This window comes from Erythrolamprus reginae, chromosome 2 (genome assembly GCF_031021105.1).
Source record: "Erythrolamprus reginae isolate rEryReg1 chromosome 2, rEryReg1.hap1, whole genome shotgun sequence".
NCBI lineage: Eukaryota > Metazoa > Chordata > Lepidosauria > Squamata > Dipsadidae > Erythrolamprus > Erythrolamprus reginae.
The window spans coordinates 20,677,492-20,749,580 of NC_091951.1; the positions used below are offsets into that span (position 1 = coordinate 20,677,492).

The following is a 72,089-nucleotide window of genomic DNA, read 5'->3' on the forward strand; positions in this document are numbered from 1 at the left end:
GCCCACTTATTGGATTTACACCTCAAAATAATTAAAATTGGAATTATCAGCAATAATGCAGAGAGGTTGCAACAAATTGAAGCTAGAGTGTCATCAGTGTGCAGTGAATAGAAAATAAATGTTATTATCATATCTTTGAATATTATAGTGATGGGGAAAAAAGTTAAAATAAAGATAGAATTAAGAGTAGAACTATTGGATGTAGACATTAATACATCAAGCATCATGAAAGAGTAAGAAAAACATATAGAACTGAAGGGTGGGAGTAAAGGATACGTGCAAATATGAAAAAAATGAAATGAAATGTAACCACTGTTTGTAATAATAACATGTTTATTTTTACTGAAATGTAGGATACTCTGGTATTACACTATTCACACCTCAATATGTATAAACAATATAAAATAAAAACACAATCCTGATTAAATCTTTGACCTGGGACTATTCCATGGTGCCACAAACTCCTCAAGTCCATTGGACACGGTATCATGCTGGGTCAACAACATACCCACCTGCTCCCCAACTTCACTGGAAGTCTGCAGAGTAGGATCTTTGGACTTCAACTCCCAGAATTCCCCAGCCAGCGAATGCTGGCTGGGGAATTCTGGGAGTTGAAGTCCAGATATCTTCAAGTTGCCAAGGTTGGGAAACACTGCTATAGAGCACTGCAGAACAACTAGACACAAGAACAGTTTTTTCCTGAATGCCATCACTCTGCTAAACAAATAATTCCCTTATCACTGTCAAGCTATTTCCTAAATCTGCACTATTATTAATCTTCTCATCGTTCCTATCACCCATCTCCTCACACAAATGACTGTACGACTGTCACTTTGTTGCTTGTATCCTTACAATTTATATTGACTTGTTCCTAATATGACTTGATTGCTTATTTGTAACCAGACTATCATTAAAAATGTTGTACCTTATGATTCTTGGCGAACTTAACTTTTCTTTTATGTACACTGAGAGCATATGCTCCAAGACAAATTTGTGTGTCCAATCACACTTGGTCAATAAAACATTCCATTCTATTCTGTTCTTAGGGCCATCGGGGATCTGGAGACGAGATTGAGGAGTGAAGACCAAACTGTGGTAGGCAGGGCCTTTCTAAGAGGCCCATACCATCCCTATGTGCAGCCTATCCCTCAAATTCTTAGTAATATCTTCTGTGGTATGGAAATAATTTTTTTATATTTTATGAACAGAAAGAATTTTTTTTAAAATTCCTTTGTGTAAAATTTGGGGATCTGCAGTTTTTCAAGTTTTCTTCCTCCATAAAGTCATTGGTCAAATGGTTAAGAAACCAGGCTAGAAACTAGCCCAGTGAGTTCTAGTTCATCATCATCATCATCATTATAATAATAATAATTGTGGCACAGATGATCCACTGCTGTGGAACAGATGATCCACTGGAACTTGTGCCGGGACTACCATTTACCAGTGGCAAAGAACTGGTGGGATCATAAGCCCGAAAAAGTGGTCGAAAATGAGCAAGCAAAACTGCTGTGGGACTTCCGACTTCAGACTGACTGAATTCTGAAGCATAACACACCAGACATCCTGATTGTGGAGAAAAAGAAAGTATGGATCATCGACATCGCAATCCCAGGAGACAGCAGAATTGAGGAGAAGCAGCTAGAGAAATTAGTGAAATACGAAGATCTAAAAATCGAGCTGCAACGACTCTGGCATAAGCCAGTGAAAGTGGTCCCAGTGGTACTTGGCAAGCTGGGCACAGTGCCAAAGGATCTCAGCGGACATTTGAAAACCATTGGAATTGACAAAATCTCCATCTGTCAATTGCAAAAGGCTGCTTTACTGGGATCGGCAAACATAATTCGCCACTACATCACGCAGTCCTAGGTGCTTGGGAAGCACCCGACTGGTGATGAAATACGAAATCCAGCATAATGATCTCGTTTGCTGTGTTGTACTGACATAATAATAATAATAATAATAATAATAATAATAATAATAATAAAATAATAATAATAATAAAAATAATAATAAAAATAATAACAACAATAACAATAACAACAACAATAACAACAATAATAATAATAATAATAATTATTATTATTAATTAGATTTGTATGCCGCCCCTCTCCGAAGACTCGGGGCGGCATACAAATCTAATAAATTATTATTACAAATTCCTTAGGATGAATGGTGAGTGGGTGATTTTGGGCCAATCTCTTTCAGTTTAACCCATGTCACAGGTCTGCTGTTGCACAGAAAACAACAGGAGGAAGGAATATTGAATTTGTCCTCTGCCTTTATTATTTCCAAAAAATAAAGGCAGCATATAAATAAATGATTTTTTTAATCACTTATTTTACTTAGCCTATTTTTTTAAATAACATCTAAGCCCCTCCTCTCTAACCCCATGACTTCCTATGTTTCGGAGAAGAGAGAGGGAGCCTTACCCAGAGAAAACAGATTCCTGGAATTTTCCTGCATGACTTCTGTGTAGAGAGCTTTTTGGTCAGCGTCCAGTTGGGACCACTCCTCCTTGGAGAAATACACAGCCACATCCTCAAAAGACACAGCATCCTAAACAAGGAAAGAAGTTTTCCTTTTAACAGATAATCCGAAGAATAATTTGATAGTTTTCTTCTACCATTTCAAGGAGAGAGCGCTACTGAACAAAATGGGTTTCTTGTGCAGAATTAATAGAATAGAATTATATTGGATGAGAATGAGATCTCACTGCTTTTGACTGATGGCACAACTGAAGGGCATTGCATCATGTTGCAAGTATTTGGAATGCCTTTCAGTGTGGCCACCTAAAATAGTTTTTTGATCAATTGGTAGTTACGTCTTAAATAAACTAGTTATCACTGGCTACAGTTTGCAAATACTGGCAAAACTCACCTGACATTTTTGCCAGTGTCTTACTTTATCCACTGAAGGGGAAATGTAATCCAACTCCACACGTTCATGAAGGTGTTGGAAGAGCTTGCAACAGCATATAGGGAAGTGTTTTTAATAGGAAAGTAAACACAAGAACAAGGGGGCACAATCTGAGGTTAGTTGGGGGAAAGATCAGAAGCAACATGAGAAAATATTATTTTACTGAAAGAGTAGTAGCTGCTTGGAACAAACTTCCAGCAGACGTGGTTGGTAAATCCACAGTAACTGAATTTAAACATGCCTGGGATAAACATATATCCATCCTAAGATAAAATACAGGAAGTAGTATAAGGGCAGACTAGATGGACCATGAGGTCTTTTTCTGCCGTCAATCTTCTATGTTTCATATGTCTATGGAGATTTTCAATCATCAGGAAATGGTTGTCCCATAGATGTTTTTCAAAAGGCACCAAAAAAAAGTTTTGGTTTTTTTTAATGTTATGTGAGAATGACTCGGAGAGAAAGAGACCTGATGCTGACAACAGTCTGGTCAACAAAATTTGACTGTGAAGCAGGATGGGTGGAGAAAGTGTCTTCCAAAGGAGGCCTCAGTGTTGTGGTTAGCTCTGGCCCTGCTCCTGCCCCAAGGACTGTGGATGTGCTGCAGGCCTGTTTTGCCCCCGGTGGAATCTGCTGATGAAGGCTCCTCTGACCAAGAAGACATGAGTGACAGGGAGGGGGAGAGTGTGGCAGACAGCTCAGAAGGAGATCAATTATCTATCTCCTCCTTGGATTCAGAACAAGAGTTAATGATACAGCCACGCATGCGGAGAGCGATGCATAGGCAACAACAACTGAAAGATTATTATAAAAGAAAATGAGGCCACCTGTGGTTGGGTGGGGCTGTGGTAATTAGTGAGGCTGCTATAAATAGTGGCCTGTGGGTTTGGCCATTGTGGAGGATTACCTGATTGTTGTGTTTCGTGACTGCTTTGCTGACTTTGACCTTTTGTGTGCTGATTTTCCCCCGCTTTGAAACTAAACCAGAGCAAAGTGTGTTTCACTTTGTGAAAGAAGAAGGACTGTGAATTGCCTCACAGCTGCAAGCTAAGTATCACAGAACAGATAAGGGACTTGTACAAATTACCAGTTTGTTTGGAGACGAGTGCTCTTTGCTATCCCAAAAGAGGGCTTGGTTTAAGTGAATTTTCAGGATAAAGAACATTGTTTTGAATTTTCAAACGTGTGTGTGTCTGAAATTTGTACCTGTGAATTTTTGGGAGGATTCTACCAGAGAGCCTGACAGAACACTCAGAAGGGAAAGATACGCTGAGCTAGATATTAATTATGAATCTAATATCAGATTCGTATTGCTTGGAAACAACAATTTATGACACTGAACTCTGGAACAAAATGAAATCCATACAAGATTCACGCTCATTTTCCAATCTTTTTTCCTCCTTACCTGAAGTAACAATTCAGCCAATTCTTCAGCCCCACCACAAAGAGGAGGTGATTCTAAAATTTCCAAGGACAGCTTTCTACTCTCTGTAAGAAAGAGAAAAATTGTGGAAGCAGATTTGTTACAGAGAGAGAGAGATTCCACTCAGGAGGAGCAAAAGTATTTTTGGGCGTCAACAGACTCAAACTCAACCCTGACAAGACGGAGTGGCTGTGGGTTTTGCCTCCCAAGGACAACTCCATCTGTCCATCCATCACCCTGGGGGGGGGATTACCGACCCCCTCAGAGAGGGTCCGCAACTTGGGCATCCTCCTCGATCCACAGCTCACATTAGAGAACCATCTTTCGGCTGTGGCGAGGGGGGCGTTTGCCCAGGTTCGCCTGGTGCACCAGTTGCGGCCCTATCTGGACCGGGGGGTCACTGCTCACAGTCACTCATGCCCTCATCACCTCGAGGCTCCACTACTGTAATGGTCTCTACATGGGGCTACCTTTGAAAAGTGTTCGGAAACTTCAGATCGTGCAGAATGCAGCTGGGAGAGCAATCATGGGCTTCCCCAAAAATGCCCATGTCACACCAACACTCCGCAGTCTGCATTGGTTGCCGATCAGTTTCCGGTTACAATTCAAAGTGTTAGTCATCACCTATAAAGCCCTTCATGGCACCGGACCAGGGTATCTACGAGACCGCCTTGTGCCGCATGAATCCCAGCGATCGGTTAGGTCTCACAGAGCGGGCCTCCTCCGGGTCCCGTCAACAAAACAATGTCGTTTGGCGGGGCCCAGGGGAAAAGCCTTCTCTGTGGCGGCTCAGCCCTCTGGAACCAACTCCCCCCGGAGATTAGAATTGCCCCCACCCTCCTTGCCTTTCATAAGCTCCTTAAAACCCACCTCTGCCGTCAGGCATGGGGGAACTAAGATATTCTTTCCCCCTAGGCCTTTACAATTTATGTATGGTATGTTTGCATGTATGGATGTTTGGTTTTACAATGAGGGTTTTTTAGTTGTTTTAGTATTGGATTTACATGCTGTTTTTTGTTACTGTTGTTAGCCGCTCCAAGTCTACGGAGAGGGGCGGCATACAAATCCAATCAATCAATCAATCAATCAATCAATGTTATAGTTCACAGAAAGAGCTTTTCTTACCTGGTGTGGTCTCCTGACTTTGATCTTTGTGGAAAGTCTCCCTGAACAGCATCACTTGAGAAGATCTGAATGAATTTTCCATCCCCTTGGGATATCCAGTCACAATTTCCAAGGATTTCTGGACATGATGTGATATGAGAAACAAAGAAAGAGCACTAATGAATCACCATACTGCATCATTAAACTAGCTTTACTAGATAAATGGTCAAAGCAATGGAAACTGCAGTTTAATGTTTCCAAATGTAAAATAATGCACTTGGGGAAAAGGAATCCTCAATCTGAGTATTGCATTGGCAGTTCTGTGTTAGCAAAAACTTCAGAAGAGAAAGATTTAGGGGTGGTGATTTCTGACAGTCTCACAATGGGTGAGCAGTGTGGTCGGGCGGTAGGAAAAGCAAGTAGGATGCTTGGCTGCATAGCTAGAGGTATAACAAGCAGGAAGAGGGAGATTGTGATCCCACTATATAGAGCGCTGGTGAGACCACATTTGGAATACTGTGTTCAGTTCTGGAGACCTCACCTACAAAAAGATATTGACAAAATTGAACGGGTCCAAAGACGGGCTACAAGAATGGTGGAAGGTCTTAAGCATAAAACGTATCAGGAAAGACTTAATGAACTCAATCTGTATAGTCTGGAGGATGGAAGGAAAAGGGGGGACATGATCGAAACATTTAAATATGTTAAAGAGTTAAATAAGGTTCAGGAGGGAAGTGTTTTTAATAGGAAATTGAACACAAGAACAAGGGGACACAATCTGAAGTTAGTTGGGGGAAAGATCAAAAGCAACATGAGAAAATATTATTTTACTGATAGAGTAGTAGATCCTTGGAACAAACTTCCAGCAGACGTGGTAGATAAATCCACAGTAACTGAATTTAAACATGCCTGGGATAAACATATATCCATTGTAAGATAAAATACAGGAAATAGTATAAGGGCAGACTAGATGGACCATGAGGTCTTTTTCTGCCGTCAGTCTTCTATGTTTCTCTATGCAATGTCCATTTGCACAACTTGAAAGAGAATGGAAGAATTGCCCCAAACACATCCTCTAGGAAAGGGGGAGGCAAAGTTGGCTCTTCCATGACTTGTGAACTTCAACTCTCACACTTCCTGCCAATTATGTTAACTCAGGTATTCTAGGAGTTGTAGTCCACATGTCATAGAAGAACCAAATTTGCCTCCCCCTGCTTTAGAGGAAAACTGAAACAAGTAGTCTTAGGTATTAATAATGCCAGAAAACTCTTATCAAAAAGAAATTGACAAATTCAGAGAGATTGATGTAGAGATAACAGAAATCATATTGCTTCTTTAAATCAGCAGACTCCAATGTCCATTACTGAAACTCGAAGCAGAATGGAAGAATTGCCCCCAACATATCCCCTAGAAGGAAAATGGGACAACAGGCCATAGGAGTTAATAATTCCAGAAAACCTTGCAAAAAAAGGAAACCACAAACTCAGAGGGATCCTCTAGAGCAGTGTTTCCCAACCTTGGCAACTTGAAGGTATCTGGACTTCAACTCCCAGAATTCCCCAGCCAGCAAATGCTGGCTGGGGAATTCTGGGAGTTGAAGTCCAGATATCTTCAAGTTGCCAAGTTTGGGAAACACTGCTCTAGAGCTACTAAGACTACATTCTCAGACCTGCAACTCTTCTTGCATTTTTTCCTCCTCCTGGGTCAGCAAGAAGCCTTCGGCCAGGGCCACTGCCTGGGAACTGGTCTCCGCTCCACACTCCCGCACCCATTTCTCCATCTCTGGGGGAAGGACAGCCAGGAACTGCTCCAGGAGCACCAGGTCCAGCATCTGAGCCTTGGTGTGTCTTTCCGGCTGCAGCCACTGATGGCAAAGGCGGTGAAGCTGAGTGCAAACATCTCGGGGACTCTTCCCCTCCTGGAACTGCACTTTTCTGAAGTGACAACATTGGACCTGTGAACTCCTGACTTCCTCTTCTTGGCTCTTCTGCCCAGGACTTGCTCCATGCTTCCCACAGCTCCAAGGTTGAGTAGCTGGAGGGCCTTTTCCAATATCTACATCTGCTGGGCTTTGTCCCTCCATCTTCTCTCTGGTCTCTAATTCAGTTCCAAAATGGATGGATGGATCTCCCCAAGAGTTACTAATCAGAAGAGGTCTGGCCAAATCTTCTAAAGGCCATTCAGCCTTCTTCCCACACAAGATATTTTGGACTCCAAGGGAATCAGAAAAGATTTCCAACTTACAAATCTGAAATGGAAAACAAAAGAAACTGCCATAAATACAGGCTGACCAACTTAACAACTGAGCACGCACAAAATCCTAAATAAGAAATTTTTATCAACCCAAAAATAGGAGGGAGGGAGGAAATATTATTAGTTGGTATAGTAACACACCTGCATGTGAAAAAAATTCTAAAGTAACCTGCTGCCTCAACTTTGATCAAGGACTAAAAACTTTAGATACAAACTTAATATCTACCACTCCAAACTTGACTGTAAAAAAATATGACTTTAGCAATCGAGTTGTTGAAGCATGGAACTCATTACCAGACTCCGTAGTATCATCCCCTAACCCCCAACATTTTTCCCTTAGACTTTCCACAGTTGACTTCTCCAGATTCCTTAGAGGTCAGTAAGGGGCGAGCATAAGTGCACTAGTGTGCCTTCCGTCGCCTGTCCAATTGTCTCTCCTATATTTTTATCCTATATTCTCTCTTCTATTCTTTCTCTAATTCTATTTCCTCGAAGGTGTCCTCTATTACCTTCATTGTGTATTACTGTGTATTGGACAAAATAAATAAATAAATATAAATAAATATATTTAAAACATGTTTTTCTTTCCTAATTCCTACTGATTTATTCAAAATATTTTGATGGCTGTTTGCAACATTACAAACAACCTCTGTACAATTCAGATCATAAAGGTCTCAGGACACAAACACCCATTGAGGTGAGTGGCGATCTAAATTGAGTCTATAGATAAATCAATCAATATTTGAACTTCCAGTATAACATTAGATAGCAGAACCCCATTAACCTCCTGGTATATGCAGTACAAAGCAGTGAGCTATGTGCAGATCTGTAAATTGGGTGAACAAAACAACCCTTTCATAAACACATAGCACAGCATAGGAGAACAAAGACATCAGGAGAAGATTCAGAAGTCCATCTGCATTTAAAAGACAAAACTAACTCTTTTGAAGACATGAAAGTAGATATTTTGGACAGAGAGGACTGCTGGTTTGAGAGGAGGTCTGAAGGAGCCATCTATGTCAAAACTGAACAGGCCTTTCTCAATAGAGGGGGGAGGATACAGCATCCTCTATCTCCAGTCTGCAACACAGTTCTTTCCAACAATTCCAGAAAGGCTAAACACCCATTTGGACCATTAAAGGGACTAAAGATACAGCTTCAAGTGCCCTTAGAACTAGCTAAAAGGATGCAAATGATCAGCTGTCTGCATAAATCCTTCCATTCCCCACCATCCAGTAAGAGTTGAAGAAGCTTTTTGAATGAGAAGCGAAATGTCTTCAAAGAAAAGCCAGAAGGTCCAGTTGCCTCTTGAAAAAGCATCTTTGGGACAACATTGATCTGGATGACTTGAAGCTCTCCATAGACTCTTGACTCAAAGTGCTATGGCTACCTGAGAAATCACAATTAAACCACCTTTCAACACAAAATTTATGCATGGTATGCTAGTATGTATGATTGGTTTCTAAATTGGGGTTTTGAATTAACTTAAATATTAGATTTGTTTACATTGTATTATTATTGCTGTGAGCCGCCCCGAGTCTGCGGAGAGGGGTGGCATACAAATCTGATTAATAAATAAAATAAATAAATAATAAACAGGATTGATTATTTATTTATTTATTATTTATTTAGTCAGTTAGTTAGTTAGTCCAATACACAATACATATTGAAGAGAATAGACATGAAGTATTATATATAAAGAGAAGATATAAAAATAGAGGAGAAGATATATGAAGGAAGAAAAGATATATGATATATGAGATGAGGAGAGACAATTGGACAGGGGACGAAAGGCAGGCTAGCTAGTGCACTTATATCCGAATCAACAAAGCGCCGATGGTTTAACACGATTATTTTGATCTAGGCTTCTGGAATTCTATATGGCTCCGGTGTTTTTGGCGATCTCGATTTTCCTCCTGGGGGCAACGAAGCGGGACCGAGGCTTTTGATTTCTTCCCTGCCTGCCCGGGACAGGGGCGGCAGGGGAACATGGGACCAGGGGATCCCCATTTTCCAAGACTCCGGACTTGATGAGGTTTTGCGCCTCTCCATGCACGGTCCAGCCCATGGAAGAAAAAGTCACTTCCCACTTACTGAACTCCGGAGTCCGGTCTTGATCTCCCTGCGTGAAGGCTCAACCGAAGGCTCGTAGCGAGGGAGGGGCGGGGAACAGAATAGGACACTGTAGAAAAGACGCATGCGCCTTCAGTCTTCTCTGCAAAATGCCCCGGGAGTCTCGGACCTGTTGAAAGAGCGCATGCTCAGTTCCCTCCTGAAGCAGGTGAGGTTCCCTTCTGCCTTTCCAACGTCTACCTGGGGAGCCCCCTGGTGGATCCTGCATGCAACGCCAGATGGATCCTGTTAGGACGTAGGACAAATCGTCATGTTCCATGCAGCAGGCATTGAATGATGGGCCTTGGAGTTGAAGAAAAGGCTCTTTCTGCCATTGCTTGTCTGCAGCAGGCAGCAATTTCTAGACTCATTTTTTAATTGTCTAAGGACGATCTGTGATCTTGTAAATATAACTGGGGGAGAGGAAGGGAATAAGAAGCGCTTTTTGGCACCAAGGAGAAGAGTGAGTGATAGAGGAGAGAGGAAGGGGGGGGGGGGGTTATGCGGAAAAAGCCGGAAGGGGAGGATAGAAAAAGAGGCCTGAAAAACAGGCTTGAGAGGATAGGAAAGGAGGCTGGGGAATTCTGGGAGTTTATGTATGTATGTATATATGTATGTAATTAATTAATTAATTAGATTTGTATGCAGCCCCTCTCCGTAGACTCAGGGCGGCTCACAACAGCAATAGAACAATTCATAACAAATCTAATAATTATAAACATTTAAAAATAAACCCCATTATTAATCAAACATACATACAAACATACCATACATAAATTGCATAGGCCCGGGGGAGATATCTCAATTCCCCCATGCCTGGCGGCAAAGGTGGGTTTTAAGGAGTTTACGGAAGGCAAGGACGGTGGGGGCAGTTCTAATCTCCGGGGGGAGCTGGAACAGAGAGTCGGGGCCGCCACAGAGAAGGCTCTTCCCCTGGGACCCAATTGTCTCTCCTATATTTTATACATCTTTTCTTCCATTCATATATCCTTTCTTCTATTCTTCATTTACGTATTCTATTCTCATATCTTTTCTATCCTTTCCCTGATATTTACTACTACATGGTTATTTATTTATTTATTTATTTATTTATTTATTTATTTATTTATTTATTTATTTATTTATTTATTTATTTATTTTGTCCAATACACAATAATACACAATGAAGGTAATAGAGGACACCTTCAAGGAAATGGAATTAGAGAAAGAATAGAAGATAGAGTATAGGATAAAATAATCAATAGAAGAAAGATATAGGGATAGAAGAGAAGATATATGGGATATAGGAGAGACTATAGGACAGGGGTTGGAAGGCACTCTAGTGCACTTATGCACGCCCCTTAAACTTCCCTTTAACTTTCAATTTGCATTGGACAAAATAAATACATTTAAAAAAATACGATATAAGTGGCTTCCATGGAGCAACCCTAAGGGAGAGGAAAGGAAAAGCATGGACCATGGGATTGGGTGTATCACTCTTGTCCTTATGTCTTGAGTTAATTGAAGGCTTTCAACCCCAAAGCACTCTGGGATCCTCAACTTTCATTCCAAAAGGACATAAAACTGGAGAGAGTCCTGGTCCACCTTCATTTTTCTTTCTCTCTTTCTTTCCTTCCTTCTTTCTTTATCAAAATGTGTACAAGATAATAGGTATGGTATAAACATAAACAAAAGCAAGTAGGTATAGGTAAATTTGGACAGTAGGACAGGGACTGCAAGCACGATGGTGCGCTTATGCACGCCCCTTACATACCTCTTAGGAATGGGGCAAGGTCGACTGTGGACAGCTTAAGGTTAATGTTTTTGGGGTTTGGGGAAAAAACCGGAGTCGGTTAGTGCATTCCAGGTGTTGATCATTCTATTGCTGAAATATTTTCTGCAGCCGAGTTTCGAGCAGTTTACATTGAGTTTGAATCTATTTTGTGCGTGTGTGCTGTTGAAGCTGAAGTATTCATTGACAGGTAAAACATTGTGGTAGATGATTCTATGAACTACATTTAGATCAGATCAAAAAAACGATGTAGCTCTCGGTTTCAAAATTTCAACGCCACCGCTGTTGTCTTGCGTTACAGGACTCTGCAAGGCTGGTTGCGCCATTGCATGCACAAACGGCAGCACAACCACAGAGTTCGACATGCCGGCACAGTCTTGAGCGGTAGGATACCAGCTCCGCTGGTATGATGAAGCTCACGGCAGTCCTGCAGTTCATGCATTCGGTGGTACAACAAATCCCGCAGAGTCCTGTTCCACAAGACCAGTGGTTCTCAACCTGGGGGTCGGGACCCCATTGGGGGGGTCGAACGACCGTTTCACAGGGGTCGCCTAAGACCATGGGAAAAAACAAATTTCCCATGGTGTTAGGAATTAAAGCTTCTATTCTGGCTCTTTGGAACATATTTTTACAATCTGACCATTCAGGCATTTAAAGTGGGGGGTATCCCTCTGACCTTCCTGCCAATCAGCTTAAAGCTCTGTTGGGCGAATTGGTGCTAGACGTATGGTTGGGGGTCACCACAACTTGAGGATATGTAATTAAGGGGTCGCGGCATTAGAAAGGTTGAGAACCACTGGTGTAGATCCTTCTATGGCACAGGTGTCAAAATCAATTTCATTGAGGGCTGCATCAGGGTTATTTATTTGTTTGTTTGTTTATTTATTTATTTGATTTGATTTGTATGCCGCCCCTCTCCGTAGACTCAGGGCAGCTAACAACAATAATAAAAACAGCATATAACAAATCTAATATTTAATATAACTAAAAAACCCTTATTAAAAACTTATGGTTATGGTTGACTTCAAGAGGAGGGGGGGCAGAGACGTGGTCAGCTTCCCTCCCCTTGACCAGGTTGCTCATGGTTTTTGTAGGAGACCTGGCTTTCTAACCCCAGCAATCCTCAGCAATAGGATGGGAGACCACCAGGAGAGGTCAGGAGGAGGGGAGAAGATGGCAAAAGGCAGCAGGGCTGCTGGTAGCTAAGTGCTAAGGCAGGATTTACCTCAGACCAGTGAAGGCCTGCCGAAATTTGTACTACCCCACTGTGGGCGTGGCTTATGCAGGACGCCCTGCATTTTCTTTCTTTCACAAGAGCACACAACAGATTTAAACTTAATATTAACCGCTCCAAACTTGATTGGAAAAAATATGACTTCAGTAACTGAGTTGTCGAAGCGTGGAACTCACGTGGGACCCGGAGAAGGCCCACTCTGTGGGACCTAACTGGTTGCTGGGATTCGTGCGGCAGAAGGCAGTCCCGGAGATATTCTAGCCCGATGCCATGAAGGGCTTTATAGGTCATAACCAACACTTTGAATTGTGACCGGAAACTGATCAGCAACCAATGCAGACTGCGGAGTGTTGGTGTGACATGGGCATATCTGGGAAAGCCCATGATTGCTCTTGCAGCTGCATTATGCACGATCTGAAGTTTCCGAACATTAATGCCCTGGTTGGCGCACAAATAGCCCTTTCTCTAACACACACACACACACACTGGTTGGATCAAATTGTTCTCTTGCTCTCTTTCTCGCTATGGCGGAAGTGGTGACGTTTCAATGCCTAGTGGAGCACTCATGTAAGCTACTGTGGGCTGGGTGGAGGGGGCAGCTCCACATCCATCTTGCTTCATCCGCCACCTCCCCATCGCCTCTCTTTGCTGGAGCTATGATTTTGGAAGGTAACCCAACCCAGCCAACCAGCTACAGACCCAGAAATAAGGAGGGGGGGGGGGCTCGGCACTGGGACAGAACAGCAGCTAACCTAGTCTGTGGGACTATGTTAACTTGCTTTCCGTCTCCGCTTATCACTGCGGCATGCAGGGCAGCTGTTGTCGCCCATTCGCAGTTGTAGCAGTAAAACCTTTAATACTAAAATCTGGTGGTGTGCATCTTATTTCAGGGGGGCTCGGCACTGGGACAGAACAGCAGCTGGGACTATGTTAAAAAAATTCTTTCCATCTCCATTTACAATGCGGCATGCAGGGCAGCTGTTGTGGCCCATTCTTGGTTTTAGCAGTAAAACCTTTAATACTAAAATCTGGTGGTATGCATCTTATTTCAGGGGGGCTCGGCACTGGGACAGAACAGCAGCAAACCTAGTCTGTGGGACTATGTTAACTTGCTTTCCGTCTCAGCTTACCCCTGCGGCATGCAGGGCAGCTGTTGTGGCCCATTCGTGGTTTTAGCAGTAAAACCTTTAATACTAAAATCTGGTGGTGTGCATCTTATTTCAGGGGGGCTCGGCACTGGGACAGAACAGCAGCAAACCTAGTCTGTGGGACTATGTTAACTTGCTTTCCGTCTCCGCTTACCACTGCAGCATGCAGGGCAGCTGTTGTCGCCCATTTGCGGTTTTAGCAGTAAAACCTTTAATACTAAAATCTGGTGGTGTGCATCTTATTTCAGGGGGGTTCGGCACTCGGACAGAACAGCAGCTAACCTAGTCTGTGGGACTATGTTAACTTGCTTTCCTTCTCCGCTTACCACTGCGGCATGCAGGATAGCTGTTGTCGCCCATTCGTGGTTTTAGCAGTAAAACCTTTAATACTAAAATATGGTGGTGTGCATCTTATTTCAGGGGAGCTCGGCACTGGGACAGAACAGCAGCTAACCTAGTCTGTGGGACTATGTTAAAAAAATCAGTATAGACCTTCCAACTTCTCACCAAAAAAATAATAAAAAAAGACCCCACAAAGTTGGAAGATTTCAACTATTCTTTTTTATTGTAGTTCCAGACTACTTTTGTTGCACTGCAGATGGTGGTGGCAATCTGGGCCCGTGGGCATGCAGGCACATCAGGAAGGCATGGGCCGGGCTGAAGTTATGTGGGTCAGCTCCTTACCATTTCCAGGATGGCTGCATGGGGTCAATCTGACCTCATCGTGGGCCACATCTACACCCACCCATACACACACTGAGTATGGATTCTTTCATGGGACGTGAGATCACAACTTTTAAAAAAGTCCTCTCCACATTGCACACATATATATGGTTTTTCTCGCGCACGGATCCATTTATGGGAATTCAGATTATTGCTACAATGAAAAGTCTTTTCAACTCTCCATGCGCTAATATGGCTTCTCCCCTGTGTGGATCCTCTTGTGCGAATTAAGTTGGCTGCTACGAGCAAAAGTCTTCCCACACTCCTTGCATTGAAATGGTTTCTCTCCTGTGTGGGTCCTTTTGTGGCAGGTAAGGGCAGAATTCCACTTAAAGCCCTTCCCACACTCCACGCATTTATATGGCTTCTCTTCTGTGTGGATCCTTTTGTGGGAATTAAGATGACTGCTGTGAGTAAAGCTCTTCCCACACTCCTCGCATTGATATGGTTTCTCTCCTGAGTGGATTTGATGATGTCTTATAAGAGATTCATTATAACAGAAGGTTTTTTTGCACTCCGTGCATTGATGTGGCTTCTCTCCTACATGGACCCTCTGATGCCTTGTGACATGGTGTTTTTGGGAAAAGCACATTCCACACTCCACACATTTGAATGGCTTCTCCCCTCTATGGGCTCTCTCGTGATTCTGAAGCTTCTTTTGTCCAAGAAAACCTTTCCCACACTCCCCACATTTATACAGTCTCTCGTCCTGGTGCCCTATCTGGTGTTTCCGAAGATCAGAAGGAGTTAGGAACCGTTTCTCACACTCTGAGCATTTGTAGGGTCTCTCTCCGGTGTGAAGTCTCTGATGTTGCAGCAGGTTTGATCTCAAGGTAAAACATTTCCCGCACTCGAGGCACTTTTCGTTTTTCTCCCCTCTGTGGTTTTTCTCATGGCTCCGAAGAGATGAACTCTGGGTGAAACATTTCCCGCACTCCAAGCATTTGTGGGGTTTGATTCCTGCATGGAACTTCTCATGGACACAAAGGTTTGTCTTCTGGGAAAAGCTCTTCCCACATTCCGAACACTTGTAAGGTTTCTCCCCTGTGTGAATCCTCTCGTGCTTTACGAGAGTGGCTTTTTCGCGGAAACGTTTCCCACATTCCAGGCATTGATAAGGTTTCTCTCCCGTGTGGACTTTCTGATGTGTAAGAAGGTGCGAAGTTTGCCCAAAGCATAAGTCACATTCGTCACATTTATAAGGTTTTAGTCTGGGGGGACTCCTGAGATCTTTGGAGTTTTTCCCATTGAAAGATTTCTCGCCCTCCAAACCTTGACTGGGTCCACTTCCCACATGGACCTTCCTGTGGGTCAAAAGGAGGGACCTGCAAGCAAAGGATTTCCCACACTCTGAGCATTCATGGGTTTCTTTGCAGTTTCTCGAAGTGCCGCTTGCGTCTGATGGGAAATCTAAGATTTTCCCAGGCTCCATCCTTTCTGGCGGCTGCTGCCTTGGGATGAATTTCTATTATTTGTTGATAGTTGTCTTGCAGGTAAATCTTTGGTCACAGTCTTTTACGCTGGCAAGGGTAATACAATAAGGGGAAAAAAGATAATATGAGAAAGGATTGTTTTGGCGTAATGGACTTCTGCTTTTATGCATTCCCACCCTATATCTAGAACTGATGAGCAGTAGGATGGGTTAAGAAAAAAAAAGGCTAAAATACACCTAAGAAAACTAAAGGAATTTTAATTATGGGAATTATGGGAGAGAAATAGAAAACTCACATAATAATAGAAACATAGAAGACTGATGGCAGAAAAAGACCTCATGGTCCATCTAGTCTGCCCTTATACTATTTCCTGTATTTTATCTTACAATGGATATATGTTTATCCCATGCATGTTTAAATTCAGTTACTGTGGATTTACCAACCACGTCTGCTGGAAATTTGTTCCAGGGATCTACTACTCTTTCAGTAAAATAATATTTTCTCATGTTGCCTTTGATCTTTCCCCCAACTAACTTCAGATTGTGTTCCCTTGTTCTTGTGTTCCATTTCCTATTAAAAACACTTCCCTCCTGGACCTTATTTAACCCTTTAACATATTTAAATGTTTCGATCATGTCCCCCCTTTTCCTTCTGTCCTCCAGACTATACAGATTGAGTTCATTAAGTCTTTCCTGATACGTTTTATGCTTAAGACCTTCCACCATTCTTGTAGCCCATCTTTGGACCCGTTCAATTTTGTCAATATCTTTTTGTAGGTGAGGTCTCCAGAACTGAACAATAATAATAATAATAATAATAATAATAATAATAATAATAATAATAATAATTTATTCAATTTGTATGCCGCTTGTCTCTGAGGACTCGGGCCGGCTCACAACAACACAAACAGTGTACAAATCCAATTTTAAAATACAGTTTAAAACCTTGATAATAAAATAAAATAATCACACAACCAATCAAACCATACACCAGCCTTGACAATTGGGGTGTGTGTTAGTTTCCACATGCCTGACAGTAGAGATGAGTTTTTAATAACTTACAAAAGGCAAGGAGGGTGGGGGCAGTCCTAATCTCTGGGGGGAGTTGGTTCCAGAGGGCCGGGACCACCACAGAGAAGGCTCTCCCCCTGGGTCCCACCAGATGACATTATTGTTTAGTCGACGGGACCCAGAGAAGGTCAACTCTGTGGGGCCTAATCGGCCGCTGGGGTTTGTGTGGCAGAAGGCAGTCTCAGAGGTATTCTGGTCCAATGCCATGTATACAAGATATATATCTAGACAAGATATTTTTACAGGTGGTATCTCCCCCCCTCCCCGCGAGACTTTCCAAAATGTGTTGGAAATGCAAAGCAATGTCAGGGACTTTTTATCATATGTGATGGGACTGCTCGAAAGCTTGAGATTTTTGATAACAGATTAAACAATGGTTGGAAGAGGTGTTAATGCAAAATATAGAAATAAAGTAAAAACTATTCTTATTGGATGTTGCAAAGGACAAATGCAACAAGAGAACATTATATCTTATATTACACATTCTAACTGCAACAAGACTGGCCTTTGCACAAAAATTGAAAAACAAGGAGACCCCCCTAGAAGTAGTATTAAATGAAATATTGTCTTGTGCCGAAATGGACAGGTTGACCCTGGAACTCAAAGATAAGATTGAAACAGAATGTCATGAAATCTGGAATAATATGTACCACTATTTGAGACAAGGAAGAATGTTGGGGAAAAGGATCATTGATAAGTTGAAAGTGTAGAAATGTTTATGTTAGTCCTCTCTGACATATAAGGGGATTGGTATCGATGTAATCTTCACAAACAAAAAAAGAACTTTATTTGTTTGACTAGAAATAGACTGCATATATCTATATAGCAAGGAGAAACTGTATTTATTGTAAGGTAAAACTTGATGGAAATGTTCAGACCAGAAAAGTCACACCATGTCAAATGTTTTTAATTGTATTAATTTAAAAAAACTTTAAGACAAGAAAAGAAAGGAGAAAGAAAACTAAAGGTGGCTTTGCCCCTTTTCAATAATAATAATAATAATAATAATAATAATAATAATAATAATTATTATTATTATTATTATTATTATGTCAATACAATACAGCAAACGAGATCACTATGCTGGATTTCGTTTTTCATCACCAGTCGGGCGCTTCCCAAGTACCTAAGACTGTGTGATGTAGTGGCGAATTATGTTTGCCGATCCCAGTAAAGCGGCCTCTTACAATTGACAGATGGAGATTTTGTCAATTCTGATGGTTTTCAAATGTCCGCTGAGATCCTTTGGCACTGCGCCCAGCGTGCCAAGTACTTTCATCATCATCATCATCATCATCATCATTATTATTAAAAGCTGCACCAAATAAAGCCGATCTACACCTAGTAAGACACTGAATAGACCCTGAGTGGGAAGCCCATCTGCCCCAGAAGAAGGAAATATTTTTGGAAATACTTTTTAAAAGGCAGGATAAAATATTTCCCTTAAAGGAGAATTAGTTTTCCTGCCCCCCTCCCCCCCAAAAAACAACAACCGAGGAGGCCACTTTTTTAGAAAGGCAGATAGGGTCAAGACAGAAACTCAGGTAAGCAACAAACGAGGTTGACCAGATTAAGTCAAATCAAACACTTTCCCCTTTTGCCTATAAAACCAGCCATGACCCCTTAGGAATCCACAAGGTATAAATACACACCCACTCCAAATTCCGTTTTGTCAGCTGCCCAGAACCACAAACTCGGGTGGTTTTCTGTCCACCGATAAATGGACCTTCTATTCAATCAGCCTCCAGGATCCGATTTTGTTCCCAGCGTCTTTCTTCTGGCTTGGAACGGAACCAGGTGGATTTTCCATCCAACACCTGCAAAGGGGGCGTGGGAGAGAGAGGAAAGGTAGCAGCAATCAAACTGAAAGCCAGAACCACGGGAGACGGGGAAGGGGCTAAGCTGCTCCCCCCCCCCCCCAATCAGGGCATGGAAAAGGGGAGACCACGGACCCCCTCGCTTTGTTCTGCAAAGGAGGCGGCCCCCTCCTCACCCAATCTTTTATATCTGCAGGAACGGCTCTGGTCTTTTTTTGGGTAGGGGGGCTTCCCAACTCTTTTCTTGTCCCCCTGCAGCTCAAATGCACAAGGCGGGTGGAAGGAACCCACCGACGGGTGTTTCTCTCCCCCCATCAACACATTAAGTGGGGAACCCCAAGGGCGCGATCTCCACCCAGCACCCCTCCCCAACCCACACACACCAGAAATGCCCGGAGGCAGAGCAGGATCGGTCTCAGCCCCTTCTGCAAACGCCGCTCCTGGCGTCCGACTCCGGTAGAAATTAAGGCGAGACCGCAAACTCCAGCCCAAATTTTCTTCCTCTCTAGGAAGACTCCATCGCCTCTACTTAACTCCTTCGAAGCCGGGAGCAAGAAGAGGATTGATGAAATAGGGAGGGAGAAGGGGAGGGAGGAGCAAGTAGGATTCGCATCAGCTCTCTCTCTCTCTCCCTGCCTCCCTCCCTCCCTCACACACACACACACACACACACGCGCAGGTGATCTAAGGCCCGGCAGAGGCATCTGGGTTGTGAGAAGCTGTCACCAGATTTTATTTTATTTATTTATTTTGTCCCATACACAAATATTATTATTATTATTATTATTATTATTATTATTATTATTATTATTATTATTATTATTATTATTATTATTATTAGATTTGTATGCTGTCCCTCTCCGAAGACTCGGGGCGGCTCACAACAGTAATACAAAAACAATATAACAGTGAGACAAATCTAATAATGATTATATATATACCCACTAAACACACACATAGTAAAATACATGATGAAGGTTATAGAGGAGATACTCATAGTAAAATATATCTAAGAAAGAATAGAAGAGAAGATATAGGAATAGAACATATCAATGAAAGAATAGAAGAAGAGATATAGGAATAGAAGAAAGGTATAGGAAATATAGGAGAGCAATAGGACAGGGGACGGAAGGCACTCTAGTGCACTTGTACTCACCCCTTACTGATCTCTTAGGAATCTGGATAGGTCAACCGTGGATAGTCTAATGGAAAAGTGTTGGGGGTTTGGGGATGACACTATGGAGTCCGGTAATGAGTTCCACGCTTCAACAACTCAGTTACTGATGTCATATTTTTTACAGTCAAGTTTGGAGCAGTTAATATTAAGTTTAAATCTGTTGTGTGCTCTTGTGTTGTTGTGGTTGAAGCTGAAGTAGTCGCCGACAGGCAGGACGTTGAAGCATATGATCTTGTGGGCAATACCTAGATCTTGTTTAAGGCCTCTTAGTTCTAAGCTTTCTAGGCCCAGGATTGAAAGTCTAGTCTCATAAGGTATTCTGTTTTGAGTGGAGGAGTGAAGGGCTCTTCTGGTGAAGTATCTTTGGACATTTTCAAGGGTGTGAATGTCTGAGATGCGATATGGGTTCCAAACAGATGAGCTGTATTCGAGGATGGGTCTGGCAAAAATTTTGTAAGCTCTGATAAGTAGTGTGAGATTGCCAGAGGGGTTGCATCAAGTTTGTCTGGGGCAGCGTTCCTTAGGAGCTTTTAAGATGGGAAGGCAATTGTTTCCAAATGGACGGAAATAGGTAAGAAAAACATTGAATGCAATGTGATATAACAATAATAACAATAATAGCGATAACAACAACAATATTGATGAAATACAAAATCCAGCATAATGATCTCGTTTGTTGCATTGTATTGTTGAAATAACAACAACAATAACAACAGAGTTGGAAGGGACCTTGGAGGTCTTCTAGTCCAACTCCCTGCTTAGGCAGATAGCCTTACACTACTTCAGACAGATGGTTATCCAACATCTTCTTAAAAACTTCCAGTGTTGGGATATTCACAACTTCTGGAGGCAAGCTGTTCCACTGATCAGCAGTTCTGACTGTCAGGAAATTTTTCCTTAGTTCTAAGTTACTTCTCTCCTTGTTTAGTTTCTACCCATTGTTCTACCCTCAGGTGCTTTGGAGAAAAGGTTGACTCCTTCTTTGTGCAGCCCCTCAAGTATTGGAAGACTGCTATCATGTCTTCCCTGGTTCTTCTTTTCATTAAACTAGCCATGCCCACTTCCTGCAACCATTTTTCATGTTTTAGCCTCCAGTCCCCTAATCATCACTCTTTGCACTTTTTCTATAATGCACTTCAATAATAATGAAATATCACAGTAAAGAAAAAAGAACATGCTTTGAAAATTTAAATGTATCCATAAAACATGCAGTCCATATAGCAATCTTAATTACACGTATTGTAACCTGACATTAAGTGAATTTTGAGTCACATGATAAGCAACCTGGTATCATTTTACAATTCACACTAAACTGAGTATTGTATAGTTCAAAGTTAAAGAGAATTCACAACCTGCTATGTATGTACTAAGCAACTTGCACTCCAATTAATCATGAGTGTGATCACTCTCTCTCCAATTACAAACAGAGGCATCTTCATTGTATATCTGATACCTTTTTTTACACATCTCTTTAAATCTTCAGCTCTCCTATTGATCAACAAACTAAACTAAAAGTGGAAACTAAACAAGGAGAGAAGTAACTTAGAATTAAGGAGAAATTTCCTGACAGTCAGAATGGTTGATCAGTGGAACAGCTTGCCTCCAGAAGTTGTGAATGTCCCAACACTGGAAGTTTTTAATTGTGTTTAATTAATTTGATTGTGTAATATTGATTGTTTTTTTTAAGATAATGGGTTTTAGTCATAGTTTTAATTATTAGATTTGTACCTATATTAGAAACATAGAAACATAGAAGTCTGACGGCAGAAAAAGACCTCATGGTCTATCTAGTCTTCCCTTATACTATTTTCTGTATTTTATCTTAGGATGGATATATGTTTATCCCAGGCATGTTTAAATTCAGTTACTGTGGATTTATCTACCACATCTGCTGGAAGTTTGTTTTTATTGTTGTTGTGAGCTGCCCCGAGTCTACGGAGAGGGACGGCATACAAGTCTACTAAATTATTATTATTATTATTATTATTATTATTATTATTATTATTATTAAATTATTGTAAGCAGATGTTGGATAACCATCTGTCTGAGGTAGTGAAAGATTTCCTGTCTAAGCAGGGGGTTGGACTAGAAGACCTCCAAGGTCCCTTCCAAGTCTGTTGTTGTTGTTGTTGTTGTTGTTGTTCTTCTTCTTCTTCTTCTTCTTCTTCTTCTTATTATTATTATTATTATGTCAGTACAACACAGCAAACGAGATCACTATGCTGGATTTCGTGTTTCATCACCAATCGGGCGCTTCCCAAGCACCTAGGACTGCGTGATGTAGTGGCGAATTATGTTTGCCGATCCCAGTAAAGCAGCCTTTTGCAATTGACAGATGGAGATTTTGTCAATTCTGATGGTTTTCAAATGTCCGCTGAAATCCTTTGGTACTGCGCCCAGCGTGCCAAGTACCACTGGGACCACTTTCACTGGCTTATGCCAGAGTCGTTGCAGCTCGATTTTTAGATCTTCGTATTTCACTAATTTCTCTAGCTGCTTCTCCTCAATTCTGCTGTCTCCTGGGATTGTGATGTTGATGATCCATACTTTCTTTTTCTCCACGATCACAATATCTGGTGTGTTATGCTTTAGAATTCGGTCAGTCTGAAGTCGGAAGTCCCACAGTAGTTTTGCTTGCTCATTTTCGACCACTTTTTCGGGCTTACGATCCCACCAGTTCTTTGCCACTGGTAAATGGTAGTTCCGGCACATGTTCCAGTGGATCATCTGTGCCACAGCATCATGTCTATGCTTGTAGTCAGTCTGTGCGATCATTTTGCGGCAGCTGAGTATGTGATCGATTGTTTCATCTGTTTCTTTACAGAGTCTGCACTTTGGATCGTCTGTTGAGTTTTCAATTCTGGCTTTGACAGCATTTGTTCTAATGGCCTGTTCTTGTGCCGCCAGTATTAGTCCTTCTGTCTCCTTTTTGAGTGTTCCACTTGTAAGCCATGACCAGGTCTTTTCTTTATCCACTTTGCCTTCAATCTTCTCCAAAAACTGTCCATGCAATGCTTTGTTCTGCCAACTGTCCATACGACATTGAGTTACAGTTTTTCTGTACTGGTCCTTAGTTTGCTTCACCTTGAGAAGCTTCCTATTGTTGACCTCCATCAACGCTGACTCTTTGCTCCCCTCCACATAGTCAGCTAATGCATGCTTCTCTTCTTCTACTGTCTGCTTCACTTGCAAAAGTCCTCTGCCGCCTATTTTCCTTGGTAAATACAGCCTGTCAACGTCACTGCGGGGGTGTAGTGCATGATGGATCGTCATTAATTTTCTGGTTTTCCTGTCCAGGTTGTCCAGCTCTGCTTGAGTCCAGTTCACTATGCCAGCTGTGTATCTAATGACAGGCATTATTATTATTATTATTATTATTATTATTATTATTATTATTATTATTATTATTATTACCAGCACAGGCTTTATTTTAATCATCTTCATTAAATACTGAGAAACACCCATTGTCAACCTGGACCTCTCCTACATCCTCCTGGTTTCACTCCTGCTTTGCTTCTTGTTTCCTCTTCTCTTCATTGGTAAGCCAAGGAAAGTCACCTACCTTCTCTGACAGTGTTCAGTATTATTTTCTTAGTTGCTGTTTCTGCTCTCTTGGCCAAGACAATCACAGTGATGCTGGCTTTTCTGGCCACAAAACTAGGAAACCAAGTGAAGAAATGGTTGGGAAAGAGCTTGGCCAACTCCATCATCTTTTCTTGTTCTAGTATACAGATTTATCATCTGGTCCATCTGGCATAGAGTTTCTCCCCTATTTCCTGATTCTGATCTCCATTCCAAGCTTGGAAAGGTCATTCTGTAATGCAATTAAGGCTCTGTTGTCATGTTCTACATCATACCTAGCTATTTGGGCTTTCTGGCTTCCACTTGTTTCACAGTGGCTTTTCTGGCCAGAAATCTCCTCGGGGCCTTCAATAAAAGTGGCAATTTTTGAATAGGCAATTACAATATATGAACTTTGAGGCAGAATTCCTTCATGTTATTGAGGCAATATATAAAAAACGGTCGCCTAGGATAGTGATGGAGAATGGAGAAATGGTGGAGATCACTAAAGACACTAGACAAGGATGTCCCTTGTCGCTATTGTTATTTATTTTAACGTGGGAGTTTTAAATAGAAATGTAAGAGCTGATGAACAGATTGCAGGACTTAAAGATAAAAGACCAAAAATATAAGTTACAAGCATTTGCTGATGACTTAGTTTTTATTCTTGAAAGTCTCCCAACTTCAGGATTGAAGCTTTCATCTCAAATTGAAAGATATGGAGAAGTTGCAGGACTTAAGATCAATAAAGACAAAACTAAATTGATTGTGAGGAATATGACGAAGTAATAGAAAATTCAATTAGAAACACAATTGGAGGTTCAGATTATGAAAAATGTGAAGTGCTTGGGGATTCAGCTAACAACGAGATGTTCATCAATTAAGGAAGACAATTATATAAAACTTAAAAAAAAACTGAGAAAGACTTAGAGAAATGGAAGGTACGTCAGCTGTCAATGATGGGTAGAATAACTTTGATTAAGATGAATATATTGTCAAGTCTGTTGTTTTTGTTTTCAACAATTCCAGTTAAACTTGATAAGGTTTTTTTTAATGAGATGAATAAAATGGTAATTAAATTTATATGGCAAGATTAGTTGCCATAGATTAGTTGCCATTAGAGCAAGGATTAGTTTTAAAAACTTGCAAGATGTAAGAGAAAGAGGAGATTTTGGATTGGTTTATGTATTTACAACTAAAAACAAGGAATGAAAAAGACTTTAAATCAGAAGGTATTAATTTACAAAAAACAGACCAAATTTTATTTGGTCAAGATGAAAATTTGATTAAAAAGTTCTACAAGTATTTGTTAACTATTAGAATTTGTTAACAAATTAGAATTTGAACAGGTTAAAGACACAATGATAAAATGGATGAGAAACTTTGGCTATACAATAAATATAGATAGTTGGCAACTAAGGGAGAGAATTTATAAAATGAAAATGTCAACTGCATTTAAGGAAAATATGTATAAGATGATTTATAGATGGTATATGTCACCAGAAAAGTTAGCAACAATCTTTAAGAATTTATTGATGCAATGTTGGAAATGTAGTGCAATACCTGGCTCATTTTATCATATGTGGTGGACTTGTTCAGAAGCACGGAAATATTGGATACAAATTCAACACTGGATACAGAAGATTTTGAGAAGAACTATATAGAGCGCTGGTGAGACCACATTTGGAATACTGTGTTCAGTTCTGGAGACCTCACCTCCAAAAAGATATTGACAAGGCGGGCTACAAGAATGGTGGAAGGTCTTAAGCATAAAATGTATCAGGAAAGAGTTAATGAACTCAATCTGTATAGTCTGGAGGATAGAAGGAAAAGGAGGGACATGATCAAAACATTTAAATATGTTAAAGGGTTAAATGAGGTTCAGGAGGGAAGTGTTTTTAATAGGAAAGTGAACATAAGAACAAGGGGACACAATCTGAAGTTAGTTGGGGGAAAGTTCAAAAGCAACATGAGAGAGTAGATTCTTGGAACAAACTTCCAGCAGACGTGGTTGGTAAGCCACCATGTTTAAACAGGCCTGGAATAAACATATATCCATCCTAAGATAAAATACAGGAAATACTGTAGAATAAGGGCAGACTAGATGGAGCATGAGGTCTTTTTCTGTTGTCAGTCTTCTATGTTTCTATGTTTCTAACTACTGAACTTAAACCTGTGATATACCTTCTGGATATATTACCAGACAACGTTAATAGAGAAGAAACATACTTAATTATACATATAATAACAGTGGCAAGAATTGCATATGCACAAACTTGGAAACTGAATAGAGTTCCATCTGAAAGGGAAGTTTTGAGGAAAATTATGGACTGTGCAGAGATGAGTAGATTGTCTCTGAAACATAACAACAACAACAACAACAACAACAACAACAACAACAACAACAACAACAGAGTTGGAAGGGACCTTGGAAGTCTTCTAATCCAACTCCCTGCTTAGGCAGGAAACCCTACACTAGTTCAGACAGATGGTTATCCAACATCTGCTTAAAAACTTCCATTGTTGGAGCATTCACAACTTCTGGAGGCAAGCTGTTCCACTGATCAACCGTTCTGACTGCCAGGAAGTTTCTCCTTAGTTCTAAGTTACTTCTCTCCTTGTTTAGTTTCCACCCATTGCTTCTTGTTCTACCCTCAGCAGGTGCTTTGGAGAATAGGTTGACTCCTTCTTCTTTGTGGCAACCCCTGAGATACTGGAAGACTGCTATCATGTCTCTCCTAGTCCTTCTTTTCATTAAACTAGCCATGCCTACTTCCTGCAACTGTTCTTCATATGTTTAGCCTCCAGTCCCCTAATCATCTTTGTTGCTCTTCTCTGCACTTTTTCTAGAGTCTCAACATCCTTTTTGCATCATGGCAACCAAAACTAAATGCAGTATTCCAAGTGTGGCCTTAACAAGGCCTTATAAAGTGGTATTAACACTTCACGTGATCTTGATTCTATCCCTCTGTTAATGCAGCCTAAAACTGTGTTGGCTCTTTTGGCAGCTGCTGCACACTGCTGGTTCATATTTAAATGCTTGTCCACTAGGACTCCAAGATCCCTCTCACAGTTACTAACTATTAGCAATGTACCACATATACAGTATCTGTGCATTTTGTTTTTCTTGCCTAAATGTAGAAGGGATAGAAATGATTTAGAATATTATAAAATCTGGGAAAAGTTTTACCAATGGATGGAAAGTTAAAATATATTTAATTTTTATTAACTATTCAACTTTGAATTGAGATAAGAGTATTGAGATATAGTTATTAGAACCCAGATGACGAAGAAAAGAAATGGTGGTAGCATTAAGTAACGATATAACACTAAAGATAGTTATTAAGATTAGCTTAAACATATGATTTTTTTCTATTTTTTTTAAATATAAGGATTTGATAAGGTAAAATGTTGGAGTCTGAGAAGTTTCTTTATTTTTCATTCTATAGACATAAAAAGTTTAATAATTTTTAATAATTGTGAAAAGATATACAAGTTGTGTACAGTGGTACCTCATCTTACGAACGCCTCTTCTAACGAACTTTTCAAGATACGAACCCGGTGTTTAAGATTTTTTTGCCTCTTCTTCCGAACTATTTTCACCTTACAAACCCAAGCAGCTGCTGCTGGGATGAAGGGGTTTCTTTTCCCCCCCTTTTTTGAAGAAAGAAAAGGGAGGGGCTGCTTGGAGTAGGAAACATTTTGCAGAGAACAACGTGCTTGCAAAGGAACTGAAAGGGTGTCTTTTTAAGAAAGAAAAGGGAGGAGGGAGGGGCAGCTTGGGGGAGGAAAATTTTTGCAGAGAACAACGTGCTTGGAAAGGCACTGAAACGGTGTCTTTTGAAGAAAGAAGAGGGAGGGGCGCCCCCCTTGCCTTTCTTCCTTCCCACTCACCCTTTAGCCTAGCCTTGCTTCTTCCACCCACCCCCTTTAGCTGCTCCTCCCTGCCCTCTGTTCGCCTCCCTTCTAAAGTTTGGTATTTTCCTGAAGGATTTGCACGCATTATTTGCTTTTACATTGATTCCTATGGGAAACATTGTTTCATCTTACGAACTTTTCACCTTACGAACCTCCTCCTGGAACCAATTAAGTTCGTATCATGAGGTACCACTGTATAGGATTTTATATTTTAGATATGATTGTAAAAGAAGATGATGGGGAATTTTTTGTATCTGTTCTATGTTAAACATTGCTGTAGTGTTTGTACTTATAAGTTGTTTTATTTCAAGGTGGAGAAAATTTTTTAAAATTATATACAGAAAGGCCTGTGCACCTGCTTGGGGGGCAGCAGGGGTGTGTGCAGCGATGGGCTCCTACGGGAACGGTCAGGAATGCAGTTCCGGTAGCAAAATTTGGAGCTCCACCCCAGAGCACCCAATTTGCACTGAAAGATGTTGAAACAAAATGCATAAGCCACGGCCACAGTTTGGTAGTAAAAATTTTGGTAGCCCATCACTGGGTGTGTACATGCATGGGGGGAGAGGGAAGGGGTGTGGCACGTGCACACATGCTAGAACCCCAACCCCACCCCTTTTAGCACGCGAACCAAAAAAGGTCACCATCAGTGGTATAGAGTTTCCTGTCTGAGCAAGGGGTTGGGCTAGAAAACCTCCAAAGTCTCTTCCACTAACTCTGGAGTGTCTATGAAGCCAGCGAAGCAGTGGAAGTAATGTGCCGGTGACTGGAGGCTGTTGGGGCCTGGATGGGTGTCAACAAACTCAAACTCAACCCAGACAAGACGGAGTGGCTGTGGGTCCTGCCTCCCAAGGACAATTCCATCTGTCTGTCCATTACCCTGGGGGGAGAATCATTGACCCCCTCAGAGAGGGTTCGCAACTTGGGCATCCTCCTCGATCCACAGCTCACATTAGAGAAACATCTTTCAGCTGTGGTGAGGGGGGCGTTCACCCAGGTTCGCCTGGTGCACCAGTTGCGACCCTATTTGGACCGGGAGTCATTGCTCACAGTCACTCATGACCTCATCACCTCGAGGCTCGACTACTGTAACACTCTCTACATGGGGCTACCTTTGAAAAGTGTTTGGAAACTTCAGATCGTGCAGAATGCAGCTGCGAGAGCAATCATGGGCTTCTCTAAATATGCCCATGTCACACCAACACTCCGCAGTCTGCATTGGTTGCTGATCAGTTTCCGGTCACAATTCAAAGTGTTGGTTATGACCTATAAAGCCCTTCATGGCACTGGACCAGATTACCTCAGGGACTGCCTTCTGCCGCACGAATCCCAGCGGCCAGTTAGGTCCCACAGAGTGGGTCTTCTCCGGGTCCCGTCAACTAAACAACGCTGCTTGGCGGGACCCAGGGGAAGAGCCTTCTCTGTGGCAGCCACAGCCCTCTGGAACCAACTCCCCCCAGAGATTAGAATTACCCCCACCCTCCTCGCCTTTTGTAAGCTTCTTAAAACCCACCTCTGCCACTAGGCATGGGGGAATTAAGACTTCTTCTCCCCCTAGGCCGTTACAATTGTATGCATGGTATGTTTGTATGTATGTTTGGTTTTATAAATTAAGGGGTTTTAATTCGCTTTTAGTATTGGATTATTATTGTATATTGTTTATGATTGTTGTTAGCCGCCCCGAGTTTTCGGAGAAGAGCAGCATATAAATCCAATAAAACCTGAAACTTGAAACTACCATCAGAAAAGTGATGCCTTTTGATTATTTTAGGACCAGATTACCTATGGGACTGTTTTCTGCCTCATGCACCCCAGCAACTGGTTAGGTCCCACAGAGTTGGCCTTTTCCAGGTCCCGTCAGCCAGACAATGTCATCTGATGGGGCCTAAGGAAAGAGTCTTCTCTGTGGCGGCCCCGGCCCTCTGGAATGAACTCCCCCTGGAGATACGTACCACCCCCTCCCTCCTGTTCTTTCGTAAAGCTCTGAAGACCTACCTCTTCCAGCGGGCATGGGGGACGTGCAAGATGAGATTGTTTCCGGCTGATGTTGTGAATGATTGAATTGAATGAATGGGAATGACTACATATGAGTTTTTAAATGATTTTATTAATAATTATTTTTAAAACATTAATTAGATTTCTTCATACATATTGTTTTCATTATGTTGTACGCCACCCAGAGTCACTTCAAGAAGGGTGGCATAGAAGTCTAATAAATGAATGAATGAATAAATATTTCAGCTCAAAATTGTTGTTCCAGCTCATGTATGGGGGACAGCTTGAAACAATTTCTATGCTTGACTAATTGGAATGTGTTGAGTGTGGAAATTCTTATAACTCACATTTATACAATTCTTCTGGTCGTAAGATGCTCCTTTGTATTCAAGTCTGGCCTCAGAATGATAATGTAGCACTTGGGGATAAAGACGCAGACCAGTAGACCAGCACTGGAGGCAAAGATGGAGAAAACCTGCACAGCCACCATGTATTTCCCTTTGGTGCTCAGGTAGGTGGGCAGGAATGAGACCCAAACACTGCAGAAGACCAGCATGCTGAAAGTGATCAGCTTGGCTTCATTGAAGGCTCCAGGGAGATTCCTGGCCAGGAAAGCCACTGTAAAGCAGATGGCAGCCAGGAAGCCCATGTAGCTGAGGGTGATGTAAAACATGAAAACAAATCCTTCATTGCATTGCAGGATGATCTCCCCAGGCTGGGAGTGAAAGTCTGAGTCACAGAATGGGGGAGAAATCCCCAACCAAATGGAGCAGATCATAATTTGAACACTAGAACAAGAAATAATGATGGAGTTGGCCAAACTCTTCCCCAACCATCTCTTCACTTGGTTTCCTGGTTTTGTAGCCAGGAAAGCCAGCACCACTGTGATGGTTTTGGCCAAGAGAGAAGAAATGGCAACTGAGAAGATTATGCTGAAAGCTGTTTGTCGGAGAAGGCAGGTGGCTTTCCTTGGTTGACCAATGAAGATGAAAGGAGACAAGAAGCAAAGCAGGAGGGAGACCAGGAGGATGTAAGAGAGATCTCGGTTGTTGGCTTTTACAATGGGAGTTTCCTGATGTTTAATAAATATGATTAAAACAAGGGCTGTATCTAAGAACAGGAATAGGGCAAAAGAGATCAGAATGATTCCCAGATGTTCTTCATAAGAAAGGTAGGATATAACTTTGGGGATACATTAGATTCTGTGCTCATTTGGATATTTTTCATCCGGACACTTGGTGCATTTTTCTGTATCTAAATAAACAAAAAAGGCAATATTTAAAAAAAAATATTCTGTATTTTCACCATTCAAGAAATATTTTTCTGTGACAACATTTGTTACCAGCAGCATTTTCTGAGAAGTATTGCTTTAAAAGGTTAGAAAAACATTTTCTAAAAAAACAGCAATATATTTGAAATTGGAAGCAGTCCTGGAACCTGAATGATTTCTTGTGTAATTTGCAGAACCTACATTAGAAGTAGATAATAAATCAGATACGTTTACTGGATCCTGACAACTGGCACTTCTTAACATACTTGATGTTGCTTGCCTATTTTTTGAAATCTACTTAGTTAGAAAAAAAAAGTTAGTTTGGCAAATAATCCAGAATCCATATAAAAAAGCAGAGGATTATTTTTTTCTGGCACCAAAAAAGCTTGTCCAATCTGCTACAACGCCTAGCTCTTCCTAGGCCTCCCCTCAAGATTGTTCTGCTATTCCTTCCTTTCAGATAAGAAATAGTGCAATTTGAAGATAATAGCAATAGTGCTTAGATTTATAAACTACTTCGTGTGCTTTACAGTTCTCTGTAAGGAGATTAAAGTCAGTCTATTGCCCCCCAATGATCTGGGTCCTCATATTACCAATCTCGGAAGGATGGAAGGCTGAGTCAATGTTCAGCCGGTGAGAATTGAACTGGTGAACTGCTAACAAACAAACAACAATTGAACTTAATCTATCTTTTAACATATACAGTGGTACCTCTACTTACGAACTTAATTTGTTCTGTGACCAGGTTCTTAAGTAGAAAAGTTTATAAGAAGAAGCAATTTTTCCCATAGGAATCAATGTAAAAGCAAATACAGTAGTACCTCTAGATACGAGCTGCTCCACACACGAGTATTCCAAGTTACGAGCCACGACGGGAGCGAAATTTCTGTTCCACACCCGAGCTCAAATTCGGGATACAAGCTGAGCTTCCACTAGGTGGCGCAAGAATCCTTGCTTCTGGTTATCTCCGTTGGGGGGGGGGGAAACAAAGTCTAAAGCCATTTGTTCCAGATACGAGTTGATCGACATACAAGCTCTGTTCTGGAACGAATTAAACTCGTATCTAGAGGTACTACTGGTTGGGGAAACCACAGGAAGGGTGGAGGCCCTGTTTCCTCCCAGGAGATTTCTAGGGAGGCCCCACAGAGGCTTCTCCCTGCCTTTTTTGACCCTGCTTCCTCCCAGGAGATTCCTAGAGGGGCCCCACAGAGGCTTCTCCCTGCCTTTTCAGGTTACAGTTTTGGAGGCTCGGGTTTGTAAGTAGAAAATGGTTCTTGAGAAGAGGCAAAAAAATCTTGAACACCCGGTTCTTATCTAGGAAAGTTCATAAGTAGAAAGTGTTTGTAGGTAGAGGTACCACTGTACTTGTATGACAGTGTTTCAGATAAATCGACTTCCACAAGTCCTGTCCTTTTCCTTGCTTTCCCCCATCTTTGTGGATGGAGATGGTCCCCTCAGGACAAGGAATGCAGTCATAGCAGCAAGCAGGCTCTCCTTCTCGCTTCCGCTTGACAAATCCAGGATGACAACTTTCCACACATTGGGACTGTGGCAGAGACTAAGAAGAAAAAAGATGACATGCCAAAGAAAATATATGGAGAGAGAAGTGTCTGTGAAAACGGATGTAGACATTAATATTAGCCAAATAGTTCCTGGCCTTCACTTAGATAAATATAGAATCATTGACTCATTCCAAACCTTTTTAGTAGATATAAATACTGGCAGATTGTTCATTTACTCACTCCCCTTTGCTTTTGGTATTTCACATTGAAATAACAGATTTTTCTATTTAAGAAAGACTGGAAGGATGGTATTAAAAAGATTTCAGCCATAAGGGACAACCAATTTGGTTCCTCCTCCAAGCCTTGTTAGCATGCATTTATCCATTCTTCAGATAACTGATTTTAATCATAGTTTGAGTTTGATGATCTTGAATTCAATTTTGGAAAAGAAATTATTGTAAAACATTTATTAATGTTTTATTATATTAGATTTATTAAATAAAATAACAATGTAATGAAAAAAGGAACTTTGGATCAGCAGGATTTATTTATTTATGTATGTATTCATTCATTCATTCATTCATTCATTCATTCATTCATGTATTTTGCTTTTGTTCTTGTGCAGGATGCAAAATCTCAGAGGGGATGCGTGAGAGAGAGAGATTTCAATGACTTTTTTGCGTGGAAGAAAAACAATCACCAATATCTCATGCATGCGCATGTTCCCTTGCAAAATTTTGCTTCCTGCGCATGTGCAGAAGCATGCATACATACTCCGGACACTCGGAGCTGTGCGCACAGCTCCGGTTTTACTACTGGTATGCAGTGTGGCTCCTACCAGCTGTTCTGTCGGGCTCTCTGGTAGAATCCTCCCAAAAATTCACAGGTACAAATTTCAGACACACACACATTTGAAAATTCAAAACAATGTTCTTTATAATGAAAATTCACTTAAACTAAGCCTTCTTTTGGGATAGCAAAGAGCACTCATCTCCAAACAAACTGGTAATTTGTACAAGTCCCTTATCAGTTCTGTGATACTTAGCTTGCAGCTGTGAGGTAATTCACAGTCCTTCTTTCACAAAGTGAAACACACTTTGCTCTGGTTTAGTTTCAAAGCGGGGAAAGATCAGCACACAAAGGTCGAAGTCAGCAAAGCAGGCACGAAACACAAGGATCAGATAATCCTCCACAATGGCCAAACCCACAGGCTGCTATTTATAGCAGCCTCACTAATTACAATAGCCCCACCCAACCACAGGTGGTCTCATTTTCTTTGATAATATTCTCTCAGTTGTTGTTGCCTATGCATCGCTCTCCGCATGCATGGCTGTATCAACTCTTGTTCTGAATCCAAGGAGGAGCTAGATAATTGATCTCCTTCAGAGCTGTCTGTCCCACTCTCCTCTTCCCTGTCACTCATGTCTTCTTGGTCAGAGGAGCCTTCATCATCAGATTCCACCGGGGGCAAAACAGGCCTGCAGCATGTGGATGTCTCCCCCACATCCACAGTCCTTGGGGCAGGAGCTGGGCCAGAGCTAACCACAACACCAGCTAGGAACCCAATACTGGATCTCATCCAGTGGTTTCATGTAGATGTTGAACAGGAGAGGAGAGAGGACCTAACTCTGCGGTACCCCACAGAGGAGGGGCCTAAGGGTTGACCTCTGTCCTCCCACTAACACCGACTGTGACCAGCCGGAGAGATAGGAGAACCACCGTAAAACTGTGCCTCCCACTCTCAACCCCTCCGGCCATTGAAGAAGGATAATGCAGTGGTATTGAACATCGCTGAGAGGTCAAGAAGCACCAGGATAGAGGAGTGACCCCTATCCCGGGCCCACCGGAGATCATCCATCATCGTGACTAAAGCAGTTTCTGTGTTATAACCGGGTCAGAAGCTAGATTGAAATGTGTCTAGATAATCTGTTTCTTACAAGGACCGCAGGAGTTGGAGCACCACTACTTTCTTACCCATAAAGGGCAGGGTGGAGTCTGGACAATAGTTGTTCAATAAGACTGGATCCAGGAAAGGCTTCTTGAACAGGGGCCTCACAACCGCTTCCTTTAGTGGTTGCGGAAAGGACCCCTCACTCAAGGAGCAAGTGGCACAAGAGTAGGAAATGAACAGATTAACAATGGAAATGAAAGAGAAAAATGAGACAGATTATAGAATTTGGGATAGATTTTATTACTGGTTAGAGAAGAAAAACAAAAAATTGGAAAATAAGGAAGGATAAAAATAAGCAGAAATGAGGGATGTGTATGTAAGAACAAAAAATAATGCATTGTAAATAACCATGATAGTATTTGTGATGGAAATATTATTGAGTGGAATGACAAAAAAAGGATGGTCAAAAAGTGTCCAACATTTTTAAATGTCTGTTTTATGTGTGTGTGTGTATAAATAAAGAAAACTTTAAAAAAAGAATAGGAGACTTGTATCAAGCTCTGTATCTGGGTTATTTTTCTACTTAAGAACTACAATTATTGGACACCAACTTTTATGGAAAGTCAAATCTACATTTCTTATTAGTTAAATTTGGATTCTCCTTTTTGCTGAGAGGACTTAACATAGCTAGAGGTAAAGATTGAACAAATGCATTCTAGATGTTTCAGGTGAAGTGCCCTCTTACAAGCCAAAACCCAAATCTAAGTAGCATTTCCTTTGAAATTCTCCCTTGTTATTTCCAAAATAAGGAAGGGCTTTTCTTTGGATCAAAGTTTTGTTTCAGTGGCTTCAGTTTTCCAGGTTATGGGCATTATCTCACATCAAAGCAGCATTTATGGTTTAATGTGAAATGTAAAGATCTTTGGAGCTTCTTCAGAAGAGCAGAAGGCCTATTCCTTATCCTGGTGGGGTGAAAGAGAGATATGGGTAACTCTGGCCAGGTTTTGGCTGCTTAAAAATATTATAAAACATCAGTGACCTTTCAAGTGAGACATTCCTCAACCTGGACAGGGAGAGGCTTATTTCTCAAAGGGACCAACATGACCTCTAACCAGTCATGACTATATTTCATCTCATTCAGTCTAAACTTTAGTGCAGATGTTGGTAAAAAGAACGTGAGGCTATTAGGAACACAAATGCCAGCACTTGAATATATCCCACCAGCTTGATCCATGGTCTCCATCCTAAAGAATGATGACCCACCATCCAATATTGGACATGACTGAATCAGTTTAAAAGAAAATTCTTTATCATGACATATGAAGGTCACCTTTATGAACATAGCTGAAGTCCTCTCAAGCAATCTAACAAAGTGTTAAGTTTTCTCTTTTGTACATTCAACTCCCAGTGAGGGTCATCCACCATGGTGACTTGAAATGGGTCATAATCTTTACAAAAAAAGAGAGAAAAGACAGCAATGTTTGACCCACCTTGTTGAGCAGATTTATCCATGAAAGAGCAATTTCATTAATAATAACTCTCTGTCTTTCAATATTCCCCAGTTTCCTTTTCATCAAATCCCCCTCTGGTGAAATCACCAAGAACTCAATGTCCAGATCTGCAGCTATTTCTCCATTATGGTCCATGTAGAGGTTCCAGTGGGAAAGATTGTAGAACTCATTCTTCTCCAGATAGGAATGGAACTAGAATGGAAACATCTAGGAATTTTAAAAGCAGAAACTTTGGTTTTATATCTCCACCTAGTATTTTCATGTATGGTACTGTATTTTCATTTCATGTATTCCTACCTGGTATTTTAATGTGCATTCATGCTTAATTAGGGCAAGTGTTATCACTAAGTTCATAAGTGAATGAAGATGGTTCAACAAAATTTATCAATGAGATATGGAAAAAAATGTTTTGAGAAAATGAGTTGAAATGGGTCTAGAAAGCTTAGAACTAAGACGCCTCAAACATGATCTAAGTATTGCCCACAAGATCATATGCTGCAATGTCCTGCCTGTCAAAGACTACTTCAGCTTCAACCACAACAACACAAGAACCCACAACAGATACAAGTTTAATATTAACAGCTCCAAACTTGACTGTAAAAAATACGACTTTGGTAATTAAGTTGTTGAAACATGGAATTCACTACCAGACTCTGTAGTATCATCCCCTAACTCCCAACACTTTAATAATAATAATAATAATAATAATAATAATAATAATAATAATAATAATAATAATTATTATTATTATTATTATTATTATTATTATTATTATTATTATTATTATTATTTATTAGATTTGTATGCCGCCCCTCTCCGAAGACTTTACCCTTAGACTATCCACGGTTGACCTCACCAAGTTCTTAAGAGGTCAGTAAGGGGCATACATAAGTGCACCAGAGTGCCTACCATCCCCTGTCCTATTGTCTCTGTTATATCTCATATATCTTCTCTTCTATACCTATATCTTTTTCTGCTATTCTCTCATAGTTATATTTCACTCCTTTATTTTCTCCTCTATTCCCCCTTTAATACATTCTACCTGATTATATCCTTTATAACCCTCATTGTGTATTACTGTGTATTGGACAAAACAAACAAATAAAAATAAAATAAATAAAACTGCAGCCCTTGGGACAATAGTTTGTGGCCCCCACCTCAAAATCAAAGTTTAATGTTAGTGCCTCCCGAGTATGATACGAATGGCACTTTTCAGTGTTGTGTGCGGAGCTGAATGAACCTACCAATCACAATGGGGTATATTGCTCTCAGAGGCGGGACATCAGCCAAGCTTATTACAAACTTGCACCATTACCCCAGGCTCAGAAGCAGAGGCGGACGCGGAAATTGCTATTCAATGAGACAGAAAAAAAGCGGAAAAGACGCATCGGCTAAAGTTTAGCGGCTAAACACTGAAACAGTGACACCAAGTGGAATTATATATTACACAGTCCCAAACATGTCTTTTTCAAAGCCTGGAGTGAAGAGAAAGGTTGGTGATGAGCACAGACAATTTCAGGAAAGTGGGAAGTGCAATATTTCTTTGTTGAGCACAGGGGCATCCCAACATGTCTTATCTGCACAGAGAAAATTGTGGTGCACAAAGAATACAATTTGAAATGTCATTACACAACTAGACATGCTGAGAAGTATCAGATCTAGGGGCTTAAAGCACAGAAGGTTTCGTGCTTTTTTAGAGAAATGGAGTCAGAATATGGGGATGTGCTCTACTTCACTGAGGTACGTTGGCTCAGCAGGAGAAACATATTGAAGAGATTTTTTGAGTTGAGTGCGGAAGTAAAAATCTTCATGGGGAAAGAAGGGGCTGCTGTTCCTGTGCTAAGTGATCCAAAATGGCTTATGGACTTAGTTTTTTTTGTTGATATCAATACATGAGCCTAATGTACTGAACAAGAAGTTACAAGGCCAGGGGCAACTTGTTAGTGCTGCCTATGACAATGTGGGAGCATTCTCTCCACAACTTATGTTATGGAAAACCCAGCTTTCTCAGACAAACCTTTGCCATTTCCCAGCATGCATGGCACTCATGAATGCAGGCACACCATTCAGTGGTGAGGAGTATGTGGATGTCATTTTGAAGGTACAGGAGGAATTTGATCACAGATTTGCAGACTTCAAGACGCACAGAGCCACATTTCAAATTTTTGCGGACCCCTTCTCCTTTGATGTGCAAGATGCCCCTCCTGTGCTTCAAATGGTGATCATTTACCTGCAGTACAACTCTGAACTCAAAGCCAAGTTCAGAGAGGTGAGTGGAAAAGCATACAAGCTCGGGCAATTTTTGAGAGAATTGCCCTCCAGCTTCCCTGAGCTTTCCCAAATGTTCAAGCGGACCGTGTGTCTTTTTGGGAGCACATACTTGTGCGAAAAGCTCTTCTCTACCTTGAACTTCAAGAAGTCCAAGTACAGGTCCAGACTTACTGATAAGCATCTTCAAGCCCTATTGAGGGTCTCAACTGCTTCCTCCCTTAAGCCAAATGTGGCTCGACTATGCAAGAGTAAGTGCTGCCAGATCTCTAGCAGCAAGAAGTAGGCAGAAGAAGCCATGTTCAAAATAGTTTATGTTTAATGTTCCATTCATGTTCAGAAAGTTAAATGTTAAAGAACTGTTAATACAGACATTTGAATCTGAATAATAATAATTACATTTCTCTAGTCAGCAACTATATGTAGTTTCTTCAGCCTTCTATATCTGCTGAATTATTATTATTATTATTATTATCATCATCATTTTATTATTTATTTATTTATTTATTTATTTATTTATTTGTATGCCGCCCCTATCTGTAGATTCGGGGCGGCTAACAACAATAATAAAAACAGCATATAACAAATCTAATATTTAAAATAACTAAAAACCCTTATTAAAAACCAAACATACACACAAACATACCATGCATAAATTGTATAGGCCTAGGGGGAAAGGAATATCTCAATTCCCCCATGCCTGATGACAGAGGTGGGTTTTAAGGAGCTTACGAAAGGCGAGGGGGGTAGGGGCAATTCTGATCTCTGGGGGGAGCTGGTTCCAGAGGGTCGGGGCTGCCACAGAGAAGACTCTTCCACTGGGTCCCGCCAAATGACATTATTTAGTTGATGGGACCCGGAGAAGGCCCACTCTGTGGGACCTAACTGGTCACTGGGATTCGTGCGGCAGAAGGCAGTCCCGGAGATATTCTGGTCCAATGACATGAAGGGCTTTATAGGTCATAACCAACAGTTTGAATTGTGACCGGAAACTGATCAGCAACCAATGCAGACTGCGGAGTGTTGGTGTAACATGGGCATATCTAGGGAAGCCCATGATTGCTCTCACAGCTGCATTCTGCACGATCTGAAGTCTCAGAACACTTTTCAAAGGTAGCCCCATGTAGAGAGCATTACAGTAGTCGAGCCTCGAGGTGATGAGGGCATGAGTGACTGTGAGCAGTGACTCCCGGTCCAAATAGGGCCGCAACTGGTGCACCAGGTAAACCTGGGCAAACGCCCCCCTTGCCACAGTTGTAAGATGTTACTGATTTATTTATTTTTTTCTTATGAATTTGTTAATTTATTTTTATTTTTAAACACAAAATAAGATGAAAAAATAAAGACATTTGATAACATTGGAATGTTTTTCTAAGAGCTTTTCTTTTGAAAAACCTGATGCGGCCCATCCTCACCCAAACTCTACCTCTAGCGGCCCCTGGGTAAACTGAGTTTGAGACCCCTGCTCTAGTGTTTAGTCTGGAACATGGTAACATGAATTCAGTGAAGTTATTCTGGCTGAATTAAAGGGAAAAAATATCCTAAGAAGGGAAGCAGTTTTACACCTTCACAAGTGAACCAAAGAAGTTCAATCTCCCCTTCACTGGTTGGCTTAACGCAGAGGCTGAGCAGCTACCAGTCAGAGAATATTTAACTGGGATTTCCGTAGAGAGGAGGATTAGGCTATGATAGCTTGGTGACTGCTTAAAAATATAAAATATTGAAGAATATAAAACACGGGTATTCTTAAAATAAGAAAAGTCAACCCAAGAAGAAGAAGAAGAAGAAGAAGAAGAAGAAGAAGAAGAAGAAGAAGAAGAAGAAGAAGAAGAAGAAGAAGAAGAAGAAGAAGGCTTCAAGAGTTGTAAACCTAATCCTACGTAGCTTCTGCTCTGGCAATCTCACACTGCTTACCAGAGCTTACAAAACTTTTGCCAGACCCATCCTCGAATACAGCTCATCTGTTTGGAACCCATATCGCATCTCAGACATTAACACCCTTGAAAATATCCAAAGATACTTCACCAGAAGAGCCCTTCACTCCTCCACTCGAAACAGAATACCCTACGAGACTAGACTTTCAATCCTGGGCCTAGAAAGCCTAGAACTAAGACACCTTAAACATGATCTAAATATTGCCCACAAGATCATATGCTGCAATGTCCTGCCTGTCGGCGACTACTTCAGCTTCAACCACAACAACACAAGAGCACGCAACAGATTTAAACTTAATATTAACCGCTCCAAACTTGACTGTAAAAAATATGACTTCAGTAACTGAGTTGTCGAAGCATGGAACTCATTACCGGATTCCATAGTGTCATCCCCAAACCCCCAACACTTTATCCTTAGATTATCTATGGTTGACCTATCCAGATTCCTAAGAGATCAGGAAGGGGTGAGTAGAAGTGCACTAGAGTGCCTTCCGTCCCCTGTCCTATTGCTCTCCTATATCTCCTATACCTTTGTTCTATTCCTATATCTCTTCTTCTATTCTTTCATTGATATGTTCTATTACTATATCTTCTTTTCTATTCTTTCATAGATATATTTTACTATGAGTATCTCCTCTATAACCTTCATCATGTATTTTACTATGTGTGTATATATACAGTGGTACCTCATCATACAAACCTAATTGGTTCCAGGAGGAGGTTCGTAAGGTGAAAAGTTCGTAAGATGAAACAATGTTTCCCATAGGAATCAATGTAAAAGCAAATAATGCTTGCAAATCCTTCAGGAAAATCCCAAACTTTAGAAGGGAGGCAAACAGAGGGCAGGGAGGAGCAGCTAAATGGGGCGGGTGGAAGAAGCAAGGCTAGGCTAAAGGGTGAGTGGGAAGGAAGAAAGGCAAGGGGGGCGTCCCTCCCTTTTCTTTCTTCAAAAGACACCGTTTCAGTGCCTTTGCAAGCACGTTGTTCTCTGCAAAAGTTTTCCTCCCCCAAGCTGCTCCTCCCTTTTCTTTCTTAAAAAGACACCCTTTCAGTTCCTTTGCAAGCACGTTGTTCTCTGCAAAGTTTTTCCTCCCCCAAGCTGCCCCTCCCTCCTCCCTTTTCTTTCTTAAAAAGACACCCTTTCAGTTCCTTTGCAAGCACGTTGTTCTCTGCAAAATGTTTCCTACTCCAAGCAGCCCCTCCCTTTTCTTTCTTCAAAAAAGGGGGAAAAAAGAAACCCCTTCATCCCAGCAGCAGCTGCTTGGCTTCGTAAGGTGAAAATAGTTCGGAAGAAGAGGCAAAAAAATCTTTAACACCGGGTTCCTATTTTGAAAAGTTCGTTAGAAGAGGAGTTCGTAAGACGAGGTACCACTGTATATATACCCACTAAAACTCTCATTGTGTATTGGACAAAATAAATAAATAAAATAAAATAAATAAAATCCTAGAGGTGGAGGCGGCAGCAAAGCAAAGATTTCCACAGGGAAATAATACTATTTGTAAGAAAAGGTTTCAAATAGCGTTTCAGCACCAGGTGAGGCAGGAAGTGATCATGTTATATAGAAGCAAGCCACTGAAAGTTAGAGTGGATTAAACTACTAACCGGGCTGTGTATGTGTCCCTCTTTGCCAGCTTCCTTGCGAAATTGACAAACTACATGCAGCAAGAAATTCCTGAGAACAATAAGATTTGAAAGTTTTTTTCCTATCTTGTACTAAATATATGTAATCCTGTACCAAAAAGGATAAACTCTGATCTTGTGAAAGCAGTCACATAGGGTGAAATGTTGTAAACATTATTATAACATTTACTCAGGCTACTGGAAATGGACCTCTGTCTAAAGGATAAAGCTCTATTTCTGCTGGAGTAAACAGCTGAAAGTCGCCTTTCTCATTCCAGCATGATTCATGAGCTACCTCCTGTGGGAAAATAGCACCCAGCTGAGGTTCAGACCATCCATTGCTCTCAGGGTATCCTTCAAATTCATAAAAGTAAAATTCAACAGTGCTCATCCAAACCCTAAATACAGGAATAGTGTTAAAAGTGCAATTGTCCTTTTAAAATTAGAAGTGTTTAATATCAAAATATATTGGGAAGAAAGGATTAGAGTGGTACAGGAAAGTCTTAATACCACTCTACTACGCCCTGGTCTGACCACACCTGGAGTACTGTATTCAGTTCTGGTCACCACACTTCAAAAGAGACATTGAAACTCTGGAGAAGGTGCAAAAAAGAGCAACCAAGATGATTAAGGGATTGGAAACCAAGACTTATGAGGAGAGACTGAGGGAACTGGGCATGGATAGCCTAGAGAAAAGGAGGGCCAGAGCGGACATGATACCAGTCTAGAAGTATACGAGGGGATGTCACAGAGAGGAGGGGATCACTTTATTCTTCAGGGCACCAGAGGGCTGGATGAGGAACAATGGCTGGAAGCTGACCAAGGAGAGATTCAACATAGAGATAAGGAGGAACTTCCTGACGGTCAGAGCGATCAACCAATGGAACAACCTACCAGCGGACGTTGTGAACTCTGACACTATGGACATTTTTAAGAGAAGATTGAATTGCCACTTGACTGGTGTACTATAGGGTTCCTGCTTAGGCAGGGGGTTGAACTCGATGGCCGTCATGGTCCCTTTCAACTCTAACAATAAATAAAAATGAATAAATGAATAAATGAATAAATGAATAAATGAATAAATGAATAAATGAATAAATGAATAAATGAATAAATGAATAAATGAATAAATGAATAAATGAATAAACAAACAAAGAAATATCTGGTATCCTTGGTAAATTATGCCCCTCAGCAACTAGATTGACCAAACCTATTAGCCTTTTTTGGCACAAGGAAGTTCATATGACTCCCCTTTTTCTCTCATGCATCCTTCTCCAGAGGAATGTGGTTTGTTGGATCCTTGTTGGGACCTCATACCTGCCACGGCTGCAGCCTTGGCGCATCCAGTGTTTCTTGGGCCTCCTTCCTTCTTCTCCAGGATCTGGACAAATATGCAGCCTTCAAGACACGGGCCAGAGTCATAAAGATAATGTAAACAGAGTCACTGTTTTCAATGAATATCCCACTCAAATCATCTTCTGTCTCCACTGGAGATTTTTGAATGCATCTTTTCCGGCCTTTGACAGAAAAAACATTCTTTGAAAAAGAGCATTGAAAATTCTTATCTTCATATTGGGAATCTACAAAGGAAAAGGGTTCGAAAGCGCCATACTTTGGGCTTACTTTTTGCATAAATTCAAAGCTCCAGATACTATGGAGGTATTTGTAACATCCACCATGAGACATTTTACAGTTTCCCAAAGATGTGGTTATCCAGACTTTCGCTCCAATGGGTCCTGACAAAATGTCAAGTGTTAGATGAAAAATATGAAATGTGCTTGAAACAATAATGTGTTCTGTGAAGTGAACAAATACATTGACTTGTTTCCACTGAGAAAAGCTGGAATCCTTAAATGGTACTGGATGTCCAGTCATTGAGAACTGTTGTGATATAACAACACAAATTCCATTTCTGACAAGCAAAGGAGGAAAAGTCCTGAGGAAATTTTCTCCCTCTTCTGTGTCTGGAGCAAGGAGACCAATCAAAGTCCATCTGAAGTACAGGAGCACTTGGACAATTGCCAAATACTGAAACCCTTCTTTGAGGAGCATCCGGTGGAAAAAAGGGAAATTACTTTTATCACTCAGAGTTTCTGAAACAACTGTATGACTGATCTGGAAAAGCAATGAAGGCGGGAATTCCAAAATACGAGTGTTTAACAAATCCAACTTTGTTTTGATAAACATCTTAGAATAATTTGTTCATTGGCCATTGTTTAAAATATTAAACACGGAACATTAAGAAGAGAAGAAACAAATTAAGTAAAAAGAATAACAATCAAAATGCAAAACATATTTCTTGATCAACACTACAATTGAATGCAGTTAGACTCACATGTGAAGATGTTAACTGAAGTACAGTGGTACCTATACTTAAGAACACCTCTACTTAAGGACTTTTCTAGATAAGAACCAGGTGTTCAATATTTTTTTTGCCTCTACGTAAGAAACATTTTCTACTTAAGAACCCAAGCCCAGAAAAATTTCCCTGCAAATTTGAGAGTGGCACAAAGGCCCGGCCAGTTTCCTGCTATTCCCTCTTTAATCCCAGCCATCTGGGCTGTCAGAGGAGCCTTTTGATGGTACTTAAGGAGGCTTTGACAGTCCTGAGCGAACAAAGCATTTTCCTTTCTCTGGGCACTTGGACAGGGAATAAACCTCTGCCAGCACCCAGAGAAAAAAAACACCCCCTTCACTGTTCTCCCTAAGCTGCACGTGTTTGTGCACGCGTACCCCAAAACACCGCCCCCCGCGCACTCTTTTCCTTTGCTGATGTTCTAGTATTCATAGGCAGCCCAGAGTCTCTAGGGAGTTGGGCGGTATACAAATCCAATTAAATAAATAAATAAATAAATAAATAAATAAATAAATAAATAAATAAATAAATAAATAATAGAAGCAGCACTTGAATGAGGATCAAAATTAATCAAAACGATCCAAGAATTTGGAGAAGTAGCTGGAGTTAAAATTAATAAAAATAAAACAAACATTATAACAAAGCATCTCAACAAAAATCAGGACAAACAATTGGAAGAAATAACAGATATGCAAGTGGTTGAAAAATTGAAATATTTAGGAATTTGGCTAACAGCAAAGTGCCCATTAATGAAAGAAGATAATTTTAGTACAAATTTAAAAATTCTAGCAAATTGGAAAAACCTTCAATTATCACAGATTGGAAGAATATCCTCAATTAAAATGAATATCTTACTTTGAAAATCTTCAAACAAAGATTTCTTCAAAGTATATTTGGCAAGGAAAGAACCGCAGGATAAGATGGAATTTATTACAGGATATCAAAGAAAGAGGCTCTTTAATTCCATAGAGAAGATATGGATAGAACTATCCTGCACCCACTACCATCCCACTCACTTTACTATATAGAGAAACACATACACACACAAACCTGTGGGACTTTGTAGGTTTCTACTAATGTTGACATCTGGATGGAAATCTCTCTGTCAGCTGCATCAAGAAGAGCCAAAATGTTGTCCTTTCTTCCACAGCTGTAGTTGAGAACATTAGCTTTTCCAGTAGAGAGCATGTCCAACAAGACTTCTGAAGTGCCAAGTGTGTTCAAATAGTTGTCATGGATATTGTAGCCAAGTGTAAGATTGCTCTGGAATTGAATATTTTTGTTGATCTCTTGAATGGTGAAAATAAAGCGTTCTATTCCTTTGGAAGTATAAGATTCACTAGTGTAAAAAAATGTTTTAGTTAATAAAAGCATAATCAACAGCAGCAATAAAATATCTTTTTTCCAATTTCATCCTCTTTATGAACACATCATTATTGAATTGAGGTCAATACAAATGATAGTCAACCATCAACATTTAATATTTGCAAATGTTGAGAAAATGGAAAGCAGATAAAAATTACAAATAGTCAATTATAGCAAAAAGGTTTACACCAATCTGCAAAAAAGGTCATTTTTTAAAAGTACAACCATCATAAAAGAAAGAAAATATTTCATAATTGACCCAATAAAGCTGTTCTAAAATCAAATCATCCTCTATTCATATAAGGATCAGGCATTGAACACCAATGAGCAGTTATAAAAATATGGAAATGTCAGGGTTAACTACAATGATCACTACTTTAAACAAAAGGCATTATTTAAATCATAAATTCAAGATTGGACTTGGAAAGGAAAATAATGTGAACTTCTTTCAGATATTATTTACTGTTACATCTTTTTGTGTCTCTTCCCCTAAATAAGAGAAAAGAGGAAAGCAACGGAAGTCTGATCAATCAACAAAAGTAATCCTAACCCAACTTAAACCTACCATATATTAACTGGTCCCTAAATGAATGCACAACTGAATCCATTCACTCAACCCTCTACAATGCTATCACTAGTCTAGGGCTAGTGCAACTGGTTACTAACAACATCAGACTCAACAACTGCCTAGACCTCATCTTCTGCAACAGTTTACACTCAATTTATGGACTCCAAGTAAAAGAACCCTTTTCTAACAGTGATCACAGTACAATTGACTTTTGCCTCAACGTACATCCTCTCATAAACAACGCTAAAAGCAGAACAACCAATTTCAACTTTAACAAGACCAACTATGACAACATAGACTCGGACCTCTCATCTCTTGATTGGAACACAATATTCTCCGGCTGTATCACTGTAGATGACTATTACAATAAATTTCTGCTCCAGATCCAAAGAGTCATAAAATCACATGTACTGCTAATATTCACCAAAACCAAGAGAAATAAATTACCCATAAAAATAAGAAAACTATAATCCAAAAAAAGATTACTTTGGCATAAAAACAAAACAGGTTATGTTGCAAACTTTAAAAACCACTATAAAAATTTATGTCATCAAATAAAGACTGAATGTACCAACTATCATATTAAACAAGAAGAAAACCTCCTACGCACGAAATCCACTCGTGCCTTCTATAATTTTGTAAACAACAAACTTAAAGACTCTAGATACATCCCACAAATTATGGGACCAAACGACAAAGAGTATATTGATGAAACAATTAAAGCCAACCTCTGAAAAAACTTCTTCAGCTCTGTCTTTGTGAATAGTAACGGCTCATGCCCAGCATTTCCTAGTCGCACCCCAACTAACTTCAATGATCTAACACAAATCGACTTTACCGAAGAAAGCATTAAGAAATCACTGCACAACCTAAAACCATCTCTATCTATCGGACCTGGTGGACTATGTGCATACTTCTTAAAAAAACTCTCATCAACTCAGGCTGAACCCCTAAGCAAAATTTTCAAAATATTTTCTACTACTACCTCCCTACCTAAACTCTGGTCTCTAGCCACGGTCATCCCTATTTTCAAAAAGGGTGATCCTAGCAATGTTGAAAATTATAGACCAATCTCTTTGACCTGCGTCACTTGCAAAGTCATGGAATCCATCATTAACCAATCCATTACACTCCACCTTGAAAGAAATAACCTACTTTCCAACAAACAATTCGGTTTCAGAATTTTCCCCCCCTGCAACCTGAAACTTTTACACTGCAAAAACATATGGACTACCCAAATTGACCACGGTAAACCAATTGATGCAATCTACATAGACTTTTGCAAAGCCTTTGATTCAGTAGTTCATGATAAACTTCTTACGAAACTAAAATCTTATGGCATCTCAGAACCACTGCATAATTGGATATCAGCGTTCCTGTCAAACAGACAACAGGTGGTCGAAATAGATAATGCCATATCTAATCCTGTTCCATTTAACAGTGGTATTCCCCAAGGCAGTGTCCTAGGACCTACTCTCTTTATACTCTACATAAACGATCTCTGTGACAATATTACAAGCAATTGTGTTCTCTTTGTTGATGATGTTAAGCTATTTAATACCTCTGATAATACTTTTGCTCTCCAAAAGGACCTTGACCATGTAGCTGAATGGCCTAACAAATAGCAACTGCAAATTTCATCCAACAAATGCTCTGTCCTACACATTGGTAAAAAGAATTTGAATATTAAATACACACTTGGACAAACTGAACTCGCAGAAGACCCTCACTCAGTCAAAGATCTTGGAGTACTCATTTCCAATTACCTAAGTGCCAGAGCCCACTGCAACAGCATTGTCAAAAAAGCACTAAGAGTCACAAACTTTATTCCACGCAGCTTCTTCTCTAGAAGCACTGATCTACTAACCAGAGCATACAAAACATTTGTCAGACCAATTCTTGAATACAGCTCACCTGTATGGAATCCACACTGCATAATATACTTAAATACAATTGAAGGAGTCCAGAAATACTTCACAAGAAAAGTCCTCCACTTCTCTTCATGCAACAAATTACCTTACCCCTCCAGACTTCAATTACTATGTTTAGAAAATTTACAGCTATGCAGCCTCTGATCTGATTTAACTGTTGTTCATAAAATCATACATCACAATGTACTCCCTGTTAGCAACTACTTCACCTTTAACAACAACAACAACACAAGAGCATGTAATAGATACAAACTAAATGTAAATCGCTCCAAACTAGACTGCAGAAAATACGATTTCAGCAATAGAGTGGTCAACGTCTGGAATTCAGTACCAGACTCTGTTATTTCTTCCCCCAATCCCAAAATCTTCAACCTTACATTATCTACAATAGACCTCTCCCCTTTTCTAAGAGGTCTGTAAGGGGCATACATAAGTGTACCTTTGTGCCTACCTTTCCTGTCCAAATGTCTTTTTTTATCTTTTCTATCTCTACTTTATATTTATATTATATTAAACATACTACAATACAATACAATATTTGTATGACAAATACAATAAATAATAAATAAATAAATAAAAGAAAAGATTAAAAGTGTTAGAACTGCAGAAGGAAGGGATACAATTTAATCACACTGAATAACTTACAAGTAAGACTGACTATAAGGAAGCAGGTTGAAAAACAACATTTTCTGGTTTAGTGTGGTCTCCTGGCCTGTAGTAGCTCCATGGTCTTTCTCTATCCAGGTGCACCATATTCAGTGGGCACTTCATTCTAAGCTTCCCAGAGATTGTCTGCGACACCAGTAGCATTGAATACAGAATCAGAAGGTCCATAATTCATGGAGTTTAATCAATCACCTGTTTTCCAAAGAAGAGTTAGTCTTGTCTCCTCAATCTTGTGCAAACCATTCAGCATGAATAGAGGCTTATATTCCCCCCCCCATGCAAGATCCATTCCATGTTGCTTCAGTCTGATGTTATATTAAAGGCAGTCAATGTAAAAGTAGCAGTAGACCTCTCAAAGTCTGGGATTGTAATAATTACTGTGAGTGATAATTTGTCCTCTGGACCTCTTCCAGGATTCCATGCAGCTGGAAAAAAGGGTTTTTGTGAAATGTTGCAGATACACCCCATGGAGACACCCTTCTATAATGGTTGTCTTTCTTCCTGTCAGGACATGTCCAGAAAGGGATGATGGAGGAAGATGCTTCAATACCCAGTGGGTTGATTTCTGCTGCCTGCCATTGTGGCAGATGGTCTTTAGAGAATGTTAGAGAAGAAAGTCACAAAGAACCATGCAGTTTGGTGGCAATCTAGGCTCTTGACACTTCACTTGAACCCTGTCTGATGTTAAGAGCAGATCTTCTTTGTGATTTTCTTTTCTATGGGGTATACAGATATGAATCCCAATTTGTAGCTGATTTTAAAATTCCTTATGCCTGAAGTTACATTTCATTTCCATCTCTTCTAGAAGTGTAATTTTTTGGGATGAGAGCTGAGTAAGAGGCAGGAAAGGGACAGCCTATTGACCAGTAATGGCGAACCTATGGCACAGGTTCCACAGGTGGCATGCAGAGCCATACCTGCTGGCAAGCAAGCTGTTGCCTTAGTTCAGCTCCAACATGCATGTGTATGCTGGCCAGCTGATTTTTTGCTTGCTCAGAGGCTCTGGGGGATGTTGTTGGCTTCCAGAGAGTCTCCCGGGGGATGGGGCAGGGCGTTTTTACCTTCCCCCAGCTCCAGGGAAGCCTTTGGAGCCTAGGGAGTGTTGTGGTTAGCTCTGGCCCAGCTCCTGCCCCAAGGACTGTGGATGTGGGGGAGACATCCATATGCTGCAGGCCTGTTTTGTCCCCAGTGGAATCTGCTGATGAAGGCTCCTCTGACCAAGAAGACATGAGTGACAGGAAGGAGGAGAGTGGGGCAGACAGCTCAGAAGGAGATCAATTATCTAGCTCCTCCTTGGATTCAGAACAAGAGTTAACGATACAGCCACGCATGAGGAGAGCAATGCATAGGCAACAACAACTGAGAGATTATTATCAAAGAAAATGAGGCCACCTGTGGTTGGGGGGGGGGCTGTGGTAATTAGTGAGGCTGCTATAAAGAGCAGCCTGTGAGTTTGGCCATTGTGGAGGATTATCTGATCGTTGTGTTTCGTGCCTGCTTTACTGACTTTGACGTTTTGTGTGTTGAGTTTTCCCCGCTTTGAAACTAAACCAGAGCAAAGTGTGTTTCACTTTGTGAAAGAAGAAGGACTGTGAATTGCCTCACAGCTGCAAGCTAAGTATCACAGAACTGATAAGGGACTTGTACAAATTACCAGTTTGTTTGGAGACGAGTGCTCTTTGCTATACCAAAAGAAGGCTTAGTTTATGTGAATTTTCATTATAAAGAACATTGTTTTGAATTTTCAAACATTGTGTCTGAAATTTGTACCTGTGAATTTTTGGGAGGAGTCTACCAGAGAGCCCGACAGAACAGGGAGGACAAAACACGAACCTACTAGGCCCACCAAAAGTTGGGAAACAGGTTGTTTCTGGCCTCCAAAGGACCTCCAGGGGGCGGGGAAGCTGTTTTTGCCTTACTGAGGCATTGAATTATGGGTGTGGACACTTGCGCATGAGTGATAGCACAAGCCCATGCTCTTTCGGCACCCGAGGCAAAAAAGGTTCACCGTCACTGCTGTAGACTGTATTCTTTGGTAAATAGGGAGAAATTTATAGAAGAGATAGAAATTTTTATTTTCCTTGACTCTCTGTTGTTCTTCAATATCCATTGAAGAAACTGAAATCCTTCATATTTTGAAGTTTCATAGTTTATTAAATAAAGAATGAGAGTGATGTCTGCAGCTGAGATGGTGGTGGTGCTCACAGCATGTATGTATGTATGTATGTATGTATGTATGTATGTATGTATGTATGTGTTCTGCCGGGCTTCTTGACACGAGCCCCCAATTAAGTTCAAAAGAAGAAATTCAGACACACAAAATTGTAAAGTCAATAACACTGTTTTATCGAAAGGAAAATACGAGCCAAACACACTTCTAGTCAGTCAGTGAGCTCACCTTCAAAGCAACAGCCGTAAATGCTGTGAAGAACAATAAACAAACACAAAGCAGATAAAAGGCAGCTGTAAAGACGTCACAGCCACCTTCCTTCAAGAGTTCACAAGTCCCAAACTTAACTATGAAGTAGTCCAAATGTCCTGGAAACAAATAGTTCTAGTAGAATCCTGATTCAAAGTACTCTTCTCTCCTTCATCAAATGGATAAACTTCCACACCCAGAGGCCAGAACGCTGACAATTTGACAGCAGCCCCCAATTAGTCTAATTACACCCAGCCACAGATGCTCTCTCTTATTTCCTGTAGTACAGTGATACCTCGTCTTACAAACACCTCATCATACAAACTTTTCAAGATACAAACCCGGGGTTTAAGATTTTTTTGCCTCTTCTTACAAACTATTTTCACCTTGCAAACTCTCCGCTGCTGCTGGGATGCCCCGCCTCTGGACTTCTGTTGCCAGCGAAGCGCCCGTTTTTGCACTGCTGGGATTCCTCTGAGGCTCCCCTCCATGGGAAACCCCACCTCCGGACTTCCTTTTTATTTTTTTTTAGAAAAAATTTATTAATTTAAAATATATATACATATACACATTAACAAAACGTAACAAGAAATTTTTTTAACAAACAATACAAAGCGAAACATAACACATATAAACAAAAATAATAATTATTATAATAGTAATGATAGTTAATTAATTATTTAAATATAATAAACAATATTAACTATAACAATAAACAAACAATACAGTATATATCATTTACAATATCTTGTGAGGAGGAAAAAAGATGAACCGTCTTTTCTGATATCAAATTATTTTCTGGTGAAAAATACAATCGGTATATACTATTATTTCTTTTGGTTATCAATTTTTTTTAATTGTTGTTATTTTCTTAGCTGCTTTCATACCCTTTTACTTGATTAATTAATTTCATACAAATTTTGTTCTAAGAATCACTATATATATATATCATGATTAATCTATTGTATCAAAAAAGGAAAAAAAGGTATTGCTTATGTTATATTTTAATTAATTAATTTATTTATTCATTTATTCATTCATTCATTTGTCCAATACACAAATACATAGGAAGAAATATAGACATGTGATAATATAAAAGAGGGTGAAATTGAACTTAGAGGATAGGATATATGAAAGGAAGAGGATATATATGATAGGTGAAAGAAAGGAAAGACAATTGGACAGGGGACGAAAGGCACACCAGTGCACTTATGTACACCACTTACTGGCCTCTTAGGAACCTGGAGAGGTCAATCGTGGAGAGTCTAAGGGAGAAATGTTGGGGGTTAGGGGTTGACACAATTGAGTCCGGTAATGAGTACCACGCTTCGATAATTCGATTATTGAAATCATTTTTTTTACAGTCAAGTCAATCAATTGTGTTGATTGGCGAGATCTCCATGGCTTCAGTTTTTTTATAACTTCATTCTGCTGAACTGTTTCTTTACTTCCTGCGCCATCTCCTCTTTGCCATAAGGCTGGATGTTCAATTCAATAATCAGCAAGTTATCTTGAAAACTGAGTTCAGCATCATTTGTGGTGCTGGTGACATTCATGATGCTTAGAAGAGGGACCTGGTTCTTGTTCATAACACCCATGGCATGTGACATCCAAATATCCATGACAGTTTCCATGTATTTTGATGCTCCTATTACATCTCTGGCAGGGGAAGAAACTTCCACTGTCCTGCAAGCTCCTTTTTTCAGAGAGATGGACAGGTGTTCCTGTTTGATGGCAAAAGTGACACTACATTCGTGTTCCTCTTAGGAATCTGGATAGGTCAACCGTAGATATTCTAAGGGTAAAGTGTTGGGGGTTTAGGGATGACACTATGGAGTCCGGTAATGAGTTCCACGCTTCGACAACTCGGTTACTGAAGTCATATTTTTTACAGTCAAGTTTGGAGCGGTTAATATTAAGTTTAAATCTGTTGTGTGCTCTTGTGTTGTTGTGGTTGAAGCTGAAATAGTCGCCGACAGGCAGGACGTTGCAGCATATGATCTTATTTATTTATTTATTTATTTATTTATTTATTTATTTATTTATTTATTTATTTATTTATTAGATTTGTATGCCGCCCCTCTCTGTAGACTCGGGGCGGCTCACAATACTTAGATCTTGTTTAAGGCGTCTTAGTTCTAAACTTTCTAGGCCCAGGATTGAAAGTCTAGTCTCATAGGGTATTCTATTTCGAGTGGAGGAGTGAAGGGCTCTTCTGGTGAAGTATCTTTGGACATTTTCAAGGGTGTTAATGTCTGAGATGCGATATGGGTTCCAAACAGATGAGCTGTATTCGAGGATGGGTCTGGCAAAAGTTTTGTAAGCTCTGGTAAGTAGTGTGAGATTGCCAGAGCAGAAGCTACGTAGGATTAGGTTTACAACTCTTGAAGCCTTCTTGGCTATATTGTTGCAGTGGGCTTTGGCACTTAAATCTTTTGTTATTAGTATACCAAGGTCTTTAACCGAGTGGGGATTATCTGTGATAATTTGATTATTCAGTTCGTATTTGGAGTTCAGATTCTTCTTCCCAATGTGTAGGACAGAGCATTTGCTAGTTGAGATTTGGAGTTGCCATGTGTTAGACCACTCAGAAACAGCGTCAAGGTCTTTTTGGAGAGTAGTTGTGTTATCGGTGGTATTGAAGAGTTTTACATCGTTGGCGAAGAGGACACAGTTGCTTGTGATGTAATTGCAAAGGTCATTGATGTAGAGAATGAAGAGCGTTGGTCCCAGTACACTACCTTGGGGAACACCGCTTTTAACTGGGACGGGGGTGGATATGGTGCTTCCTATTTTGACCACTTGCTATCTGTTTGACAGGAATGCTGTAATCCAGCTATGGAGGGATCCTGAGATGCCATAGGATTTGAGTTTTAGGAGTAGTTTGTCGTGGACCACTGAATCAAAGGTTTTGCAGAAGTCAATATAAATTGCATCTGTAGATTTCCCTTGATCTAGATGAGTTGTCCATATATTTTTGCAGTGGAGGAGCTGCAGGTTGCAGGATAGTTTTTTTCAGAAACCAAATTGTTTGTTAGAGAGCAAATTATTAGTTTCTAGATGGAGAGTAATTGATTTGTTTATAATTGATTCCATGACTTTGCAAGGGACGCAGCATAGTGAAATTGGTCTGTAGTTATCTACAAGAGAGGGGTCTCCTTTTTTGAAGATGGGGATGACCATTGCTTTCGACCATAGTTTAGGAAGTGTGCTGGTTCTGAAGGATTTTTCAAAAATTATGCTTAGTGGTTCAGCTATGGCAGAAGAGAGCTTTTTTAGGAAGTAAGCACATAGACCATCTGGTCCGACTGATAGAGAAAGTTTAAGGTCACGTAATGCTTTTTCAACTCAGTCTTCAGTGAAGTCACTTTGAAAAACTTGACACTTTGGGGAAACTTGGCACTTTGAGAACTTAGCACTTTTATTAGTTGCTGCTGACCGTATTTCCTAATTGAATTGAATTATTCATTATTACCTATGTTTGTATTTTTATTGTTATTTTTAGTCAGTTTTAATAGTGTTTTTAATATTAATATCGTTCTTAATTGCTATTTTTATACTGCTATCAATTTAATTGCTTTTTTAACATAATTGGGGTTTTATATAATGGGTGACTGGGGTACATATACTTGTGGGTATGAATGGAATGATTGGTATGATTGGGGTGGGTGGGGGGGATATGGTATGGATGAGTTGATTGACAGTAGTGCGAATGACAGATTTGGCCCACCTGACGCCCGGGAGACAGGGGAGGGAGGGACACCGATCTCTGGGGTGGCAGAGGGTCGGAATATTTCAGTGTTGCTGGGGAGAGGCAGATATGGTGGGGGCCACAGAGCTAGCCGTTCCAGGGGAACGAGGGACCGTTGCTTAATAACGGTCCCTTGTTCCGGCTCTGTGAGCCCAATCTTGGGTACTGGTGATGAGTGTAACTCTGGCCCTGGACTCAGGTTGCTGCTGCTTAATGCCAGGTCGGTCAATAAAGCTCTCCTCATCTGGGATCTGATCCTGGATGAGGAGGCCGACCTGGCATGTATTACTGAAACCTGGCTGGGCCCAGAGGGAGGTGTTCCTCTCTCTGAAATTTGCCCAGCTGGGTTTCAGATATGGCACCAACCTCGACCCCAGGGAAGGGGGGGAGGAGTGGCTATTATAGCCAGGGAGAGCCTTTGCCTACGTGGACTCATTGCTCCGGAAATTGCGGGTTGCGAGTCACTCTTGATGAAGTTGGACTTAGGGGTTCAGGTGGGCTTATTTCTCATGTACCTGCCTCCCAGCTGCGTGTCAAAAGCCCTGCCTGTGCTACTCGAGGAGGTAGCCGGGTTGGCGGTGGAGTTCCCCAGACTTATTGTCTTGGGGGACTTCAATCTGCCGTCACTCGGCGAAACCTCTGGGTTGGCACAGGAGTTCATGGCCACCATGACAGCCATGGACCTGACTCAAGTAGTACGGGGTCCGACTCATGAGGGGGGGCACGCACCTGACATGGTATTCCTTTCCGAGCAATTGAGCAATGGTCTGAGACTAAGGGGCTTAGAAGCAGTGCCTTTGTCATGGTCAGACCATTTTCTACTACGGCTTGACTTCCTGGCTCCAATCCTTCCCCGCAGGGAGGCGGAACCAATGAAGATGTTCCGCCCCAGACGCCTGATGGACCCAGAGGGCTTTCAGACGGCGCTTGGGGTTATTCCAGAGGCACTCATCCACAGTTCGGCGGAGTCTCTTGCGGAGGCCTGGAATACGGCTGCTGCGGAGGCTCTCGACCGGATTGCGCCTTTGCGACCTCTCCGTGGCGCTAGACCCCGTAGAGCCCCATGGTTCAACGAGGAGCTCCGGGAGTTGAAACGCCAAAAGAGACTTCTAGAGAAGCGATGGAGGAAGAGCAGGTCTGAATCTGATCGAACACTTGTAAGAGCTCATATTAAGACTTACAAAGTGGCGCTCAAGGCGGCAAGATGCGCGTACCATGCCGCCTTGATTGCATCAGCGGAATCCCGCCCGGCCGCTCTGTTTAGGGTGACCCGCTCCCTTCTTAACCAGGGGGGAGTTGGGGAGCCCTTGCAGAGTAGTGCCGAGGAGTTTAACACGTTTTTCGCTGATAAAGTCGCTCAGATCCGGGCTGACCTCGACTCCAATTGTAAAACAGAGTCGACTGACAATGAGTCAGTCGAGGTGACTGGGGCACGTACTTGTCCACCTGTCTGGGAAGAGTTTGATCTGGTGACACCTGATGAAGTGGACAAGGCCATTGGAGCTGTGAGTTCCGCCACCTGTTTACTGGACCCGTGTCCCTCCTGGTTGGTCTCGGCCAGCAGGGAGGTGACACGGAGCTGGGCCCAGGAGATTACCAACGCTTCCTTGGGGAGGGGAGTTTTTCCATCACTCTATAAAGAAGCGCTTGTGCGCCCCCTCCTCAAGAAGCCTTCCCTGGACCCAGCCATACTCAACAACTATCGTCCAGTCTCCAACCTTCCCTTCATGGGGAAGGTTGTCGAGAAGGTGGTGGCACTCCAGCTCCAGCGGTCCTTGGAAGAAGCCGATTATCTAGGTCCCCAGCAGTCGGGCTTCAGGCCCGGTTACAGCACGGAAACCGCTTTGGTCGCGTTGATGGATGATCTCTGGCGGGCCCGGGACAGGGGTTTATCCTCTGTCCTGGTGCTCCTCGATCTCTCAGCGGCTTTCGATACCATCGACCATGCTATCCTTCTGCACCGGTTGGAGGGGTTGGGGGTGGGAGGCACTGTGCTTCAGTGGTTCTCCTCCTACCTCTCTGGCCGGTCGCAGTCGGTGTTAGTGGGGGGTCAGAGGTCGACTCCGAGGTCTCTCCCTTGTGGAGTACCTCAGGGGTCGGTCCTCTCCCCCTTGCTATTTAACATCTACATGAAACCGCTGGGTGAGATCATCCAAGGACATGGGGTGAGGTATCATCAATATGCCGATGATACCCAGCTTTACATCTCCACCCCGTGCCCAGTCAACGAAGCGGTGGAAGTGATGTGCCGGTGCCTGGAGGCTGTTGGGGCCTGGATGGGTGTCAACAGACTCAAGCTCAAGCCGGATAAGACGGAGTGGCTGTGGGTTTTGCCTCCCAAGGACAATCCCATCTGTCCGTCCATTACCCTGGGGGGGGAATTACTGACCCCCTCAGAGAGGGTCCGCAACTTGGGCGTCCTCCTCGATCCACAGCTCACATTAGAGAACCATCTTTCAGCTGTGGCGAGGGGGGCGTTTGCCCAGGTCCGCCTGGTGCACCAGTTGCGGCCCTATCTGGACCGGGACTCATTGCTCACAGTCACTCAAGCCCTCATCACCTCGAGGTTCGACTACTGTAATGCTCTCTACATGGGGCTACCTTTGAAAAGTGTTCGGAAACTTCAGATCGTGCAGAATGCAGCTGCGAGAGCAGTCATGGGCCTACCTAGGTATGCCCATGTTTCACCATCACTCCGCAGTCTGCATTGGCTGCCGATCAGTTTCCGGTCACAATTCAAAGTGTTGGTTATGACCTTTAAAGCCCTTCATGGCACTGGACCAGAATATCTCCGAGACCGCCTTCTGTCGCACGAATCCCAGCGACCGATTAGGTCCCACAGAGTGGGCCTCCTCCGGGTCCCGTCAACTAAACAATGTCGGTTGGCGGGCCCCAGGGGGAGAGCCTTCTCTGTGGCGGCACCGACTCTCTGGAACCAACTCCCCCCGGAGATCAGAACTGCCCCTACTCTTCCTGCCTTCCGTAAACTCCTCAAAACCCACCTTTGCCGTCAGGCATGGGGAAACTAAACATCTTCCCCTGGGCACGTTGAATTTATATATGGTATGCTTGTGTGTGTGTGTGTATGTTAGTATAGGGGTTTTTCTTAAATTTATAATATTTTAATTAATTGGATTATGTATTGGATTGTCTTTTCACTTGTTGTGAGCCGCCCCGAGTTTTCGGAGAGGGGCGGCATACAAATCCAAATAATAAATAAATTAATGCATCATCGGGAGGTTCAGGCTGCTTCCAGCATTGGGCTATTGCCATTCTGATTGCGGTCAATCCCACCTCCGGACTTCCATGTTTTTGTGATGCTGCAGGGGAATCCCAGCAGTGCAAAAGCGGACGCTTCAAATGTGTAGCAATTATCCCAGTGTCAGGCTGAAACCATCGTTTAGAGTTAGAGACTATGGCAGGAGAATCCCAGCATTGCAAAAACGAGTGCTTCACTGGCAACGGAGTTGGGGTTTCCCAGCGAGGGGAGCCTCAGTGAAATTGCAGCATCGCAAAAACACAGAGGTCCAGAGGTGGGGTTTCGAGGACTTCGGTGTTTTTGCTATGCTGCAATTTCACTGATGCTCCCTTCGCTGGAAAACCCCACCTCCGGACTTCCGTTGCCAGCGAAGCGCTTGTATGCATTTATGTGGTATGAGACAAAAAAATTACTTTCAGAGACATATTATAAGGAATTCGTTATTGGCAATTTGGGAAAAGATGAAAGAGAAATGTTATTCAAAAGTTCCATTTTGGATTTCAACAATAGAAGTTTTTATATACCCCAACAGACTGGACTGGTCTAATATTTTAAGGTATAAAGATATATTGACACAGTCATTGAAGTTCAAGAGATAGAAAAGCAAGGCATAAAATATATCGGTTTATATATCTTCAGTTGCAATAAAAGGCAGATAAAGATTTTAAAGAAGGGTTAACTTACAAAAAACTGAGCTAGACCAGATCATTTTTGGCCAAGAGGACACTTTGATTTAAAAAATGTAAAGTACTTTTTATCTATTGTATTAGACTTTGAACAGGTGAAATATAGGCTATACAATTGATATAGATAGTTGGCAGCAATTATGGGAGCGGAATTATAGTCATAGTTTAGTTATAGTTTATTAGATTTGCATGCCGCCCCTTTCTGAAGACTCAGGGCGGCTCACAACATAATAGTAATACAATACAATACAAATCTAATAGTAAAAGTTAAATCAGTTTAAAAACATTAATACATATTAAAATCCCTAACTATACAATCATACACATTCAACCTAATCCATCATACAGTGAGGCCAAAAACATAATAGAAAGGGGGGAGAAGGTGGTAATTATCCCCATGCCTGGCGACAAAGGTGGGTCTTCAGCATTTTACAGAAGGTGAGGAGGGTGGAGGCTATTTGAATCTCTGGAGGGAGTTTATTCCAGAGGGCCGGGGTCATCACAGAGAAGGCTAGTCCCCTGGGTCCCACCAGCCGACATTGTTTGGTCAACGGGACCCTGAGAAGGCCAACTCTGTGGGACCTAACTGGTCCCTGGGATTTGTGTGGCAGAAGGCGGTCTTGGACGATAGTTATTAAGTACGGCTGGGTCCAGGGAAGGCTTCTTGAGGAGGGGGCGCAACCTAGAGTTCTTTATCTGGGTCCAAAGAGAGATGAGGCAGGCTGGGACTTTTGGTATGCTAATAAAATGCAGCAATGATAAAGCCAAGAAGAGAGATACACCCAACCAAAAACATTTCTGCTAAATGTAAAAGACTGTAATGATTTCTTTGAATAGGAATCAGAATGTGTTGAATGTGGAAATTCCTATCAGTCGCATTTATACAATTCTTCTGGTCGTAAGATGCTCCTTTGTATTCAAGTCTGGCCTCAGAATGATAATGTAGCACTTGGGGATAAAGACGCAGACCAGCAGACCAGTAGTGGAGGCCAAGATGGAGAAGACCTGCACAGCCACCATGTATTTCCCCTTGGTGCTCAGGTAGGTGGGCAGGAATGAGACCCAAACACTGCAGAAGACCAGCATGCTGAAAGTGATCAGCTTGGCTTCATTGAAGGCTCCAGGGAGATTCCTGGCCAGGAAAGCCACTGTAAAGCAGATGGCAGACAGGAAGCCCATGTAGCTGAGGGTGATGTAAAACATGAAAACAAATCCTTCATTGCATTGCAGGATGATCTCCCCAGGCTGGGAGTGGAAATCTGAGTCACAGAATGGGGGAGAAATCCCCAACCAAATGGAGCAGATCATAATTTGGACACTAGAACAAGAAAGGATGATGGAGTTGGCCAAACTCTTCCCCAACCATCTCTTCACTTGGTTTCCTGGTTTTGTGGCCAGGAAAGCCAGCACCACTGTGATGGTTTTGGCCAAGAGAGAAGAAATGGCAACTGAGAAGATTATGCTGAAAGCTGTTTGTCGGAGAAGGCAGGTGGCTTTCCTTGGTTGACCAATGAAAAGGAGAGGAGACAAGAAGCAAAGCAGGAGGGAGACCAGGAGGATGTAAGAAAGGTCTCGGTTGTTGGCTTTCACAATGGGAGTTTCCTGATATTTAATAAATATGATTAAAACAAGGGCTGTGTCCAAGAACAAGAATAGGGCAAAAGAGATCAGAATGATTCCCAGATGTTCTTTATAAGAAAGGAAGGATATAACTTTGAGGATACATTGGATTCTGTCCTCATTTGGATATTTTTCATCGGGACACTTGGTGCATTTTTCTGTATCTGAGTAAGCAAAAAAAAACAATAAAAAAAATTCTCTATTTTCATCATTCAAGAAATATTTTTCTGTGACAACATTTGTTACTAGCAGCATTTTCTGAGAAGTATTGCTAAAAAACTCTACAGAAAGTAGGTAAGAAAAACATTTTCTAAAAAAAACAGCGAGATTTTTGAAATTGGAAGCAGTCTTAGAACCTGAATGATTTCTTGTGTAATTTGCAGAACCTACATTGGAAGTAGATAATAAATCAATTAATCTTTCTAGACAGGTTTCCTGACAAATTGCACTTCTTAATATACTTGACTCTGCTTGCCTATTTTTTGAAATCTAATTAGTTAGGAAAAAAAGTTAGTTTTGCAAATAATTCAGAATCCATATGAAAAAGCAGAATATATTTTTTTTCTGGCACCACAGAAGCTTGTCCAATCTGCTACAACACCTAATTCTTCCTAGGCCTCCCCTCAAGATTGTTCTGCTATTCCTCCCTTCCAGATAAGAAATAGTGCAATTTGAAGATAATAGCAATAGCGCTTAGATTTATAAACCACTTTGTGTACTTTACAGTTCTCTCTAACGAGATTAAAGTCAGTCTATTTCCCCCCAATGATCTGGTCCTCATATTATCAATCTCGGAAGGATGGAAGGCTGAGTCAATTTTTAGCCAGTGAGAATTGAACTGGTGACTGCTAACAAACAAACAAACAAACAAACAAACAAACAAACAACAATTGAGCTTCAATCTATCTTTTAACTTATACAGTGGTACCTCAACTTACAAACTTAATTTGTTCCATGATCAGGTTCTTAAGTAGAAAAGTTTATAAGAAGAAGCAATTTTTCCCATAGGAATCAATGTAAAAGCAAATAATGCGTGCGGTTGGGAAAACCACAGGGAGGGTGGAGGCCCTGTTTCCTCCCAGGAGATTCCTAGGGAGACCCCATGGAGTCTTCTCTCTGCCTTTTTTGACCCTGCTTCCTCCCAGGAGATTCCTAGAGGGGCCCCACAGAGGCTTCTCCCTGCCTTTTCAGGTTACAGTTTTGGAGGCTTGGGTTTGTAAGTGGAAAATAATAAAGTCGCTCAGATCCAGTCCGATCTCGACTCCAATTGGAAAACAGAGTTGACTGACAACGAGTCAGTTGAGGTGACTGGGGTACGTACTTGTCCACCTGTCTGGGAAGAGTTTGATCTGCTGACACCTGATGAAGTGGACAAGGCCATTGGAGCTGTGAGTTCCGCCACCTGTTTACTGGATCCGTGTCCCTCCTGGTTGGTCTCGGCCAGCAGGGAGGTGACACGGAGCTGGGCCCAGGAGATTACCAACGCTTCCTTGGGGAGGGGAGTCTTTCCAACACTCTATAAAGAAGCGCTCGTGCGCCCCCTCCTCAAGAAGCCTTCTCTGGACCCAGCCGTACTTAATAACTATCGTCCAGTCTCCAACCTTCCCTTTATGGGGAAGGTTGTTGAGAAGGTGGTGGCATTCCAGCTCCAACGGTCCTTGGAAGAAGCCGATTATCTAGGTCCCCAGCAGTCGGGTTTCAGGCCCGGTTACAGCACCGAAACTGCTTTGGTCGTGTTGATGGATGATCTCTGGCGGGCCCGGGACAGGGGTTTATCCTCTGTCCTGGTGCTCCTTCACCTCTCAGCGGCTTTCGATACCATCGACCATGGTATCCTTCTGCACCGGCTGGAGGGGTTGGGGGTGGGAGGCACTGTTCTTCAGTGGTTCTCCTCCTACCTCTCTGGCCGGTCGCAGTCGGTGTTAGTGGGGGGTCAGAGGTCGGCTCCGAGGTCTCTCCCTTGTGGGGTGCCTCAGGGGTCGGTCCTCTCCCCCCTGCTATTTAATATCTACATGAAACCACTGGGTGAGATCATCCAAGGACATGGGGTGAGGTATCATCAATATGCTGATGATACCCAGCTTTACATCTCCACCCCATGTCCAGTCAACGAAGCGGTGGAAGTGATGTGCCGGTGCCTGGAGGCTGTTGGGGCCTGGATGGGTGTCAACAGACTCAAACTCAACCCGGATAAGACGGAGTGGCTGTGGGTTTTGCCTCCCAAGGACAATCCCATCTGTCCATCCATTACCCTGGGGGGGGGAATTATTGACCCCCTCAGAGAGGGTCCTCAACTTGGGCGTCCTCCTCGATCCACAGCTCATTTTAGAGAACCATCTTTCAGCTGTGGCGAGGGGGGCGTTTGCCCAGGTTCGCCTGGTGAACCAGTTGCGGCCCTATCTGGACCGGGACTCATTGCTCACAGTCACTCATGCCCTCATCACCTCGAGGTTTGACTACTGTAATGCTCTCTACATGGGGCTACCTTTGAAAAGTGTTCGGAAACTTCAGATCGTGCAGAATGCAGCTGCGAGAGCAGTCATGGGCTTACCTAGGTATGCCCATGTTTCACCATCACTCCGCAGTCTGCATTGGCTGCCGATCAATTTCCGGTCACAATTCAAAGTGTTGGTTATGACCTTTAAAGCCGTTCATGGCACTGGACCAGAATACCTCCGAGACCGCCTCCTGCCGCGCGAATCCCAGCGACCGATTAGGTCCCACAGAGTGGGCCTTCTCCGGGTCCCGTCAACTAAACAATGTCGGTTGGCAGGACCCAGGGGAAGAGCCTTCTCTGTGGCGGCACCGGCTCTCTGGAACCAACTCCCCCCAGAGATTAGAACTGCCCCTACTCTTCCTGCCTTCCGTAAACTCCTTAAAACCCACCTTTGCCGTCAGGCATGGGGGAATTGAAACACCTCCCCTGGGTATGTTCAATTTATACATGGTATGCTTGTGTGTGTGTCTGTTAGTATATGGGGTTCTTTTAAATCTTTAAATATTTTAAAGTTATTTGGATTATTTATGATTTGTTCTATCTTGTTGTGAGCCGCCCCGAGTCTTCGGAGAGGGGCGGCATACAAATCTAAATAATAAATAAATAATAAATAATAAAATGGTTCTTGAGAAGAGGCAAAAAAATCTTGAACACCCGGTTCTTATCTAGAAAAGTTCATAAGTAGAAAAGTGTTTGTAGGTAGAGGTACCACTGTACTTGTATGACAGTGTTTCAGATAAATCGACTTCCACAAGTCCTGTCCTTTTCCTTGCTTTCCCCCACCTTTGTGGATGGAGATGGTCCCCTCAGGACAAGGAATGCAGTCATAGCAGCAAGCAGGCTCTCCTTCTCGCTTCCGCTTAACAAATCCAGGATGACAATTTTCCACACATTGGGACTGAGGCAGAGACTAAGAAGAAAAAGATGAAATGCCAAAGAAAATATATTGGGAGAAAAGTGTCTGTGAAAACGGATGTAGACATTAATATTAGCCAAATAGTTCCTCGCCTTAGATAAATATGAAATCATTGACTCATTCCAAACCTATTTAAGAAAGATAAATTCTTGGAGATTGTTCATTTACTCACTCTGCTTTCTTTTGGCATTTAACATAGAAATAACAAATTAAGGAGGGATGGAATTGAAAATATTTCAGCCCTAAGTGACAACCAATTTGGTTCCTCCACTTAGCCTTGTTAACATGCATTTTCCCATTCTTTCACATAACTATGATTTTAAAGTACAGTGTTCCCTCGCTTTTCGCGGGGGATGCGTTCCGAGACCGCCCGCGAAAGTCAAATTTCCACGAAGTAGAGATGTGGAAGTAAATACACTATTTTTGGCTATGAACAGTATCACAAGTCTTCCCATAACACTTTAAACCTCTAAATTGCAATTTTCCATTCCCTTAGCAACCATTTAGATTATTACTCACCATGTTTATTTATTAAAGTTTATTAAAAAGAATATTTATTAAAAGCAGATGAAAGTTTGGCAATGACATATGACGTCATCAGGTGGGAAAAACCGTGTATAGGGAAAAAACCCGCGAAGTATTTTTAATTAATATTTTTGAAAAACCGTGGTATAGACTTTTCGCGAAGTTCGAACCCACGAAAATCGAGGGAACACTGTACAGTTTTATGATCTTGAATTCAATTTTGGAGAGTACAGTTTCATGATCTTGAAGTCAATTTTGGAAACAAAATTATTGTAAAAGATTTATTAATTAATTATATTAAATATTAAATAAAATAACAATGTAATGAAGAAAGAAACTTTGGACCAGTAGGATCTGGATAGGCTTCCTCTGGAATATATAAAACATTGTAAAGGGGTCCAAAACCATCCCCCAATTAAGATATAAAGGAAAATAAATCATTAAAAATTAGGTCTTTCTTTATCTTGTTTATCTTTTGTCTTTTGTTTAGCTTGGTTTTCTTTATCATTGTTTCCTCAGTTCACATGGCTCTCATCCCAGACTGAAACTAACTGCCTAGTTTCTAGAACCGGGGTGAGATAAGATGCAGGAGGGATTATGAGAACTTGTCCCAAAAAAGAGGCATCTTTTCATCTTCAGCAAGTGGGATAAGAGTAGGAAATGGACAGACTAACAATGGAAATGAAAGAGAAAGATGAGACAGAATAGACATTGGGATAGATTTTATTACTGGCTAGAGAAGATTTTTAAAAATATGGAAAATAAGGGTAGAAGGATAAAAATAAACAAATGAAGGATATAATGTAATGTAAAGAAAAAATAAGAAAAGAAAAAATAATGTAATGTAAATAACAATGATAGTATTTGTGATGGAAATATTATCACATGGAACTCTGGCCAGGTTTGGGCTGCTTAAAAATATTATAAACATCAGTGACCTTTCAAGTGAGGCATTCCTCAACCTGGACAAGATGAGGCTTCTTTCTCACAGGGACCAACATGACCTCTAACCAGTCATGACTATATTTCATCTGATATTTCCCCAGAAGAGCCCTTCACTCCTCCACTTGAAACAGAGTATCCTACGAAAATAGACTAACAATCCTGGGCCTAGAAAGCCTAGAACTACGGCACCTAAACCACGATTTGAGTATTGCCCACAAGATCATATGCTGCAACGTCCTACAGGTCAATGACTACTTCAGCTTCAACTGCAACAACACAAGAGCACGCAACAGATTCAAACTTAATACGAACCGCTCCAAACTTGATTGTAAAAAAATATGATTTTAACAATCGAGTTATCGAAGCATGGAACTCATTACCGGACTCAATTGTGTCAACCCCTAATCCCCAACATTTCTCCCTTAGACTCTCCACGATTGACCTCTCCAGGTTCCTAAGAGGCCAGTAAGGGGCGTACATAAGTGCACTGGTGTGCCTTTCGTCCCCTGTCCAATTGTCTTTCCTTTCTTTCATCTATCATATATATTCTCTTCCTTTCATATATCCTCTCCTCTAAGTTCACTTTTACCCTTATATATATTACCACATGTCTTTCTTTCTTCCTATGTATTTGTGTATTGGACAAATGAATAAAATAAAATAAATGATTCAGTCCAAACTTTAGTGCAGATGTTGGTAAAAAGAATGTGAGGCTATTAGGAACACAAATGCCAGCACTTGAATATATCCCACCAGCTTGATCTGTGGTCTCCATCCTAAAGAATGATGACCCAGCATCCAATATTGGATATGATTAAATCAATTTAAAAGAATATTCTTTATCATGACATATGAAGGTCACCTTTGTGAATAGAACTGAAGTCCTCTCAAGCAATCTAACAAAGTGTTAAGTTTTCTCTTCTGTACATTCAACTCCTAGTGAGGGTCATCCACCATGGTGACTTGAAATGGGTCATAATCTTTACAAAAAAAGAGAGAAAAGACAGCAATGTTTGACCCACCTTGTTGTTCAGATTTATCCATGAAAGAGCAATTTCATTAATAATAACTCTCTGTCTTTCAATATTCCCCAGTTTCCTTTTCATCAAATCCCCCTCTGGCGAAATCACCAAGAACTCAATGTCCATATCTGCCACTATTTCTCCATTATGTTCCATGTAAAGATTCCAGTGGGAAAGGTTGTAGAACTCATTCTTCTCCAGAAAGGGATGGAACTAGAATGAAAACATCCAGGAATTTAAAAAGCATAAACCTTGGTTTGATATCCCCACCTAGTATTTTCATCTATGGATTTTTCTTCTACATTTTTTAAATGTGCATTCATGCCTATTAGGACAAGTGTTACCACTATGTTCATAAGTGAATGAAGATGGTTCTACAAAGTTCATCAATGAGATATTGAAAAAATATGTTTTGAGAAAATGTAATAGACACATTTGATCAATTATTCCGAACATTTTGATGATGTTTGTCCATTGTTTTTGAAGAGGACTTTGACATCTTGGGATGGATGTCAAGATTTCTGCATGAACTGGATTAAAGTGAGGGAGAGGTGCACATAGACAGCCTCACTCTCTCTTCCATCTAAAGAATACAAGAATTAGAGAGACGAGAAGGAAAATTTTACATAAATTATATTTCACGCCAGTAAAACTAGCACACTTCCAGAGGAAAGGGAAAGGAAATTGCTGGCATGGTTGCCAAATAAAAGGAGTTTTTATGCATATGCTCTGGGAATGTGTTGAAGTTCAAAAATTTTGGAAGGAAGTACAGAATGAAATAAATAATATGCTAAACATTAATTGGATAATTACAAAAGAATTAGCAATACTAGTTAAATATGGGGAATTACGAGAATTTAAAGAAATCAAAACAGCAGCTTTGGAAAGCGCTCAAGCAGTAGTGGTATTAGGGTGGAAAGATAGCAATAAATGGACAATCCAGAATTGGTACTGGTACATGGTGGACCACATCCACTTCGAAATTATGGAAATAAGATTAAATAACTTTGACGAAAATAATTTGGAGAAGCTGATGGCACGATGGAATAAGGTGAAAAATTATATCTTAAGTAGAATTTATGACGACAATGTGAAAAATAAATTCCAATCACTTTTTGTATGTAAAGAAATGTAAACCGGCGCTAAGGAAGAAATTGAAACTTATTGTAAATAATTTAACCCCCAAATGGTGGTGGGGTTTTTATTGGTGTTGGGCACGTTTTCTTTTAAGTATTTTTTGTTTGTTGTTAATTTAGTAAATGAACCAATAAAAAAATATTTTAAAAAATCCCTCTCTCTTCCATCTTGCTTCAATAGCAGGACAAGCATCAAGACAGTTGGAAATGGTCTGGGCACAGTGGTTTGACCAGGGCATCTTTCCTATCTTGCCATATTCTCAGTGTATCACATTGCTTGCCAAGACCGCCTTCGTGACCATTGTCCTAATCTAGTAGATTTCATCCACTCAGTCCACCAGAATCTGTCTTCACATGCTCAGTATAGACAAGTCCCTATCTCATCAAAGGTCAGTGACCCAAGGGCTACTCTCAACCTGGTTTGGCCAGCCTGTCGGAGCTGTTGCCTGGGGTGTGGCAGCTGCGCATGCTACAGCTCCTGGGAGCCAGAGGTGAGAGCTGAATGATAGGTGGGGACCAAAAGTGAGCAAGCTGTACTGAAAGGTTCTTGAAAATGAGCTGCCATAAAAGGACATGACATGCTCCTACACCAAAGGTACTATGCCTTCCTGAACACCCCATATACCCCAGGGAACATTCTACAGCAGGTATAAGATACATTAAATAATAGCAAAAAAGAGATCATTCATAAATTCCTTGAAAATAAAGGTCAGTTGAAATATGCAATTGGTATCTACTGTTGTTTCTTTTGGTTATCAATATCTTTTTTATTGTTTTTATTTTCTTGGCTGCTTTCATACACTCTTACTTAATCAATTTAATTTCATACAAATTTTATTCTAAAAATGGCTGTATACATATCATATTAGATCTATTATATCAAAAAAAGGAAAAAAAGGTATTGCTGTTGTTATATTTTAATTTGAGTTTTTAGTTCTTCTTTTAAACCAATCATAAAAGTACTTCCATGTTTTATAATAATCGGAGACTTCCTTATTTTTTAATTTAAAAGTTAAAGCATCGGATTCTGCACAATCTAATATTTTTTTAAGTATTAATGCGTCGTCAGGAGGTTTGGGTTGTTTCCAACATTGGGCTATTGCCATTCTAGTTGCAGTCAGTATATGTATTAATAAATAATATTTATTTTTATCTATTTTTTGATCTATGATTCCAAGAAGGAATGCTTCGGGTCTTCTATTTACTTTAATTTGTAACATATCTGTTATCCATTTTTGTATTTTAATCCAGAGGTTTTTAATCATTGGGCAGGTCCACCAAATATGGTAATAAGTCCCCATTTTTTCCTACATATTTCATCAGAAAATAATTTGACATCAGAGAAGATGGTTTATGACTTTCCTCCTCACAAGAGAATTTAAATGATATATATTATATTGTTTGTTTAATGTCATAGTTAATATTGTTCATTGTATTTAAATAAGTAATTAATTAATATTATGATTATAATTATCATTATTTTTGTCTGAATGTATTTTGTTTTGTTTTTTGTTTTGTTTTTTTGTTTATCTTCTTTTTTGTTACGTTTTGTAAATGTGTATATATATATTTTAAATCAATTAAAAAATTTCAAAAAAGAAAGAAAGAAAATAAAGGTCAGTTACACAAAAGCATGGATTTTTTTCAAGATGAAAGTTCCCATAATAATCTGCTGCCTAATAAACCAAACAGGAAACATGACCACAGGACCTAATTTGACTTCATTGGAGTACTATTAAGAGACTCCTGCAAGTCTAAGAGTACAAATTGTTGCATCCTAGTAACAACCGAGTCGCACACCATTGGTTAGTTCTTGGGTGGAGAGCAGGATCGTTTGATTGACCGCAGCTGGACAGAGCATATTAAGAGCTGGAAGGGTCTGGCCAGCCAGTAACCTTTTCTTCTACCATTCTGGTTTAACTTGCCATCAGCGTTGAGAGTTTTAATGGAATAAAGTCATTCTACATTAGCTGCTCGCCTGCTCGTTCTTACCAACAAATCTCTCACCTATTCATTTTCAAGTCTGAAAACTCTGGGAGGATCCTTTCTAAGTTTCTTTTGTTGGCTGTTAGGAAGCTTCAGGATCCCCCACTTTATCTGATCACTCCCTGTGGATCAGTAAGTGTTGTATTGCCTCTGTAAAAATCGATGGTGAGAACACACTTGGTGTACAGTTCTGGCCACCTCACCTCAAGAAGGATATAATGGAACTGGAAAAGTTCAAAAAAGGGCAACAAGTATGATCAAGGAAATGGAGCACCTCCCTTATGAAACCAGGTTGCAACGTCTTGGTCTCTTCAGCCTTGAAAGATGGTGTTTAAGGGGTGACTTGATCGAAGTGTATAAAATCATGCATGGGATAGAAAGGGTGGATAGAGAAAAAATATTTTCTCTATCACACAATACTAGGATGAGGGGGCACTCCCTAAAGCTCATAGGTAAGAAAGCGAGGATAAATACCTTTCTTCACCCAGAGGTACTGTACCCTCTAAGGTGCACACCTGCGTGACCACACCCCCCCATGCACCCTTTTTCAAGGCCGCGCAAGGAACCGCCCCCGCCCTCCCAGCGCCTCTGGCCCCCTCGCGACCCTGGCTTCTCGTAAAGTAAAATTCTACAGTGCTCATCATAAATCCTGTATTCAGGAATAGTGTTAAAACTGCAATTGTCCTTTTAAAATTATAAGTGTTTAATATCAAAGTATATCTGGTATCCTTGGTAAATTATGCCCCTCAGCAACTAGGTTGACCAAATCTATTGGCCTTTTTTGGAACAAGGAAGTTGATATGATTCCACTCTTTCTTTAATTGATTCCTTCTCCAGAGGAATGTGGTTTGTTGGATCCTTGTTGGGACCTCATACCTGCCACGGCTGTAGCCTTGGCGCCTCCAGTGTCTCTTGGGCCTCCTTCCTTCTTCTCCAGGATCTGGACAAATATGCAGCCTTCAAGACACGGGCCAGAGTCATAAAGATAATGTATACAGAGTCACTGTTTTCAATGAATATCCCATTCAAATCATCTTCTGTCTCCACTGGAGATTTTTGGATGCATCTTTTCCGGCCTTTGACAGAAAAAACATTCTTTGAAAAAGAGCATTGAAAATTCTTGTCTTCATACTGGGAGTCAACAAAGGAAAAGGGTTCAAAAGCTCCATTTTGCATAAATTCAAAGCTCCAGATACTATGGATGTACTTGTGATATCCAAAATGATACATTATATAGTTTCCCAAAGTTGTGGTGATCCAAATTTTTTCTCTAATGGGTCCTGACAAAATGTCAAGTGTTAGATGAAAAATATGAAATGTGCTTGAAACAATAATGTGTTCTGTGAAGTGAACAAATACATTGACTTGTTTCCACTGAGAAAAGCTGGAATCCTTGAAGGGTACTGGACGTCCACTCATTGAGAATTGTTGTGATATAACAACACAAATTCCATTCCTGACAAGCAAAGGAGGAAAAGTCCTGAAGAAATTTTCTCCCTCTTCTGTGTCTGGAGCAAGGAGACCAATCAAAGTCCATCTGAAGTACAGGAGCACTTGGACAATTGCCAAATACTGAAACCCTTCTTTGAGGAGCATCCGGTGGAAAAAAGGGAAATTACTTTTATCACTCAGAGTTTCTGAAACAACTGTATGGCTGATCTGGAAAAGCAATGAAGACGGGAATTCCAAAATATGAGTCTTTAATAAATCCAACTTTGTTTTGATAAACATCTTAGAATAATTTGTTCATTGGCCATTGTTTAAAATATTAAACATGGAACATTAAGAAGAATTTATAGAATAAAAATGGAAGATGAGAAACAAGTCAAGTAAAAAGAATAACAATCAAAATGCAAATCATATTTCTTGTTCAACACCACAATTTAATGCAGTTAGACTCATGTGCAGATGTTAACTGAAGTATATTGTTCCCCAAAGGGCCCCAATCAAGGAACTGTCAAAGAAACTAACAGTAAACCCACCAAAACCCTCCAAGACCACTCCCATCAGCACTTACAGGACAAGCCATTCAACGATAAAATTGAGAGAGTGATGTGCCGGTGTCTGGAGGCTGTTGGGGCCTGGATGGGTGTCAACAGACTCAAACTCAACCCGGATAAGACGGAGTGGCTGTGGGTTTTGCCTCCCAAGGACAATTCCATCTGTCCTTCCATTACCCTGGGGGGGGATTATTGACCCCTTCGGAGAGGGTCCGCAACTTGGGCGTCCTCCTCGATCCACAGCTCACATTAGAGAACCATCTTTCAGCTTTGGCGAGGGGGGCGTTTGCCCAGGTTCGCCTGGTGCACCAGTTGCGGCCCTATTTGGACCGGGACTCACGGCTCACAGTCACTCATGCCCTCATCACCTCGAGGTTCGACTACTGTAATGCTCTCTACATGGGGCTACCTTTGAAAAGTGTTCGCAAACTCCAGATCGTGCAGAACGCAGCTGCGAGAGCAGTCATGGGCTTACCTAGTTATTATTATTATTATTATTATTATTATTATTATTATTATTATTATTATTATTATTAATATTAGTATTATTAGTATTATTATTATTTATTAGATTTGTATGCCGCCCCTCTCCGTAGACTCAGGGCGGCTCACAACAGTGATAAAAACAATACATGGTAAAAAATCTAATAAATAAAATCTAAAATAACAGTTTTACATTACAAAGTCTAAAAAGAAAAAAAAAACCCAATAGATAAAATACATATACACAGTCATATCATGCACAAAATTACATAGGCAAGGGGGGGATGTCTCAGTTCCCCCAAGCCTGAT

General features: G+C 41.1%; 4 protein-coding genes across 4 annotated transcripts in view; all 4 read right to left on the reverse strand.

Moving 5' to 3' along the window:
• Nucleotides 1–9,919, reverse strand: part of LOC139159867 (zinc finger protein 665-like) — a 13,442-nt gene extending 3,523 nt beyond the window's left edge. Inside the window, exons 1-5 of the mRNA XM_070737291.1 lie at nucleotides 9,791–9,919; nucleotides 7,113–7,691; nucleotides 5,465–5,582; nucleotides 4,322–4,404; nucleotides 2,430–2,556 (exon numbers count right to left, since the gene is read on the reverse strand). Coding sequence (XP_070593392.1) covers nucleotides 2,430–2,556; nucleotides 4,322–4,404; nucleotides 5,465–5,582; nucleotides 7,113–7,691; nucleotides 9,791–9,895 — 1,012 coding nt within the window. The 5' untranslated portion in view covers nucleotides 9,896–9,919. The remainder of the gene's footprint in view (nucleotides 1–2,429; nucleotides 2,557–4,321; nucleotides 4,405–5,464; nucleotides 5,583–7,112; nucleotides 7,692–9,790) is intronic.
• A 4,580-nt stretch (nucleotides 9,920–14,499) lies between these two features.
• LOC139159869 (zinc finger protein 93-like) lies at nucleotides 14,500–19,470 on the reverse strand. Its single transcript, XM_070737293.1, has 3 exons — nucleotides 19,388–19,470; nucleotides 18,840–19,004; nucleotides 14,500–16,204 (listed from the first exon to the last, which is right to left on the reverse strand). The coding sequence occupies exon 3, from the start codon at nucleotides 16,114–16,116 to the stop codon at nucleotides 14,872–14,874; it is 1,245 nt and encodes a 414-aa protein (XP_070593394.1). The 5' UTR covers nucleotides 16,117–16,204; nucleotides 18,840–19,004; nucleotides 19,388–19,470; the 3' UTR covers nucleotides 14,500–14,871.
• A 10,531-nt stretch (nucleotides 19,471–30,001) lies between these two features.
• Nucleotides 30,002–52,552, reverse strand: LOC139159231 (vomeronasal type-2 receptor 26-like). The gene is made up of 4 exons (XM_070736578.1): nucleotides 52,403–52,552; nucleotides 35,914–36,018; nucleotides 34,399–34,489; nucleotides 30,002–30,762 (listed from the first exon to the last, which is right to left on the reverse strand). The coding sequence occupies exons 1-4, from the start codon at nucleotides 52,550–52,552 to the stop codon at nucleotides 30,002–30,004; spliced, it is 1,107 nt and encodes a 368-aa protein (XP_070592679.1).
• Nucleotides 52,553–59,529: 6,977 nt separating this feature from the next.
• LOC139159233 (vomeronasal type-2 receptor 26-like) overlaps nucleotides 59,530–72,089 on the reverse strand; it is a 19,585-nt gene continuing 7,025 nt past the window's right edge. Inside the window, exons 2-4 of the mRNA XM_070736579.1 lie at nucleotides 66,284–66,388; nucleotides 63,551–63,677; nucleotides 59,530–60,434 (exon numbers count right to left, since the gene is read on the reverse strand). Coding sequence (XP_070592680.1) covers nucleotides 59,530–60,434; nucleotides 63,551–63,677; nucleotides 66,284–66,388 — 1,137 coding nt within the window. The remainder of the gene's footprint in view (nucleotides 60,435–63,550; nucleotides 63,678–66,283; nucleotides 66,389–72,089) is intronic.

What these genes read in the sequence shown, in the direction of transcription:
- LOC139159869 (XM_070737293.1), bottom strand. Translation starts at nt 16,116, where the DNA reads ATGGAGCCTGGGAAAATCTTAGATTTCCCATCAGACGCAAGCGGCACT.
- LOC139159231 (XM_070736578.1), bottom strand. Translation starts at nt 52,552, where the DNA reads ATGGGTGTTATGAACAAGAACCAGGTCCCTCTTCTAAGCATCATGAAT. An exon ending in AAGAGGAGATGGCGCAGGAA is followed by an intron (nt 36,019 to 52,402) that starts GTAAAGAAACAG and finishes TTTCCATTCTAG; the next exon opens with TTCCATTCCTATCTGGAGAA. An exon ending in ATCTGGACATTGAGTTCTTG is followed by an intron (nt 34,490 to 35,913) that starts GTGATTTCACCA and finishes CAACCACTAAAG; the next exon opens with GAAGCGGTTGTGAGGCCCCT.